General features: G+C 38.8%; 1 protein-coding gene across 1 annotated transcript; it reads right to left on the reverse strand.

Moving 5' to 3' along the window:
- Nucleotides 1-8,373: 8,373 nt before the first annotated feature.
- On the reverse strand, nucleotides 8,374-49,520 carry MAP9 (microtubule associated protein 9). Its single transcript, XM_068542093.1, has 14 exons — nucleotides 49,436-49,520; nucleotides 47,680-47,827; nucleotides 46,851-46,935; nucleotides 45,455-45,772; nucleotides 38,636-38,865; nucleotides 30,930-31,023; nucleotides 28,995-29,230; nucleotides 19,923-19,993; nucleotides 18,741-18,909; nucleotides 17,798-17,887; nucleotides 15,832-15,993; nucleotides 15,565-15,710; nucleotides 15,254-15,386; nucleotides 8,374-8,543 (listed from the first exon to the last, which is right to left on the reverse strand). Exons 2-14 carry the CDS (start codon nucleotides 47,752-47,754, stop codon nucleotides 8,421-8,423), a joined length of 1,932 nt encoding a protein of 643 aa, XP_068398194.1. The 5' UTR covers nucleotides 47,755-47,827; nucleotides 49,436-49,520; the 3' UTR covers nucleotides 8,374-8,420.
- Nucleotides 49,521-72,089: the final 22,569 nt, after the last annotated feature.

Raw genomic sequence — 72,089 nt, forward strand, 5'->3', positions numbered from 1 at the left:
CTCTTGCTTTTCCTCCCGATTGCAATATTACGGCTGCAGCTCCCACTATCATGTCCATGTATAGGGCAGGAAGAAGATAGCAAAGCTCACTGCATCTGTCCCCTTTTATCAGGAAAGTCAAAGCATATATACTTCTCAGCAGACATCTGTTCAAAACTGGCAGAAGTGTGTCATCTAGTCACAACTAGCCACAGGAAGGATGGAAAGTCAATATTTACTGGGTACCTTGTTGCCCCAGACATAAGTATCGTTCTGTTATCAAGGAAGAATTGTCCATTCTACCAATATAAGTGTTCAGTTCCTCAAGATTGTGTTGTGTTCACACCCCAGTCCTCCACCCCAGTTCAGATGCCAATCACAAGCCCAGGTTATCACCTGTGCTTCTGACCAATGGGCTGCAGATTGGAGGTTCCCATGACCCCCTTCTTGGGTTGGTTTAATTTTCTAGAGTTTTCACAGAACTCAGAGAAACATTTTACTCACTAGATTACTGGTTTATTATAAAAATATATAATTAAGGAACAGCTAGATGCAAGAGATACATAGGGAAATATATGGGTAAGGGCACAGAGCTTCCATGCCCTCTCCAGGCATGCTACTGTCTCCAAATTTCCACATGTTCACCAACCCTGAAGCTCTCTGAACCCGTCCTGTTGAGGTTTTATGGAGGTTTCATTACATAAACATGATTGATTAAATTATTAGACATAGTCAATTGATTCAACCTCCAACCCCTCTCCCTTCCCCAGAGGTCAGGGGGTGGGACTGAAAGTTCCAATTCTCCAATCACATGGTTGGGTCTCCTGGCAACCAGCCCCCATCCTTAAGTTACCTAAGGGCTTTCCAAAACTGACCTCATTAACATTACACAAGACAACTATGTTGCTGTCATCACTTATTAGAAAATTCCAAGGGTTTTAGGAGCTCTCTGCCAGAAATGGGGATGAAGACTAAAATATATATATATATATATATATATGAATATATATATATATGAATATATATATACTTATATATATACTTATATATGTATGTATTTTTCTTATTATAAATCACAATAAAACACTTGTGAATTCAGTATTTTGTGAATCTATCTGTTGTTAGCTCTGGAATAGACTATTAAGTTTGTGTTTGTGTTTTGCTTGACAAACATTGATCTTCCCATATATTTATTGATATGCAAAATTACAAAGTTGCTGGAAAAATAGTGGAAAAAAAAGTCACATGGGGCAAGCAACTTCCTAGAAGTAAAAAGACAGAGAAATCTCTTTTGTTACCATTACCCCTGGACATGATATACTGAAGTAGCCCCTACTAAATATGGTGGGAGAAGGCAGAAAAGACTCACCAAACAGCAAGGGAAGTGGTTATTGGACTTGTGTGTGATTGGGCTTAATACCAGGCATAGGTTGTCATAAGACATGACTGCATCCTGGTAAAGATCATGGCCCAGGCTTGAAGTGCCCCTTGAATGAAACTGTGTCATGGGGTTTTGTATAGTATACATTAATTAAGGAGCAAGCAGAGTCAGACATATACTCAGGTCAATCAGTATCTCTTTCTCCTAATCTCTTCACTAGGCTCTGAAATGTCTAGGACCAATTCCCTCAAATCTATCACCACCCCTCACATCCCAAAATATTTCACCTTCATGCTTATCATGCATCCATTGTCTCAGGCTATGATGAAGCCCTGAAGTCGTTGTTGACTTTTCTCTATCCTTCATATCTCCTACTCAGTCCATTAGAAAAGTCTATTTTTCTACCACCTAACTGTATCTTAAATCCAACCACTTCTCATTACCTCTACTGTTACAACCCCAGACCAAGTCTCCATCAATCCCTACCAGGACAGGAAAGAAATCTTCCAACCAGCTACCCCCCCACATAGGAGCCTGAGGGAACTTTTTAAAGTACATGTCAGATCACTTAGGTCCCAAACTAAAACCCTCCCATTGCACTTGGAATTAAATTCAGACTCCTTAAAATGGCTTCTCTTTGCTTATGCTAGAGCCTACGTACCTTTCTGGCCTCATTTCCTTACTCTCTGCTCCTTGTTCATCACCAAGCAATGTTGGCTTTTTCCCTCCTCAAAGCCTTTGCACTCAGTGTGCCTTCTGCTTGGACCATTCTTCCAACAGTCATCCTGGGGTTGTCTTCTCATCATTTCAGGTCACAACTCAAATATTGTTTCTTCAGAGATGCCTCCTCTATTCTTATTGCTAAAAAATTTGCTAAAAATCTTCTAGATCCCAGTCATGCTTTATCACATTAAATTATTTTAACTTCTTCATAGAATTTATCAGACTAAAATTATTTTGTTTATTTGTTCAGTGATTTCTGTTTGTCTCCTTCCAACTTGCATATAAGTTCCCATGTCTGTCTATTACTGCCATATCCCAAAAGCTTCACAAAAGAGCCTGGCATATGGCAGCTTGCTCACCACTTGATGAACTAACAGTTTTGATATGGAACAATCAACATCTGGTAGCATTTGTGGAGATCACAATCACAAGCTTTAAAAGTGTAACTCTGAGCTCTAGATCTACTGAGAAACAAGTAGCTACAGAGTGACCACTCCCTCCACTCATCAGGGTCGAGGCACAGCTGCAGGGTCTGGATTCAGCATCCACACTTGGGCATATCTGAATTTCAGCCCTAGTTAAAAGATAATTCTACTCAGGATTCATTCTTTAACCCAGAGGTCCCCAACCCCTGGGCTGCAGACTGGTATTTGTCAGTGGCCTGTTAGGAACTGGGCCGTACAGCAGGAGGTGACCAGTGAGTGAGCAAAGCTTCATCTGCTGCTCCCCATCACTCGCATTACCACCTGAACCATCCTCATCCCCATCCCCAGTCCGTGGAAAAATTGTCTTCCCCAAAACAAGTCCCTGGTGCCAAAAAGGTTGGGGACCACTGCTTTAGACTGAATGAGCCAGTGAGCCCTAGTCTTTCTCCCCTCTTTCCTTTTCTTTTTCTTTCTTTACTCCTTTCTTTTCTTTCTCTCTCTCTCTCTTTCCTTTCTTTCTTTCTCTTTCCTTTCTTCCCCTTCCTTCCTCTCTTTCTTTCTTTCTTTTTTTATTTTTCATTGTTGTTGCTTAAAAGAAGGACACCAAGAAAAAAGAAAAGAGTTTTCTTGATAGGGCTCAATCTATTTAACTGTAAATATTAGAATATACATAAGCTTTCCCAACATAATGCAATCACCTTTTAAGTGTACAGTTACATAATTTTGAGGATATTCACATGGTTGTGCAATCTCCAGAACTCTGTATCTTGCAAAACTGAAATTCTGTACCCATTAAACTCCCATTCCATGTCTTATAGTCCTGGCAGTATGAATCTGTTCCTAGCTTTACTTATGAAATTTATTTATCTGTAGCACTGATGTGATCTTACAAAGTGATCCATGACACTTTTCTCATCTTGTACATGCACTGCAGCAAGAAGGCTAATCCTCAGAGTGTGAAACCTCCTGAGTGACTGTCTCAAAGCCTAAGTTCCATAACCCACTAGATATTTTGACATTTTAATACTAGATACAGGCGTTTGACCAACTTCTTAAATATTCTGAATTATTTTTTCATTTCACAAATTTAATGAGGTCTACCATCACTAATAACAAGTCTATTGACTACAAGAATGTTGACTGTATTATTACTTATTATAGTCAACATTCTTAAGGAAACAAATTGCTCAAAAATAGGTTAAATAAATTATAGTTGCATCAAAGATTATTTGAAAGGTGTAATAACATGGAAATATGTTCATTACATACTGTTGAGTGGAAAAAATCTGGTTACCAAATATGTAGTTTGATCTCATTTTTAAAGAATAAAAATATGTATGTTTGAATATATGCATGTATGTGCATGTGTTGTATTTTATATAATATACACACATATCTTTACACACATATGTATACAGACATATAGCAGCATGGTAGAGCAATAGAGAGACACAGAGAAAAATAGAGAGAAGGGAAGAGAGAGGGGACTGTACCTCTACATTATTGACTCTCAGCTTAATTTCATGTATGGAGGAAAATGAACTAGAAAATAAAAACTGGAAGAAAACAAAATATTAACTATGATTGTCTTTGGGAAAAGACAATTGGGTAATTTTTGCTATTTGCATTTTCTAGTTATTAATAATTATATACTTACATTACCTTTGTAATTTGTGTAGTGTTTTAAGTAAAAAAGTTTTATATCCAAATTTTCAGTGATTTTTAATAAAAGAAATATCAACAAAATATGATTATTTCACCTTTAGCCCACAAATAAAACTCACACCATATTTTCTATCATTATGAAATAAATTTGGACACAGTCAATAAATAATATCACCCAATAAAATAAATCTTGTATGGTTCACTTTAATTAAACATTACATGAAAATATGTTACTAAAAAGCAGATATTAAACACATCTCCTAAAATAATTCTTAAAACATCCTAAATCCAATACCAAGAATTTGGTTGACCCAAGTTAACATTATACAACTACATGTAACACATGTTTCAAAATAACCAAATCACATGAAATTTTAAAGTAAAAAGAATTCAGAGAAGTCTTCAGTTAAATGTTACATAGTATTCATTATTTCTGTCAGCCAATGTACCTAGGAAGCAGGATAATTGATAGTATCTTTGCTTTGGGTAGAATGGAGGCATATGGGTTTAAATACTTTTTAATAGAGCACTATTGAAAGCAGAGTCAAAATTAAATCAGGAAAATGTGTTTTCTGTATTAGTTTATTCTTGGGAGCTATTTTGACAAACATCAATTTCTCCTATTTTGTAAAATTCTTTTTCTCTACTGTATCTTAGCCCATGACTCAGGATTTAAAAAACGTCAGTATTTCCCCACATTTTCAGTGACAGTGTAGGTGCACAAACAGCTCTGATCTGGTGGATAGTTATGGAGAAGGCCGTGAAAGAGCAAGGGCACATCTGAGAGGATAAAAATCAATGACATTAATAATGACCACAGTTACAAGAGTTAGTGCAAAACTTTTATAAGATTATCAAAATTGTGGAATGGTGGACAGTCTATAGCTGGGAAACCTGACACCTGAGTTGTCACTCTAGATTTCTTATGGTTATTTGTGTGAGCTTGAGCAAGTCAGAGGCTTTGGAAATCAGTTTCTTCAATTTAGAAATAAGTCTGGGCCAGGCTTATTAAAATTCCTTTCAGATTCATAGTTATATAACTCTAAGGTACATATACCTTTGGACACCTAACTACTATCAGGTACGGCTTTGGCAACATGAAAAATATCAGTTTCAATACTATATAAAACAATAAAAGAACTACTAACATTTTCAAAATGTGGTACAATACAAACCACTGGAATATTGTTATCCCTGAACAGTTCTTATTTTCTTACATTAAGAAAATTTTAACCTCTTACTGATCTAAAATGCCATATTGTTTCTTTTTATTTATGTCACTAATTTTCTTGGTTATTATGAAACTTCATTTCTGAATAAAATTTTATTTTTTAGTATTATTATTTAAATTTCTAGGGAAATTGTTTTCAGTAATGTTTTAAAATATTCATTAAATTCCTATTTAAGTGTCAGCATTCTTCAAGTGCTCAATACAGTTTACACAACTAGAAGTTTAATCTGAAAATCTATAGGCTTTTAGTGTCTTTAATTTGAATTAACATTCCCGCATATTATAACAAAAACTTAATGAAAGTTAATGATATTGACATCTGATAATTTCTAAGGAAATATGGGGAAAGCATACACTTTAAATAGACAAATATATTCAGGAGAATATTACCTGGCTTGATTCTCCCTTTGGATCTCAGAAAGTAAATAGCACTGTATTTTCATCCAGCTCCGAGAACTCAGCTTTATTTCTGCTATAGGCAAAGAGGTGATTTCATTCAACTAGACAATTCAATCAGCACAGCTTGCTGTAATCAGGAAATAATATATTATTTAGCATAGTAAGATGAAAATCCCATTTGAGGGAAATGACTTGTTGGGTCTTTGAAAACACCTCAATTTCCCTTTTCATTGACCTCACAAGCAGTGCTAAGGAATTAGTATTTAGATTTCTTTTTAGAAGGTCCCAAACGCAGGTCACCTCTATATTCTCTCTTGAGTGCTACAACCTAGACTGGCGAGGAAAGCAGAGATTTCTTCTTATATGCTAACCAAGTGCAATGTTAACTCATCATTATCAGCCTCATCCATGTTAACCTTCTCACAAACATGAGGTGGGGAAACAAACGGCTCAAGGTAGGAAGTAAGTGAAAACAATGAACATTTATTAAGCCTTTTCTTATGTGCCATATTCTTTATATTAATTAACTAACTTCAATTCTCACAACTCAGAGGTGATAATAGTTAATCCACTATGCATGATAAATTAGAAGAAAATGTTCAGAATGCTTAAGTCAATATTTAATGTGAAATCTATGACACACACACTTAAGATCTCACATTCATAAAAGTAGCTGTACATTTTTCTATTTTTCCTTTTACTTCCCTGGAGTTTGCAAATATCTTTTAAGCTCTGAATAGAATTCAATACAATAAATACTTAATCTTTTCTGTTTGGTACTGTGGGGGACACACGAATGAACTAAGGGAGGCCCTAAATCCCATACTGATACTGATGGTAATTAGTTCAATTTCATGACAGATTCTCCTAGTTCCAGTGGTATAAAAAGGCTTCCAGTTTTATTTACGAAATTTTTAAATTTATCTGTAGCACTGATGTGATCTTACAAAGTGATCCACGACACCTTTCTTACCTTGCACATCCACTGCAGCAAGAAAGCTAATCCTCAGAGTGTGAAACCTCCCGAGTAACTGTCTGAAAGCCTAAGTTCCATAACCTGCTGGGTGCTCTGACATTATAATACTAGACACGGGCATTTGACTAACTCCTTAAATACTATGAATTATTTTCTTTTATTTTGAAGATCTAATGAGGTTAACTGTCTCTAATAACAAACAGCTATTTCTTAAAGGAAAGATAATCTCTGGATAACAATACATGATTTTAGGATCTGAGAAGTAAAATGTGTTTTTAAGGTTGATATAATACAGAGGTTTTGACAGAATTTACAATTCTCTGAGGTCACATGAGAGCATGAACATGAGCATCTGAATTCTAGAGGTAGAGAGACTTCATCAGCTCTAATCCCAGCTCAGTCACATGCTAAATGTGTGGCAAGTTCTTTGATTTCTCTGAGTCTCAGTATTTTTATCTGCAAAATGAAGCTAATAACATGTACTCTGAATAGTTGTTGTAAAGACAAAAAATAATACTTGTAAAGATCTAGTAGAGAGGATACAACAGGTACTTCATAAATAGTAACTTTTTTGTCATCTATCATTGCATTGCATCATTGGCTACAGTAGCATTTCAACTCTGAGAGCATACATTTGGTCTGTGATAAACTAGTTGACCAGTTCAAGTATGAGTCCGATTAATGAGGATATGCAGAGATCAAATAAATAAATAGATTCTTTGGACATTTTCTACAAATTACCTTCCCATACAGCTGTCTTCTAAATATAAGGTAGATGACTCTGGATTAGCTAAGAGGACAAAACTTACCATTATCATCTTTATGGCTTTAGTCTGGAAAATAATAATAGTGATAATGACCTTGGACTCTTGTGGAATTTCCATAAGTAATGTATATAATTACCATGAAATAGACATCTTTTGATATCAATGAAATAGTAAAGTGAGATAGAATTTAGGAAGACACATTTCAGAAGTCTGCTCATTATAAAGTGCCTATGATTGTCACTTAAGCAGGAACAGATAAAGTATACTCATATTAAAACATATGGCAACATTCTTAAATAAAATGCCTCAGTGATTGGATGATTCTACTGAACTACTGCCTCAGTTGACCAAAATTCTAACTTGCACAGTGCAAATGCAACTAGTTTGAGCTAAAGATTAGTTTTAGAATAAATAATATATGCATACTCCCCAGTGACCATTCATTTTAAAACCTGACTCTACATGTGCAATCACTTGCAAAATCAATTATTTCTATGATTATGGTACTTAGATGGTTTTCTTTTTATGTTGGAGAATAATCATACTTAAATAACATGCACAGGTTAGGGAAAGTGATCATGGATCATCAGACTATAAGAATTATCAGGACATGATAAATGGTTATGTATTTCAATGGTAAAAGCAATCTGATTATTAGCTCTTCATTTGAAGCAGTTTATCTACAGTTCAAAAATGCTTTCAGTGCTTTCACTGATTAAACTCTAAAGCATCTTTTTCATTGTCAGCAGAAGTGACTAGCATTTAATTAAAATAGACTCTTCTAACTATAAATAATTTAATTAATAGTTTTAAATTTAATTTGGCTAAAATTGGTGACTTGATAAATAACTAAATAATGCAAGAATAAGAATTATCAAAACATTTTTGAGAACACAGTTCTGCTTGGAGGGCTCCATGGAGGAAGTACCTCATTTTCAAGATAGGGATGATGTTTCTTTTGTTTTCGTTCAATTCTTTCCTTCCTTTCTTTTTTTTCCTAAAGAGAAAATAGAAAACTATTTATATATAAATTTATATACAAATATGACCATTATTTTCAAATCAAGTTGCTTGCTGAAGAACAAAATAATCATTATAAGGTATTTAAATGTCATTTGCTAGCTTAATTGTTTATAAAGTAATAGCAGCTAGGGAATATTGTTAATTTATGAGTATACTATCAATAGGCGTTAATGCACCACTTTATTTTTTAAATATTAAAAGTGATAATGTTTTAAAAGAATTATGTAAAATAGGAAAAAAAGACCTGTAATCCCATAATTCAAAGAGAATAATTATTAGAAGTTAGTGATGACTTTCTGAGAACAGAGTCTCAGAAATAAATTTACTGGGTGCAAATGTTGAATACGTGATGGCAGCAGACGATACTTCACAGTGTTTAGAAATATTTGAATATTGAGGTTCATGTTTCTTTGCTTGTTATTGAGCTTGAGCACATTTTCATTTCTTTAGTGCTTTTGTGAAGTTTTTGCTCTATTATTTGGCTCTTCTAACTGTATGGGTATTGGTGCTTGTAATTTTTAGCAATTTACATATTTTCATATAATAAATATTATCCTTGTAGCATTTTATCTACATTATTTTTAGTCCTTAATTTTTTACCAAAAAATTAATATTTCAACCATAGACAACTAAACTGTTTAAAGAGTAATATAGTCAAAATCTGTGTACCCACTACCTGCCTTTTGAAATAAAACATGACCAATACTTGTGCAGCCCTTGTATTCACTCCCTCACCACACTTGCTTTCTCTCCACCATCCAGAGATAACCATTACTGAATTTAGTGCTTAAGTTGCAGTGCATCCCTTAATACCTTTATCACACACACATATTCATCCCCAAACAACAAATAATTTTGTTTTTCAGGTTTTTTGAGTTTATGCTAAAAGGTACCATGTTATATATTCTTTTGCACCTGTCTTTTATTTATGACCATAGTTCTAAGATCCATCTATATGGAGCTGTAGCTCTAGTTCATTGATGCACAGAATTCCAGTATATCAACATATCACAGTTTACTAATCTATTTTGGTGTTGAAGACATGATGTTCTAATTTTTTTTCCACACAAAGACAATGCTGCTGTAAATATCCCTGTTTGATTCCTTGGGCTTATAAGCCAAGATTTTCTCTCCAAGTATATGCCTAGGAATGAAATTGCCAGTTTGTAGGGTATGAATATGTTCGACTTTGCTGGACAATAATGATTTATTCTCCAAAGTTGTAGGAAATTACCCTCCAGCCAGCAATTATACTGATTTTTTATTTTGTATTATTAATATGATGTATTCTATTGTTTGGCATTTTATATTTAATGTTTAAATCTTTTGAAGTTTGTATTGCAGTAAAGTAATTGTTTGAAGTGATTTTATGTCCAAATGTCACAAATAATCCCAATTGTTATTGCCTTGCATCCATTAATTTGTGTTACTTTATTATATAGTACATCCTTACAGGTAACAGGTTCTGAGGCTATTATTCTACTTGTACTATACTATAGTTTGTGCTCATTCATTCAATGTTAAGCACTGAGATCTTACTCTGGGTCAAGCAGTATACAGGGAGCAATGCATGAAGTGATTATAAAATACAAATACACAGGTTACTGTTCCTGTCCCTTAGGGAACTTTCAAAATAGATGCTTAATAAACAAGTACATAAACAACAGATAATTCCAAATTGTGTGAAATTCTATGAAACATATAAACAAGCTGTTGTGATTGATAAAAAATGAAAGGAAGTACTTACTTTCAAAGAAAAGTGGATTCAGGGAAAGTCACTTTGAGACGTGATGAGTAAGAGGAGCCACTGGTGATGTGCACTGAGGGGAGGGCACCCCACACAGACAGAAGAGTGTGTGTGAGGACTCTGACAAGTGGGGAAAACTTGGGATGGGAGAGGAAGCCAGAGAGCCAGTGTGAATAAAGCCTGGTGGGAGATGGGAGCAGGGTCCCAGATGAGAATGACAAGGTATACATGTAAGATCAGACGGGGCCTAGCAGGCCACGGTAACATTTAGAACACAGGTTTGAAAAAAAAAAAAAAAAAAAGAGCTGCCAACAGGTGATTTGGAGAAGAAAGGCAGAATGCTGAGAGGTAAACCGAGGAACATGGCAGCAGAAGAGGAGACAGCTCAAGTGGAAGGGGAAATCGACTGTGCAGAATGCCTAGAGGTCTAAGAAACAGGGCAGAAAAGAATACATACCATAGGCTAGATGCTCTAGCAAAATCTTAACTCTCAAAGTTTAGTTTCAGAAAAGGGATAAGATGGGGGTTTATTGAGGATGAAAAGGATATGAAGAACTAAGGAAGTGTAAACAAACTTTCCAGAAGTTTAGCTATTAAAAAAGATGAGATCATAGCTGGAGGGAAATGAAGAATTAAGAGAGTTTATGTTTATTAAGATTACTTATCCTGAGACTTAATGGGAATAATCCAGGAGGGTAGAAGAATGCAGATTCACAGGAGAGTGAAATGGTAAGTTCATATTTCATTGCTTGATTGGTACAGTCCCGCTTCATATTATTTTGAAAATATTATCTTCCATAGTCTCACATTTTTATTATACCAGGTGAATTTTATAACCATTTGGCTTCCCTGCTATACTCCCTTCCAAAAAATGACTGAGTATCTGAGGATTAATATGAAATCTAAACAATGATCTAGGAATACTTGAAATGTTAATAGCATTTGGCCTTTCATCCTGCAGCTTGGACTGTCTCTCCGTTTCTTCAAGTTTCTGCTAAAACTATAAAGTTTAGTGGTTTCCTTGTATTCCAAAGAGCAATGGTGTCACGGAACACTTGGACAACCCTGCCTCTGCAGGCTGAATGGCTTGGGAGGAGTGGTATTTTGGTAAATTATTAGGTGTCTATGCTTCTTTCATCAGTACATAAATGGAATTGATAATGTCACAAGGAGAATATGGTAATGTAAGGTTCCATTAACATGCAATTATTCACATACAACAAAAGGATTGAAGAGAGGTGTGAAATTTTCTTTTTGTCTTAACATTTTGCTCTTCATCATGAGAATGTTTTCATCCTTGCTACTTCTAATAAACAGAGAACCTCCTTTCAGAATCCTAACTGAGAAAATAAAAGCTGTAATTGGACCACGGTCAATCATCTTATTACTTTAGAGAGAGGCAGGACCTCTACCTAGGTGAGAGAAAAGCAGTGACCATGCTGTGTCCTCAGAAACTGACTGAAAAAACCTCATTGTCCATTCCATTTAGCATAGAGAGAGAGAGGAACTGAAAGCAACCTTGAGTTTACCGGCAGGTGCTAAAAAGTCAGGGCAGGAAATAGGCAATTAATTATCAACCTTAATATCAATTTACATGAATCAATGTCATCTTGAGTAATAATTAAAAGAGGTTTCTTAAAAAGTCCTTCTGTCTGTTGTTTGTTGGAGTCTGAATCTTTTGCTTATTTTCTTATTAAAGGTAACTATGAATTAATCTGGGAACCAGCTTGACGAAGCATCTTACCTGATCTTTGGCTACAATTTTCACCTAAAACAGTGACCCATCAATTGCTCACTCCCCAAACTAGGTTGTACATCAAAATTTTGAGATGTTACTTTACATGAAGATTGAAGTAATTAGCTCTTCTGTATAAGGGTATTTTTCCATTCTCTCTGCAAACAAATTTCAATAAGAAATTGGTAAGATGGGGAATAGAGCTGTAACATGTTGTACATGGATTTTTTTTTAGGTAGCGCTGTACTGTAGGGATATATTGTATACCAAAACAAGTTATTTTGTCTTAGGTCTTTGACTAGTTTTTGTTTTCCAGAGGATTGATTAGAATGAGAAAGTGACTAACCACTGTAATAAAACATTGTGTACCTAACTATGACTTAGTCACTAGGGAAATTCTATCTCATTTTCAAGACAATGTGAAAATAAAACTGAAAACTGAAACATTTACATTCAGTTACTACTCTAAAAGATACTAGCAGAATTAGCATACGTCTCCTTAATATAAGAAGATTTTTAATTTTTCTTAGAACAAAGCATTATTTAAGAGTTTAAGGAAATCATCATAGAACACTACTATCCTCATTCAAACAACTGAACCAATTTTGATCGCCTTATTACTGTTTCTCTGCATGGATTTAGCATTATAGCAGTACTAAAGTCAACACATAAACAACAATAAATTCTGTTGGTATTTTTATTAGGATTGCATTAAATTTGTAAATTACTTCAGGGAAAACTGACATCTTTATAGCATCATTATAAGATTGTTTCTATACAAAGACAGTTTTGTTCTAATTTCTCAGTATTCATTTGTGTCCTTCAGGAGTGTTCTAAAGTTTTCTTTATATTGGTATTGCACATTTCCTGAGTTTATTCCTAAGTGTTACATCTTTTTATCCTATCTTTAAATAGCCTGCTTTGGGTCCTGTGTGTGTCTCTAGCTACTACTGATTCTAAATTTTATGTGGAAAAAAACCCCCAAGAATATGCAGAAATACTTTGAATGAAGAGTTATGAAGGGAGATTAACCCAAACATATATGAAAATATATAAAGTCCTGATGATGAAACAGTGTCGTACTGGAATATGTACAGTGAGATTGACCAATGGAACAGAAAGTTAAGAAACAAACAGACCTGAAAATATGGGAATGATCTAATGTATCATATAGTAAAGGTAGTACCTCAAATCAGTGGGTAAAAGATGTGCTGTTTTATGAAAGATGCATTTGGAAGAAATAAAGATGGAATCATATTTCCCATCATACAATAGGATAAATTCTAAGTAGAGCAAATATTAAAATGTTAAGATATTAAAATCATAAAGTCATTAGAAGAAAAATGGGAGCTTTGACCCTAAATTTTGGAGAAAGTCCTTTCAACTACACCTGAAAATCAGAAGCCATAAAAAAAGACTGATAGATTTGACACCTGAAAATAAAATTAATTTTCTCATGGAATAAAATGATATAAGACTTCCCTAGTGGCACAGTGGTTAAGAATCCACCTGCCAATGCAGAGGACATGGGTTTGAGCCCTGGTCCAGGAAGATCCCACATGCTGCAGAGCAACTAAGCCCATGTGCCACAACTACTGAGCCTGTTCTCTAGAACCCATGAGCCAGAACTACTGAGACCACATGCCACAACTACTGAAGCCCGTGCACCCTAGAGCCCATGCTCCACAAGAGAAGCCACTGCTATAAGAAGCCCACATATCACAATGAAGAGTAGCCCGTGCTTGCCACAACTAGAGAAAGCCTGTGTGTGGCGAAGACCCAATACAGCCAAAAATAAATAATAAATAAATAGATTTACTAAAATAATGATATAAGCAAAGTTGAGAGACCAACAATACAATGGGAAAAAAATTTATAACTCATATCAGAAATGATAGGCTAATTTCCCTAGTACATAAAAAAGCTTCTAGAAATCACTAAGAAAAAGACCAATGAAAAAATGTTCAGTTTATGAATTGACACTTTACAGGAAAAAAAATACAAATTATCCTCATACAAATGAAAGGATACTCAAGCTCAATCCTAACCAGAGAAATGCAAATAAAAAAATACTCTGGATGACATTTTTTTAACTTGCTGATAGACATGAAATCAAAAAAAGTTTGATAAGAAACCCTACTGGACCCTAAGCCCTGTGGAGAAATTTTGCACTTTTTGATTGTTGAATCATCTGAATGTGTTAACTATTCACATAAAGTACTTATGCATCTGAAATGTATTACTTATTTACTTATTCAAAAATAAATGAATAAAATACATATTTATATTGATATTTTAAAACAGAAAACAGTATTTTGCTTGCCATCACTGAAAAGTAACTATAAACATAAGTACATTGAAACAAAGAATATAAAGTCCTGCTAGATATCATTTCTCCCAACGTTCATACTTGATTGCTTTCATTAAAAAAATCACTTAAATAAGACCTTCTCCTTGAGGTCATCAGAAAGATCAAAAGAAAATGAAAAATGGAATAACTTTCTCATTAAATACAATTTTACTGTGTGCCAGGACCAAGTTCCACCTAAATTAACCTGATATACCTTCAGTAATACACTTATCAGCTTTTTATAATTTTAGGTAGGAGAATCATTATGAAGGAAGAATAGGCATGACTGGTAAGTGACTAAATGTGGGGATGTAGGTAAGGAACAATATTATGACTAGTTTTAAGCCTGACTGTTTTAAGGAATAGTAGAATCATTAATAGAAATGATCTATTAATAGAAATAGATTGAATAAATTATGATATATGTAGGAGAGAATGAATTCAACAATATAGCTTCCAGGTAGAAATGGTCAGTAGGCATGGGACAAATAGAACTGGAATTAGGGACAGAAAAGTCAGAAAAAAGTACATTTAAAAGACACAGTGCAGGGCTTCCCTGGTGGCACAGTGGTTGAGAATCTGTCTGGCAACGCAGGGGACATGTGTTTGAGCCCTGGTCTGGGAAGATCCCACATGCCACGGAGCAACTAGGCCCATGAGCCACAACTACTGAGCCTGCGCTCTGCAACAAGAGAGGCTGTGATAGAGAGAGGCCTACGCACCGCGATGAAGAGTGACCCCCGCTTGCCACAACTAGAGAAAGCCCTTGCACAGAAATGAAGACCCAACACAGCCAAAAATAAATTAATTAATTAAAAAAAAAGACACAGTGAATTAACAAATAACACCTACCAGCCATTTTTCATATTCATCAAGAGCTTGTTTATCTTTATCTTTTTTCTCAGCTCTTTTCAGTTCTTCTTTTCTTTTCTCATTTATTTTCTCTTTTTCCTTTTCCTTGAAAAAAGCTTCCTTTTTTTCATTCCTATGTAGTATAGCCAAAACACTGGCAAGTTAAAGGAGAATATATAATAAAGATTCCCTAATGTGCCTTTGCAATAATGAGACTGAGTGCATTAGTAACATTCAAGTAAATGAATTTTAGAAAAGCCTAAAGTGTTACTAATTTAAGATCTATCAAAACATTTATTATTTTGGATTACCAGTTTTCAACAGCAGTTAAGTTATCTTTCCTTTTCTCAGCAACAGTTTCCTCCTCTTTCTGTTTCTTTGCTCTTTCATATTCTTTCTCTTTTTTACTTTTCTCTTTAAGATATTCCATCTTTTTCTCTTTCCATTTTTCAAAAGACTGAAAAAGTTCAGAGTTACTTTCTTATTTAATGTGAATATAATAAAATAGTAAAAACACAGTTAATCATTAATTTTCAAGTATTTTAAAAATAATTAAGATATTCAAAACCATTGCATACTTGCAGTGCTTCTCTTTTTCTCACAGCATTTTCTTCTTCAGTTTTCTTCTGGTTTTTTTCCTCAAGCCTTTTTTTTGCAGCCACCTTCTTTGCTTCCTTTTCTTTCATGGCTTTCCAGGCCTCAAATGATGCTAAGGCTTCTTCTCTCTTAGCAGCTTTTTTCTATTTTGGAAAAATAATAGACAGTTATATGTATATGTATAAGTAGACAAATATAGATAGATATAGATATACACACATTCATTTATTTTTAATTCCCTTCATATTCATCAAATTAGGTTTCAAAGCAATCTATTTAAAATAGATTTAGAGAAGTTAATTGATAAAGAATATTATCTGAATTATTCACTGCATTTTAAAATGTCTTTCTTAAGCATTTATCAGATATTGATCTACTACCATGCATAGGAAGGAATTTTTTTTTGGAAGTATACTGAACAAATGCTATGAAAATAAACTGTAAAAGGATAATTGGTACTGCAAAGTGCTCATAATGCAATATTGCACTAAAAGAAAAATATCAGGAAAGTTGCAGGCCAGAAAGGTAAAGTTATAGTCAGAGTAAGGTAAATTGGCCGAGTCACACAGAATAAACTACAGATCTGTGCTTTAACCCTGAGTTTTGACCGACATCAAAGCATAAAATTCTTACTGCATAAACATATCCCAAGTGTTGAAAACATGTGCCAGATTAGAAAATATGTAGGTGAACATATAGCAAGTATGTTATTACTTTACTTACTTCAATCTAATCCCATAATATTCTATGTTTGCCTTATAATATTGCTTGGCATTAAATGATATAAAGTTTTATTACAGAGATAACATAATTTAGAAATAAAAGTATGAACTCCCTCACTGAGTTGTGAAGAGCAAATGAGGTATTTGGCACTGACTGTGGCAGATAATGCTGCAAAGGCAGTGCCAGTGTCCAGGCACATCCCCTGCAGGGCTGCTCCACACAGTGCTGTGCGCTGGGGAAATAAGTTTCTATTCATGGTAGTATTAAAAGCACAATGAAGGGTTGTTTTTTTTTTTTCTTTTGTTTTTTTTTCAGGGATTTCACTTAGAAGACGGGAAAGAACTGGAGAATGTTGTAGGCAGGAGTTAGAGGCAGAGGGTGAAGTACAGGAGAGACTGAAATGAGAGCCCAGCTCCAGTCAGTGGGAAGGATAGGGGCAAACACTCAGGTAGAGGCTGGTCTTGAAGATACATACAAAACTCAAGATAGAAAAGGGGAAAACTAAAAGTTAATGTCTGATAACCCTTTATATTACTGGCTAAGTTGTAATATCAAAGTAAATTTTTAAGAATGAATTAGGTACATGGTCACAAGAAAAAATAAGTTCATAATCAGTAGTGCCAAAGCTATTGCTCAGGGCTTCCCTGGTGGTGCAGTGGTTGAGAATCTGCCTGCCAATGCAGGGCACACGGGTTCGAGCCCTGGTCTGGGAGGATCCCACATGCCGCGGAGCAGCTGGGCCCGTGAGCCACGGCTACTGAGCCTGCGCGTCTGGAGCCTGTGCTCCGCAACAAGAGAGGCCGCAATAGTGAGAGGCCCGTGCACCGCGATGAAGAGTGGCCCCCGCTTGCCGCAACTAGAGAAAGCCCTCGCACAGAAACGAAGACCCAACACAGCCAAAAATAAATAAATAAATAATTATAATTAAAAAAAAAAAATAGCACAAACCAAATCCATGCAATAAATCTGTTTAAAAAAAAAAAAAGCTATTGCTCACATATAAATAATAAAAATCTCTCTGCATCCATGTTTTCATGTAAAACAGTTATATTTATATCAAACTAAAAATGTATAAAGTACCAGAGAAATAAAATCAGAAATCAATTCTTTTATATACAATTTATTTCACCATTTAAAAAACAGTTGATTTAGAAATATTAAACATTCAGACTATTTTACTGACTTAAAAATCCAGAATATTTTTCACTTCTATATTCAGAATACCTGTTCATTTTGAATCCTTAAGTTTTCACTTTTGATTCTTTTAATTCTGTGCATTTCATGTAAATAAACATTTTTCTTTTCTAACCACTCCTGTGGGAACAAGAAAAAGGCTATATAATATTCAAAGTTTTGCAAATGAATTAGAATTCTTATTTATTTCTGAAATATATGATTAAAACTTTAAAAAAGCAAAACATAAAAACTTATAGATTTTATATGCACTAGTATCATTCTTTTTCTGATAATATTCTAATATGTAAAGATGAGTAAGAATTAAGAAAATCATGTGTATATATGATTTATATATGTGTAATATAATGACTACATATATTAACATTTTTCTCTGAAATTCACATGGACAATTTTCCAAAGTGTACGATATTCTGTACAACAATTTTTGAAAGTGTACTATATTCTGTACAACTACATATATTAACATTTTTCTCTGAAATTCACATGGATAATTTTCCAAAGTGTACTATATTCTGTACAACAAATAAGACAAAAAAAAAAAAGACTTCTTTTTTGGAATTGTGAAAAAATTAGGACAGCTTTCTTCTATGTAAGTTTAACTCAAATACAGAAAGTCTCAGGAAAGAAAAAAAAATTAAAACCCTTTTTGTTCATAACTATATAAACTTTAAGGAGAAAAAGTATAGAACATAGGTGTACCTCAACTACATTTTGCTTTTGCTGTATTTTTATCAATTGCCATGGCATATTCTCTTTCTTTAAAAACAACTATGATCAGTTAAACAAAGCCTGGAAGGAGATAATTTAGTATAAAAAAAGAAAAAAAGCTTTGGATTGCTCAGGTATTATAAAGGAAATAAATTAAACATTAAATCATCATCTCTGACAGGGTCATTTTATTTCCTGATAAACAAACCTTATGTAAGTGATTAATTCTTCTAATTTTTAAAAACAATATTTTCCTTTTTACCTGATAAACAGCTGCCCTTATGTTATCTGCTCTGTCAGGTTCTGTGTTCTGTTTCTGTGAGGGCTTTTGATCCAAGATTCTCAAAGTCCCTAAATAGTGAGAAGTGGGAACTGTCAACGGAGTTCTCCTTAGAGAACCAGGTTTCTTTAAGAACTCAGAGGTCACTAATCTGAAAAGATCCAAATGAATCAAGATAAACTATTACAATTGCACTTGGTAGAAGACAAATTCATTAGATTTTGCAAATACTATATTTGAAAACTACATTATAATGTAATAAATTATAATTACTTTGAAAATGATGTGTTCTTAGTATACAAAGACCCCTATTCAACATAATTTAAATTTTATTACTCTAAGTTATATAGCTTCAAAGCAATTTTTCTTTTTAGGTTTTGTAATTAAAACATTTTTAACAAACATGGACTCAAGTTACATGGGAAAAGATGATATTAATAAGTAAGTTTTAATAGTTTCTCATGTCATTTTGCTACATAAACCATCTTAAAGTTAGACTAGTAACCTCTATTTCAGGGTTGGTGGGAAAATCTGACCCCCCCATCTATTCTGGTATATAAAGTTTATTGCACCCTGGCTTTTTCATTTATTTGCACAATGCCAACTGTGTCTTCCCTGCTACAACAGCAGAACTGAGTAGTTACAACAGAGACCATATGGCCTACAAAACCTGACATATGTACTAACTGGTAAATTTACAGAAAACGTTTGCTGACCCCTGTTCTATTTGACTAATGATAATTTAAAAGATTCAGAAGGTTTTGAATAGCATTTATGAGTTCTTATCATTTTAATAAACCAACTTAGTCCATAGAACCTCTAAGTTTAAAGTACAATTTTTCATGTGTTAGAAAAAGACATTTAATAGAGAAAGTGAATGCTGAACTTCAGCTTTATTACCACTGTATATCTACTGTTTCAGGAAAAATAGGAGAAAGAAACTGTATCCTGGGAGCAATGTAGAACATAGAGGATCCTTAATCAATTCCTTTTTATAAATGAATATATTCAACTAGGGGGATTTACCATGAAGTAACTACTTCATTCTTCTCATAAGAAGAAAATTAAGTAACACCAAATGAAATTTACTGTACAGAAGTTAAACTAAAACTAGTTTTCTTGGAATGTAAACCCATAACTGAGGGAAAATGATAACTCTATTACCTGCCAGATGCATTGGATGCTCTATTATTTGTTGACTTTTTATTCTTCATATTTCTATCTTCAATTATTTTCTATTAAATAGAAAAAGCCAAAGATGGATTACTCACTGTATCTATCACAGTTAGACTTAGAGGCCAATCTTCCAGTAAATCGATGTTTTTTAAGCATCTACTATGTGTCAAGTATAGCTGTCACCAGGAACAAATAAGGATATTACATTTTAGGGAGGTTGACTGGCAATAAACACGTAAACTAATGTCACTCATGAAGGAGATAAACTAGGGTCCAGTGACAGTGACAGAGTGGAGTTGATGAACCACAATAATGAATGTGATCAGGGAAGGCCTCCCTGAAGGCTCGACATTAGAGCTCAGACAAATGATGAATAACAAAGGGCCACATGACGTTCTATGGAGAGCTTGATAATTTTGAGAAACCAAAAAAGGTGAATGATGCTGAGGCACAGTGAATGGCAGGGAGAGCTGAGGAGTATAAGGTCCGGGAAGAATCGTATGAGATCTCCAGTGGTGAGGAGTCTGCATTTTATTCCATGGGGAGAATCCAACAAAGAGACCTTAGAGGGGAATGATTAATCAGACTTAAGATCACTCAGTAGAGGATAAGAATAAAGCTAAGGATTCATTCAAAAGAAATATGTTATAATCTTACTTGTTATATATAAATCACCTGTTCTAATTTAGAATTACCTCTGTTAAACATTTCTAAGACCTGTCTATAAATTCCAGAATACCCTTCTTCCTTTTAAGGAATAACTCTTCTACTTTACACAGACAGATGGGTGCTAACACTAAAGTGAGAGCAGATGTAAACACATCCCTAACTTGGCATTAGCGCTTTTTCCTAAGGAAACTGGTTAAGGACAATATACCTGGAATGTGGCTTAATGAACCTTCTCCATAAAGTTTAATAAAAACTTCTACTCTGTATTATAAAAGTCCCATTCAACCACAAGTTTTCAGCTAACTGTTATCTTCCCTAGTAATAAGTATACATAGCCACCAATTAACTGCAGGAGAAACTGCATAAAGAAAATTTAGGAGAAATAAAGACTAAAAATGCTCCCCATAAATTTTAACAGTATAGTACTCTGGTGCAATGTAGTGTAGGGACAAGTAATCCTACATATCACAAATCTGGTTCTCAAGGTAATAATAATAATATTCCTGATAATGATCCTGTCCATCCATTTAAATAGGTATGGATGTTGATAAACCTTTCTTAAAGATTTTTATTAAAATTTATAAAATATTTTAAAATGATATCCAAAGGAATATCCTTCACTAACTCAAAACCTTAGAAATTATTCCAGACAGCTGCATTTTTATAACATGAAGACCTATAGAAACCTACCCACTTCTGGGTATGTATTTCTGAAACATTTAAAAATATATTATGATCATATACTTCTGATAACTTGTAATGAAATGTTGGGTTTTATTATTTTCACTGCAAACCTTCCTTGAAGTTAAAATTCTATTGAATAAGAATCACTTGAGGGGAGGAGAGAAGATGGCGGAAGAGTAAGACGCGGAGATCACCTTCCTTCCCACAGATACAGTAGAAATACATCTACACGTGGAACTGCTCCTACAGAACACCCACTGAACGCTGGCAGAAAACGTCAGACCTCCAAAAAGGCAAGAAACTCCCCCCGTACTTGGGTAGGGCAAAAGAAAAAAGAAATAACAGAGACAAAAGAATAGGGACGGGACCTGCACCAGTGGGAGGGAGCCATGAAGGAGGAAAGATTTCCACGCACTAGGAGCCCCTTCACGGGCAGAGACTGTGGGTGGCAGAGGGGGGAAGCTTCGGAACCACGGAGGAGAGCGCAGCCACAGGGGTGCAGAGGGCAAAGCGGAGACACTCCCGCACGGAGGATCGGTGCTGAGCAGCACTCACCAGCCCAAGAGAGGCTTGTCTGCTCACCCGCCGGGGTGGGCGGGGCTGGGATCTGAGGCTCGGGCTTCAGTCGGATCGCAGGGAGAGGACTGGGGTTGGCGGCGTGAACACAGCCTGAAGGGGTTAGTGCACCACAGCTAGCCGGGAGGGAGTCCGGGAAAAAGTCTGCAGCTGCCGAAGAGGCAAGAGACTTTTTCTTCCCTCTTTGTTTCCTGGTGCGCGAGGAGAGGGGATTCAGAGCACCGCCTAAATGAACTCCAGAGACGGGTGCGAGCCGCGGCTATCAGCGTGGACCCCACAGCAACAGGGGCGCAGAGGAAAAAACGGAGAGATTCCCGCACAGAGGCTCGGCGCCGAGCAGCACTCAGCAGCCCAAGTGGCTTGTTGGCTCACCCGCCGGAGTGGGCGGGGCTGGGAGCTGAGGCTCAGCTTCAGTTGGATCGCAGGGAGAGGACTGGGGTTGGTGGCGTGAACACAGCCTGAAGGGGTTAGCGCACCACAGCTCTGAAGGGGTTAGCGCACCACAGCTGGCTGGGAGGGAGACCGGGAAAAAGTCTGCAGCTGCCGAAGAGGCAAGAGACTTTTTCTTGCCTCTTTGTTTTGCGGCGCGCAAGGAGAGGGGATTCAGAGCACCGCCTAAACAAACTCCAGAGACGGGCGTGACCGCGGCGATCAGCGCGGGCCCCAGAGACAGGCGTGAGACGCTGGGGCTGCTGCTGCCGCCTCCAAAAAGCCTGTGTGGGAGCACAGGTCACTCTCCACACCACCCCTCCCGGTGGCCTGTGCAGCCCGCCACTGCCAGAGTCCCGTGATCCGGGGACAACTTCCCTGGGAGAACGCACTGCATGCCTCAGGCTGGTGCAACGTCACGCTGGCCTCTGCCACCGCAGGCTCGCCCCGCCTCCTCTGTACCCCTCCCTCCCCGTGGCCTGGGTGAGCCAGAGCCCCCGAAGCAGCTGCTCCTTTAACCCCGTTCTGTCTGGGTGGGGAATAGACGCCCTCAGGCGACCAACACGCAGAGGCGGGTCCAAATCCAAAGCTGAACCCCAGGAGCTGTGCGAACAGAGAAGAGAAGGGGAAATCTCTCCCAGCAGCCTCAGAAGCAGCAGATTAAAACTCCACAAACAACTTGATGTGCCTGCATCTGTTGAATAACTGAATAGAAAACGAATCATCCCAAATTCAGGAGGTGGACTTTGGGAGCAGGATATATTAATTTTTCCCCTTTTCCTTTTTTTGTGAGTGTATATGTATATGCTTCTGGGTGAGATTTTGTCTGTATAGCTTTGCTTTATAATAGCTTTATTTTACTTCACTATATTATAGCCTCTTTCTTTCTTTCTTTCTATTTTTTCTCCCTTTTACTCTGAGCCATGTGGACGAAAGGCTCTTGGTGCTCCAGCCAGGCATCAGGGCCGTGCCTCTGAGGTGGGAGAGCCAACTTCAGGACACTGGTCCACAAGAGACCTCCCAGCTCCACGTAATACCAAACGGCAAAAATCTCTCAGAGATCTCCATCTCAACATCAAGACCCAGCTTCACTCAATGACCAGCAAGCTACAGTGCTGGACACCCTATGCCAAACAACTAGCAAGACAGGAACACAGCCACTTCCATTAGCAGAGAGGCTGCCTAAAATCATAATAAGGCCACAGACACCCCAAAATACACCACCAGACGTGGACGTGCCCACCAGAAAGACAAGATCCAGCCTCATCCACCAGAACTCATGCACTAGTTCCCTCCACCAGGAAGCCTACACAACCCACTGAACCAACCTTAGCCACTGGGGACAGATACCAAAAACAACGGGAACTACAAACCTGCAGCCTGTGAAAAGGAGACCCCAAACACAGTAAGATAAGCAAAATGAGATGACAGAAAAACACACAGCAGATGAAGGAGCAGGGTCAAAACACAACAGACTTAACAAATGAAGAGGAAATAGGTAGTCTACCTGAAAAAGAATTCAGAATAATGATAGTAAGGATGATCCAAAATCTGGGAAATAGAATAGACAAAATGCAAGAAACATTTAACAAGGACGTAGAAGAACTAAAGAGGAACCAAGCAATGATGAAAAACACAATAAATGAAATTAAAAATACTCTAGATGGGATCAATAGCAGAATAACTGAGGCAGAAGAAAGGATAAGTGACCTGGAAGATAAAATGGTGGAAATAACTACTGCAGAGCAGGATAAACAAAAAAGAATGAAAAGAACTGAGGACAGTCTCAGAGACCTCTGGGACAACATTAAACGCACCAACATTCGAATTATAGGGGTCCCAGAAGAAGAAGAGATAAAGAAAGGGACTGAGAAAATATTTGAAGAGATTATAGTTGAAAACTTCCCTAATATGGGAAAGGAAATAGTTAATCAAGTCCTGGAAGCACAGAGAGTCCCATACAGGATAAACCCAAGGAGAAACACGCCAAGACACATATTAATCAAACTGTCAAAAATTAAATATAAGGAAAACATATTAAAAGCAGCAAGGGAAAAACAACAAATAACACATAAGGGAATCCCCTAAGGTTAACATCTGATCTTTCAGCAGAAACTCTGCAAGCCAGCAGGGAGTGGCAGGATATACTTAAAGTGATGAAGGAGAAAAACCTACAACCAAGATTACTCTACCCAGCAAGGATCTCATTCAGATGTGATGGAGAAATTAAAACCTTTACAGACAAGCAAAAGCTGAGAGAGTTCAGCACCACCAAACCAGCTTTACAACAAATGCTAAAGGAACTTCTCTAGGCAAGAAACACAAGAGAAGGAAAACACCTACAATAACAAACCCAAAACATTTAAGAAAATGGGAATAGGAACATACATATCGATAATTACCTTGAATGTAAATGGATTAAATGCTCCCACCAAAAGACAAAGGCTGGCCGAATGGATACAAAAACAAGACCCATATATATGCTGTCTACAAGAGACCCACTTCAGACCTAGAGACACATACAGACTGAAAGTGAGGTGATGGAAAAAGATATTCCATGCAAAAGGAAATCAAAAGAAAGCTGGAGTAGCAATTCTCATATCAGACAAAATAGACTTTAAAATAAAGACTATTACAAGAGACAAAGAAGGACACTATATAATGATCAAGGGATCGATCCAAGAGGAAGGTATAACAATTGTAAACATTTATGCACCCAACATAGAAGCACCTCAATACATAAGGCAAATACTAACAGCCATAAAAGGGGAAATCGACAGCAACACAATCATAGTAGGGGACTTTAACACCCCACTTTCACCAATGGACAGATCATCCAAAATGAAAATAAATAAGGAAACACAAGCTTTAAATGATACATTAAACAATATGGACTTAATTGATATTTATAGGACATTCCACCCAAAAACAACAGAATACACATTTTTCTCAAGTGTTCATGGAACATTCTCCAGGATAGATCATATCTTGGGTCACAAATCAAGCCTTGGTAAATTTAAGAAAATTGAAACCGTATCAAGTATCTTTTCCGACCACAACGCTATGAGACTAGATATCAATTACAGGAAAAGATCTGTAAAAAATACAAACACATGGAGACTACACAATACACTACTTAATAATGAAGTGATCACTGAAGAAATCAAAGGGGAAATCAAAAAATACCTAGAAACAAATGACAATGGAGATACGACGACCCAAAACCTATGGGATGCAGCAAAAGCAGTGCTAAGAGGGAAGTTTATAGCAATACAAGCCTACCTCAAGAAACAGGAAACATCTCGAATAAAGAACGTAACCTTGCACCTAAAGTAATTAGAGAAAGAAGAACAAAAAAAACCCCAAAGCCAGCAGAAGGAAAGAAATTCTAAAGATCAGGTCAGAAATAAATGAAAAAGAAATGAAGGAAACAATAGCAAAAATCAATGAAACTAAAAGCTCGTTCTTTGAGAAGATAAACAAAATTGATAAACCATTAGCCAGACTCATCAAGAGAAAAAGGGAGAAGACTCAAATCAATAGAATTAGAAATGAAAAAGGAGAAGTAACCACTGACACTGCAGAAATACAAAAGATCATGAGAGATTACTACAAGCAACTCTATGCCAATAAAATGGACAACCTGGAAGAAATGGACAGATTCTTAGAAAGGCACAAACTGCCGAGACTGAACCAGGAAGAAATAGAAAATATGAACAGACCAATCACAAGCACTGAAATTGAAACTGTGATTAAAAACCTTCCAACAAACAAAAGCCCAGGACCAGATGGCTTCACAGGTGAATTTTATCAAACATTTAGAGAAGAGCTAACACCTATCCTTCTCAAACTCTTCCAAAATATTGCAGAGGGAGGAACACTCCCAAACTCATTGTACGAGGCCACCATCACCCTGATACCAAAACCAGACAAAGATGTCACAAAGAAAGAAAACTACAGGCCAATATCACTGATGAACATAGATGCAAAAATCCTCAACAAAATACTAGCAAACAGAATCCAACAGCACATTAAAAGGATCATACACCATGATCAAGTGGGGTTTATCCCAGGAATGCAAGGATTCTTCAATATACGCAAATCAATCAATGTGATACACCATATTAACAAATTGAAGGAGAAAAACCATATGATCATCTCAATAGATGCAGAGAAAGCTTTCGACAAAATTCAACACCCATTTATGATAAAAGCCCTGCAGAAAGTAGGCATAGAGGGAACTTTCCTCAACATAATAAAGGCCATATATGACAAACCCACAGCCAACATTGTCCTCAATGGTGAAAAACTGAAACCATTTCCACTAAGATCAGGAACAAGACAAGGTTGCCCACTCTCACCACTATTATTCAACATAGTTTTGCAAGTGTTAGCCACAGCAATCAGAGAAGACAAAGAAATAAAAGGAATCCAAATCGGAAAAGAAGAAGTAAAGCTGTCACTATTTGCAGATGACATGATACTATACATAGAGAATCCTAAAGATGCTACCAGAAAACTCCTAGAGCTAATCAATGAATTTGGTAAAGTAGCAGGATACAAAATAAATGCACAGAAATCTCTTGCATTTCTATACACTAATGACGAAAAATCTGAAAGTGAAATTAAGAAAACACTCCCGTTTACCATTGCAACAAAAAGAATAAAATATCTAGGAATAAACCTACCTAAGGAGACAAAAGACCTGTATGCAGAAAATTATAAGACACTGATGAAAGAAATTAAAGATGATACAAATAGATGGAGAGATTCACCATGTTCCTGGATTGGAAGAATCAACATTGTGAAAATGACTCTACTACCCAAAGCAATCTACAGATTCAATGCAATCCCTATCAAACTACCACTGGCATTTTTCACAGAACTAGAACAAAAAATTTCACAATTTGTATGGAAACACAAAAGACCCCGAATAGCCAAAGCAATCTTGAGAACGAAAAATGGAGCTGGGGGAATCAGGCTCCCTGACTTCAGACTATATTACAAAGCTATAGTAACCAAGACAGTTTGGTACTGGCACAAAAACAGAAATATAGATCAATGGAACCGGATAGAAAGCCCAGAGATAAACCCACACACATATGGTCACTTTATCTTTGATACAGGAGGCAAACATATACAGTGGAGAAAAGACAGCCTCTTCAATAAGTGGTGCTGGGAAAATTGGACAGATACCTGTAAAAGTATGAAATTAGAACACTCCCTGACACCACGCACAAAAATAACCTCAAAATGGATTAAAGACCTAAGTGTAAGGCCAGACACTATCAAACTCTTAGAGGAAAACATAGGCAGAACACTCTATGACATACATCACAGCAAGATTCTTTTTGACCCAGCTCCCAGAGAAATGGAAATAAGAACACAAATAAACAAATGGGACCTAATGAAACTTAAAAGCTTTTGCACAGCAAAGGAAACCATAAACAAGACCAAAAGACAACCCTCAGAATGGGAGAAAATATTTGCAAATGAAGCAACTGACAAAGGATTAATCTCCAAGATTTACAAGCAGCTCATGCAGCTCAATAACAAAAAAACCAACAACCCAATCCAAAAATGGGCAGAAGACCTAAAGAGACATTTCTCCAAAGAAGATATACAGATGACCTACAGACACATGAAAGAATGCTCAACATCATTAATCATTAGAGAAATGCAAATCAAAACTACAATGAGGTATCACCTCACACCGGTCAGAATGGCTATCATCAAAAAGTCTACAAACAATAAATGCTGGAGAGGGTGTGGAGGAAAGGGAACACTCTTGCACTGTTGGTGGGAATGTAAATTGATACAGCCACTATGGAGAACAGTATGGAGGTTCCTGAAAAAACTACAAATAGAACTACCATACGACCCAGCAATCCCACTACTGGGCATATACCCTGAGAAAACCATAGTTCAAAAAGAGTCATGTACCAAAATGTTCATTGCAGCTCTATTTACAATAGCCAGGACATGGAAGCAACCTGAATGTCCATCGACAGATGAATGGATAAAGAAGAAGTGTCACATATATACAATGGAATATTACTCAGCCATAAAAAGAAATGAAATGGAGGTATTTGTAATGAGGTGGATGGAGTTAGAGTCTGTCATACAGAGTGAAGTAAGTCAGAAAGAGAAAAACAAATACAGTATGCTAACACATATATACGGAATCTAAGGAAAAAAAAAATGGCCATGAAGAACCTAGTGGCAAGACGGGAATAAAGACACAGACCTACTAGAGAATGGACTTGAGGATATGGGGAGGGGGTGGGGTGAGATGTGACAGGGTAAGAGAGTGTCATGGACATATATACACTACCAAATGTAAAACAGATAGCTAGTGGGAAGCAGCCGCATAGCACAGGGAGATCAGCTTGGTGCTTTGTGACCACCTAGAGGGGTGGGATGGGGAGGGTGGGAGGGAGGGAGATGCAAGAGGGAAGAGATATGGGAACATATGTATATGTATAACTGATTCACTTTGTTATAAAGCAGAAGCTAACACACCATTGTAAGGCAATTATACTTCAATAAAGATGTTAAAAAAAAAAAAAAGAATCACTTGATAGTATAATACCATTATTTCCACAGATAATTCAGATGTACCTAACATGGAAGATAAAATATTTAAAAGTTCTATTTTGAATTTTAAACTATAGTATAGAAAGTACGATTTTATATAAATACCTTTGCAGACTCAGTGCATAAGATATTCTGAAGTTGAAATAGTGGTGGATCATCAACTGTTAAGTCATCATTCATAATCAGTTCAGCTTTCTCCTTTTCTTCTTCAAGGTCACCAGTAGTCACTTGACTTTCCTTGGGTTTCTCAAGTGCAGTAACAAAGTCTATCAAAAATGAGTTCTCTTCACTTTCAATTGATTTCAAGGAATTATGGTTTTCAGTGCATTCTTCATTCTGATCTATTTTGTGACAGAGTAACAGAACTAAATCTCCCTTCTGAATTAATAAGGTGGATAACAGATTCATTTGCTTTCTGCTAAATGAAAACTGTCTATAATCTCTTTCTTGCAAAATAATAAATGGAGAAAACTATCATATTCAACTTGAATAAACTTTTTTCCCAAGTGAGCTACAAAAGAAAAAATGGCTACTAAATCTATTAAAGCATTTGACACACCTTAGAAAATGGAATAACAACCCTAAACCATAGACACGCCACAAGCCCTTGTGTATAAACCAAGTAAGTGAAATGGCAATATCTATTCTATTCAAAAGCCTGTGTTTCTTAGCTGGATCAAGAGGCACAGATTTCTAAGATACTACAGTTACTAGCAATGAACTTGTAATATTGTACAGATGTAGAGAGAACCAAGAATCAATGCAGTTCTAGAAGAGACCACCACACAGAGAATAAAGCCATCCTTTAGAGTTTTACTCCCACTAAGATGCAGTTTTGCCTCTGATACCAAAAGGGCAGGAAAGGAAGGCCTAGTACTTACCCTCTCAGTGCTCAAGGGACAGGCTTAAGCTCTGGCATGGAGGATTCAGTTTAGCATTTACAGAATTACTTCTATTATTCTGATTCTACCACACTTTAGAATGTTCAACAGAAAATCAGTGCTTTCTGCGTTGATCATCAACTTTCAGTTCTACTAGGATCCACCTACTGGTCAACCTGTATCTTTATTGTCAAAGTCTTAATTACGAGGCTTTCATTACAGCCATTTCTGGGGAACTCGTTTTGAGGTAAGCTAGATATAATATCACTTTATAATTCCAGTTATACATTCATATTTGGAGACTACTCATGATTCAAAGTATCATTAATGGATTCTTTAAAGCTGTTAATCAAAGTACTCAGTGAAAAGAACAAAGACTTTGGAGCCAAAGATTCAAATTATGGCTCCATCACTGACCTTGGGTATGTTTCCCAATATCTTTGCACTTCAGTTTTTCTCATCCGTAATATGACAAAAATTATACTACATAGTAAGCACTTAATAAATGTAAGTTATACATCCCAGTCTTAAAATCAGCTATGCCTTTAGCTCTCATTAAGTTATATGTCATAAGACTAAGGAAAGAAACAATATTAACTGCTCATACCTCACACTTACTAGGTGCTAACAATGGTTCTGTTCTACATGCTTTACATGTATTAAAACTAATTTAATTCTCACAGCCACCCTACTCTTATTAAGGCCATTTTAAAGAGCAACATACAGGGCCAGAAAGGTTAGTTACTTTCTCATGTAGTTGTACCTAGATTCAAATCCAGCTTAGTCTCACTCTAAAAGTTCACCTAACCATTATGCTGACTACTGCAGCAACACCTACATAATAATAGCTCACATTTAGTGAATAGTCTACTTGTGTCAGGAATTGAGTTAGTGGCTAAAATGCATAGTATCACTTAATTTTCACAATAGCTTTATGAGATTGGTCTTACTATAACTTGGGGGATTGAGGCATTGAGAGATCAAGTTCTGCATCTACAATCACATGGTTAATAAATTGTATTTTGGGGATTAAAACTCAGGCAAACACAAACATATATTGTTCCTATAACTGTGTAAAGTATTATTTCTTTTACAAATAGCATTCTAAGCAATACAGATTTCACAAATAAAATAAGGTAGAATAATTTGATATAATCACCTGTAATGGAGGCTTTTTCCCCAGATCCTGGTGAAGAGGAATTTCTGAGACTTTCTTTAAGGGATGATGATGATAGACTTGTTAACCATGCATCCTATTTAAAGAAAATGTATTTACTAGTAAGTTTAGTTCTCAAGATTTGTGGGGGGCAATAGGATTATTAAAACTACTTCATAACTCTGAAATCTGCATTATTAGTTTTCTGCTAAACACCAAAAGTAAGTCAAAGGAGGTTATAATATGTTTTACTTTCAAGCCTTTATATTTGATCATTAAAAGCAGTCACTAAGAGCTATTCCAGTTCTTTAACTGAAACCTCTATATTTTCAAAACTCCTGCTGTTCTAAAATCAAATCTCAGAAATATTTAAGGTAAATATTTGACATCTCTTTCCCTAATTATATACTTTCTTAGAAAGTATAAAGGAAATAGTAGGTAAAAACCCTTAGTTTCAAACAAATATTACTTGTTTACAAAATGAAAGCAATTTATAAAACCAAGTAGACAGTTACTTCCAAATATTTTAGATAAAATACTACATAGATTTCATACACTTTAGTTTTCCTCAAAATTCCTATATCTGAATTAAAATAATTATTATATCTGAAATGAAGTAATTATATTTGTGTGCATAAATTAAACATCTCTTTATAGAATAATACTCTAATCTAAAGGTGATGATATTATAATGTAAGAAGTTTGATTTTTTTGCATAGATAATAAATTTTAATTTTCTTTCCCATAATATTTACGAAGAAAATTATATGTCAAAAGCAATAGAGAGAAACCATCTGGGCAGATGGCAGAAGGGCTCAAACACTACCCTGAGAAGGGAATATTTACCCAAGAAGACTTGCAAGTTAGTAGCCTTCTTCCTGAGGAAATTCCCCCAACTGTGCAGCTTAGTAGAAGGCTGCAGCATTACTAGACTGGCTTGAGGGGTCAGAAGATAGGGTTTAGGACTAGAAGATCAGCCAATAAATTTGGAGAAGAGCTGCAGAAGGCATGAACCCCAATATCTGCATATAAAATCCACCTCAAACACTTGGCTCATCTATGCATGGCATGGGAAAGACCTCAGAGGGTCCTGTAAAATCACAGTAGCTAGAAAGTGAAAAAACTAAGCAGAGATTTCAGTCAATGTCCATGGCAAGGGAGACAGAGCTGGGAATTTGAGTCTAGCCATAATACCTGTGTGCTAGAACACATGTTCAGAGGAACATAACAGAATCCAGAATCTCTACAACATATCATTCATAATGTTCAGTAGTCAATCAAAAAGTTAATAAGTAAAGTAAAAAAAATGGTGACACATACTCATGAAAACAAAAACAACAAAAGCAGTCTATAGTAACCAAGCCAGAGATGACCCAGATGTTGCAATTAGCAAACAAGAACTCTAAAGTAGGGATTATAAATATGTTCAAGCACTTAGGAAGAAATATATACATAGTGGCTGAACAGATGGGGTATATTATTATTAGATACAGAAAATACAAAAAATACCAATGGAAATTCTAGAGTTGAACGCTACTGAAATTTAAAAAAAAAAAAATCACTGATAGACTTAACAGCAGATCAGGAATGGTAGAAAAAGGCAGTGAACTTGAAGACAGAACAATACAACTTATTCAATCTAAAAATACAAAGGGAAAAAAAGATTGAAGAAACATGAAAGAAATTTAGAGATCAGTGAGACATATCAAAAATTTCAATGTGCATGTAATTACAAACAAGAGGAAAGAAAATAAAACAGAAAAAAAATTTTAACTTCCCATCTGCATGGAAAATATCAGTTTACAAATCCTGAAATCTCAACAAAACCCAAGCAGGATAAATATAAAGAAAACCACACCTAGGTACCTCATAGTTAAATTGTTGTAATTCAAAGAAAAAAAGACTAAATCTTGAAAATAATTCTGAAAGCTGCCAGAAAAAAACAAAACATTGTATAATGAGGATAGCAAAATAAATTTTTGCTGATTTACTAACAGAAATAATAGAGACCAGGAACAATGGAAACCTATAAAGAGCTGGGGATAGGAGAAGGAAACTGTCAGCCAAGAAGTATATATTCAACTAAGCCATACTTCAAAAATGAAGATAAAGTGAATATGTTTTAGATAAGCAAAGACTGAGAGAATCCATCACTGGCAAACCAAGAAATGCAAAAATAAGTTCTTAAGATTGAAGGGAAATAACACTAGAAGGTAATCTGGATCTATAGGAAGAAATGAAGATCCCTGGAAATGGTATATATATCTAAGAAAACTATAAATGTTTATTCTTTTCTTCTTTTAGTTCTTTAAAAGTCTAAGACAAAAAGTTTAAAAGGTTCTTTAAAGAAAAGTTATAATTCTGTGTTGTGGAAATTATATCATATGTAGGTGTAATATACATGACAACAACAGCGTGATGGATGAGGGAGTATATGGAACTATACCGTTAGAAGGTTTCTATTTTAAATGTGAAACAATACAGTGTCAACTGTATTGTGACCATTTATAGACACATCTTGTAATCCATAAGACAACTACTAAAAATAAAACACAGGGCTTCCCTGGTGGTGCAGTGGTTGAGAATCTGCCTGCTAATGCAGGGGACATGGGTTCAAGCCCTGGTCTGGGAAGATCCCACATGCCGTGGAGCAACTAGGCCCGTGAGCCACAACTACTGATCCTGCACGTCTGGAGCCTGTGCTCCGCAACAACAGAGGCCACAATAGTGAGAAGCCCACGCACTGCGATGAAGAGTGGCCCCCACTTGCCACAACTAGAGAAAGCCCTCGCACAGAAACGAAGACCCAACACAGCCAAAAATAAATAAATAAATAATAATTAAAGGTACTAATAATTTAAAAAAAAAAAACCACAGAAGTGAAGAACCTAGAAAGTTAAACACATAGTTCTTCCTAAAATATATATATATATATATATATATATATATAAAACGCAAATAGGTATAGTCAAAAGGCGACAGAGAAAACTAATGGAAAACTAAAACCTATGTGATTAACTCTGAAAAAAAAAAAGCAAGAAAGAAATTATAGAGGAACAACAACTTCAATTTTAAAAAAATAGATAAAATAAATAGAAAACAAACAGCAACAAATTGGCCCTAAGTGTACTTACATTAAGTGTATATGGACTGGACTTCCCTGGTGGTGCAGTGGTTAAGAATCCACTTGCCAATGCAGGGGACACAGGTTCAAGCCCTTGTCTGGGAAGATCCCACATGCCGTGGAGCAACTAAGCCCGTGAGCCACAACTACTGAGCCTGCACTCTAGAGCCCACGAGCCACAACTGCTGAGCCCAAGAGCCACAACTACTGAAGCCTGTGTGCCTAGAGCCCGTGCTCCACAACAAGATAAGCCACCACAATGAGAAGCCTGCACACCACAACAAAGGGTAGCACCCCACTTGCCATAACTAGAGAAAACCCGTGCACAGCAATGAAGACCCAATGCAACCAAAAATAAAATAAATAAAATAAATAAATTTATTTTAAAAAAGCATATGTACTAAACACTCATAAATGGAATAATGGATTCATAAGTAGATCGCAATTAAAAAGCAGATTGTCCAACTTGATAAAAAAGTAATACCAAACTGCTATTATGAGTCATTTAAAGAAAAAGAAAAAAATTGTTTGAAAGGAAAATGATGGAAAAAGTTATACCATGCAAATACTGAAATGTTGAAATATCAGGCAAAACAAACTGCAAGATATGAAGCATTACCAGAGATACAAAAATTTCTTAATGCTAAATAGGGTTAAGAACTAATAATGATGAATGTGTATGTGTCTAATTAGAGTCATGGAATGCTGACAGAACAAAAAGGAAGTACAGAGAAATTCACAAACATAACTGGAGATTTTAACACACTCTATTTAGTACATGGTAAATCAACTAGACAAAAATTCAGTAAGAATGGAGAAGATCTGAATGACACTACCAACCATCTTGACCAAACTGAAATTACAGAACATTATATCTAACACCTGCAGAACACACATTCTTTGTTAATACAAATGAAACTTTCACAAGACACACTTAGTCTGGGCCATAAAAAAAAAATCTCAACAATTTTTAAAAATGTGAATTCATATAAGATATATTCTTTGATCATAATAAAATTAAATTATAAATCTATGCAAGAATATATCTAGAGAAGATCTAAATATGTGGAAATAAAATCATTCACCATAAAATAACCATTTGGTCAAAAAAGAGATCACAAGGAAAATTAGAAAATATATTTAAAGGAATGATAATGAAAATAAATGGCACCAAAAAAATTGGGTGCTGTTAATCAGTGCATTAGAGGAAAATTTATAGTTTTCAAAGTTTTGATAGAAAGGATGAAAAGCTTAAAATGAATGGACACATCTTCTAACTTAAAGGTAAGCAAATTAAACCCAAAGAAAATAAAAGAAAGAAATAATAAAGAGTGAAAATCAACAAAATTGGAAACAACAGAGAAAGCTAACAAAGCCAACACTGGTTCTTAGGAAAGTTTTAACAAAACTGAGCAATACCTATCAAAATTTAACAAGAAAGACAGAAAACACAAACTACATATTAGAAATGAAAGATGGAATGTCATGATAATTTTACTGTCATCAAAAGGATAAGGGACTATCACAAACAACTTTATAAACTCAACATCTCAGATAAAATGGACAAATTTCTAAATAGACATAAATTACCAAACTGATGAGAAAATCTGGATACCAAATATTCACCACCCCCCCCAAAAAAAAAAATTAAACTTAGTGTCAAAGACCTCTCCACAAAGAAAGTTCTAGGACCAGATAATTTCGCTGGTGAATTCTCTCATTTAAGGGGAAAATGATACTAAACTTCTGGTTTCATAACAAACAAACTTTTAGAAAATAAAGGAGGAAGAGACACTCCCCAATTCATATGATACTCACACCTGATAACAACATTATAAGGAAAGAATTATAGACAACCTCCATAAATATTGATGTAGAAGTCTTAACAAAATATTAAAAAATCAAATCCCACACAAAAATGGTCTACCATGATCGACTAGATTTTATTCCAGGAATAATGAGTTAATTTAACATATAAACATAGATATATATCATCATACACACACACACACACGCACACACACACATGCACACACAAAGGAAAGGTGGGAAGTGAGGTTGTAGTGAGAAAGAAAATGTCACCCTTTTGATACCCAGCTGTGACATTTGCAGGAAGGTAAGGCAATAGGGAGAGAGGTGCAGTGTCACGTGAAAGCTTATACAAGGTTAAAGAGGCTTCAGCATAGTTGAATGTGGATGAAAATAGACTCTTCCAGAGCCAAAGATTATAGACATAGGAGAGAGAAGGGTTGGACAAAAAAATAAATAAATCCCTGAAAATGTGGGCTTAAAGAAGATTCAGAGCATGGTCAGGAAAATTTTATAATGAGGAATAAGGAAAATTTAGACTATTAAAAAGAGAAGTGGGCTTCCCTGGTGGCGCAGTGGTTGAGAATCTGCCTGCCAATGCAGGGCACACGGGTTCGAGCCCTGGTCTGGGAAGATCCCACATGCCGCGGAGCAACTAGGCCCGTGAGCCACAATTCTGAGCCTGCGCGTCTGGAGCTTGTGCTCCGCAACAGGAGAGGCCGCGATAGTGAGAGGACCGCGCACCGCGATGAAGAGTGGCCCCCACTTGCCACAACTGGAGAAAGCCCTCACACAGAAACGAAGACCCAACACAGCCATAAATAAATAAATAAATAAATAAAATTAAACTTTAAAAAAAACAAAAAAAAAACAAAGACCCAATGCAGCCAAAAACTAATTAATTAATTAATTAATTTTAAAAAAAAAAGAAGGAAAAAAAAAAAAGAGAAGTATCTAATATACCCAACAAAGATAATAGCTCTACAATATGGGCTATGTTATAGTCATTAAGGTGAACGTAGTCTCAAGATCACCCAGCAACATGGAAACACGTCATGACCTAATGTTAAGAGATTAAACAAAAAAGCATGATACAAAACATTGTGAATGTTAAGATGACAAATATTATAAAAACAAGTATAGGAAAACAGCCCAAAAGGGGAGTGAGAATAATGAATATAGTTGTTATTAGGTGGTGGGATTTTGCGTAGATATTTTTCAATTAAATTTTCTGTCATAATATAATGTTACTTTAAAAACTTTAGGAATATTTTTTTCTTTAATCAAGGGATATAGAATACATCACAAAGAGCAATTAAAGTTAGGTATCACTACCAGTTTGAATAGTGTTCCCTCAAAATTCATGTCTATCCCAAATCTCCGAACGTGATCTTATTTGAAAATAAGGTGTTTGCAGATGGAATTAGTTAAGATGAGAACCTACTGGAGTAGGGCAGACCCTAAATCAAATGACTGATGTCTTTTTTTAGAGAAAAGTGAGGGGAGACACAGAGACCCAGGGAAGACCATGGGTTGATGGAGGCAGGGACTGGAGTGGTGCAGCTACAAGCCAAGGACAACCAAAGATTTCTGACAACCACCAGAAGCTGGAAGAAGCAAAGAAGGATTCTTCCCTAGAGCCTTCAGAGGGAACATGGCCCTGTCCACACCCTGATATTGGACTTCTGACCTCCAGAACTGAGAGAACTTTTGTTGTTTTAAGTCATCTACTTTATGGCAATTTGTTACAGCAGCTATGGTGAACTAAATATCCACTTGGCCAGATGATTTTATTAAACATAAAATAATTGTTTGGTTTTGATAACACCCTCTCTTCACCTGATTTTCAGAACAAATTAGGACATAGCACATTGAAGTCAGGCAGATTTATATCAAAATGCCAGCTTTTCTGGTAAAGCTAACCTACAGGATAAGAGTGGAATCAGAGTCTACTGTGCTCATACTTCTAGCCTGAATTGGAGAGATTCATCTGTTTAGTTATGATACAAAGGACTTCCTCTGTCTGCCTTTGTACCACGTCCTGGGGAGCAGATCTTTTCTCACATCAGTAACACAGACGAGTCAGGAGAAGAAGAAAGAAGCTTAGCCAGTACTGTTTAGTTCCTTTTCTCTGATCTGCTCAAGCAGATTGTGGAGGAGGAATGCTCTTCCCATACTTACCCCTTCTGAAATGTGAGGTGGAACTTCTCTAACCATAGTGAAATGTAAAGACAGGCGGCCAAGTGTTCTTCCCTAATAAAAATACACAGTAAACTCCTGATGAAGTCCTGAAGGATCACATCTACATCCCTTCTAGTGTATCCCAAAAAATATAGGACTGTGCCGTGAACATTCAGTATACATTTGTTGAGTGATTAAAACCAAATGAATAAAATGACACTGGCCATAAATTTTACAATTCAAAGATACGTAAATAAAAACTCTTGCAATTAAAGTGTTGCCTAGATTCAAAAAGGCAACAGTTGTTTTTCACATTTTACTTTCTCTGAAATTGGATGCATCGTATGTTACAGTCTAGCAGTTTTCTTCTTTCTTAGTGGTACATAAAATAATGCTGTATTTTTGGTATATCTTACAATTGAGTTTTAGATCCAATAAAATATAATATATTTTTAAAAACAAAATTATTTCCTTATCAATTGCTGAAGAAATCATGTAAAACACACACACATGCACGCACGCACACAAATATTCTTTCTCTCATAATCAGATGCAAAAACCTGAATTAGAAACACAGTTTAGCAGTAGTGCTAACCTCAGGGTCAAGGTTTTCAGAGAATGCATTTTTCTCAGCTTCTGGTTGTCTGCCATTCAGACTTGAGAGGAACGAAGGTGCAGAATGTGCCTCTAATTCTTCATGGAGGGCAGTGTCTTTATCTTCTCCTAGACTGTCTTTCTCCTCCCTGTGGCTGTGCTTTTTCAACATGCTCCTTGGCCGAGGTGAAGGCTTAAAGTGGTTGTCTGCTTCAAGGCTGCTGTTATTTTCTGCAGAAAAATACAATGTTTTAATACATTAAATACAATTTAATACACTAAAAAATACATTTTTTAAATGACCATGGCTTCTCCTACATTGCAGGTGCCACCACACTTCCCTCCTGTGCTGAAGCACCTTGGCTTTCTATCCTGGAGAGTCTAGAAGAAGCCCACACCCTTCTCTACACAGAACTCCAGAAAGTACAAGTAGGCGATAGTTCATAATCAAATAAATTTTTTTAAATGGCTACCATCCTGGAAGTAACTAGTATACTTCACTTTTGGAGTAGTTAACTCATCAACTCTCATAGTATTAAAAAAAAATTTTTTTTAACAAACAAAATCAAACTGCCTCAGTTTCAGCCTTTATAAAATGAGGCAGTTCATCCATCAAACCTTTATTGAGTATCTGCTGCCAGGCCCCATACACATCATTCACATTAATGGACCTCAGAATCAAGACACTGGCAATGGCCCTGTCCAAGGATTTTAGAGGTTGGGAACGGAGACGATTCTAAACAAATAAAATTATAAGACAAAGGTAAGTGCTGTTACAAGTATAAAGATGATGTCAGTACAGGGAGTAGAAGAGCCAAATGTCCCTGGAAGGAGGAACAGACAACTGGATAACTTGTGAGCTGCTGTTCTCTGAGTCCATAAAACCTCTCCAGCAGTTATTAAAATTTCTTAGTTACTATTTCCATTACTTCTAAGTTTAAAACAACAATCTAATGCTGGTATACTTCCAGCCCTCAAAACATGATAAGAAACATTTTACATGAACTTTTCCCTAAATTTTACCTGTTATACATATCCATCTCTCCATTGTTCTACCAATGTATTCTTCTGACGAAATTTCAAAACTGAATTAATTAATACCTTTATCCTTTTTATCTATAAGTGGAGTTATAAATCCTGCTAGAAGATTCTACAACCATACCTAATTGGAACCACTTTAAATGTTTCATTGTCAATTTTAGGTATGTCCTAAACTCTGGTCAAATGTCCAATCCAAAATCCGAGAGTCATCCTAGATTCCTCCCTCAAAATCCAAAGGATCACAATACCCTATCCATTCTACTTGCTAAATTTCTCTCTCATTTATCCCACTTTCTACATCCCCACTCTCAGTTCCTCATCCACTCTTGCCTAGATTACTGCCTCAGTGACATTTATAAAACACAAATCAGATCACATCACTCCTCTCCACAAAATTATTCAATGGCTCCCCATCAGCCAGTCTTACAGAATAAAAAGCTCATTGCCTCTGAACAATATAAAAGGTTTCATGGTTTTGTCCCTGGCTACCTGTGCTGCCTCATCACTGACACACCCACTTAGTAATCTGTCCTGAAATGCTGGACTCACTGTGCTTCTGCAGCTGTGCCACATCCCTCCTGCCACCAGAGCTTGCCACCCAAGCTCTCCTTCTGCCTAGGATGTCCACTTCCTGTTTCTCCTCCTGACAAATGCTTGCCTGTCTTTGGAACCTCAGTTTAAGCAGAATATTGTATAATGCCTGGTTTTGAGTCATTTTTTTTTATTGTGGTACGAACACTTAATAGGAGATCCACCCTCTTAACAAACTTTCAAGTGCACAATACAGTATTATTAACTAAAGGCACAATGCCACAAGGCAGAGCTCTAGAACTTATTCATCTTGCATAACTGAAACTTTACATCTGTTGACTAGCAACTCCCATTTCCCTCTCCCTTCAGCCCCTCATAACCACCATTCTACCCATTCTCTGTATGGGTTGCCTATTTCAGCTATTTCATATTTGAATCTTGCTCTGACACTCATTAGCATTGTAAACTTCCACGAATCATATAACCGCCACACACCCCAGTTTTCCTATAGGTAGAATTAGCTAAGATTTCCTAAAGCGCTCATGGGACTTGAGTAAGATAATACATACAAAGCGCACAACACAGTGCCTGACACATGGGAAGTGTTCAATGAATATCAACGATTGTATAGACATTTCCTGTTCTGATTTGTCCACCACTCCTGTTTTTTTTCTTTTTGGGTATCCTCTTCTCCTTTCTATCCATGTGATTCTGGTGGGTTAATAAATATCTCCTCCATACCTCAGTGAGAATGATGGGCACGTGATGCAGCCCCCTTCTTCCTGTGCAGCTTATCATAGAAACTTCATTTCCTCTGACCACAGTAGGCAGTCAGGAGGTCAGTATTTTTCTACTTGGAGTTGGTGGATATGCATTTAAGGCCATGGAGCTGGAAGGATGTGATTTAGAGACTGCTAGTGGCATTCTCTGCTGCCAAGTGAAGGGCTGTCTGAGACAAAGAAACCAAATGACAGAAAAATGGACCAAGGGATGGAGTAAATGGGGCAGTGACAGTGCAGGAGGAGAGAATGAGAGGGTCAGGGAGGCAGGGTAAAAGTAAAGAGAGAGAATCCTGATGATATAGAAATACCGATTCTCTACACTTAATCACACCTAAAGCAAGGACTTCTGACATCCATGCTCAACACAGGGATAAACTCTTTCCACTGATGTTTGAATTGGGTCATTTGCATCTGAGAGTCCTGACTACAGGTACTATTATTTGTCAGTTATAGCTATTAACACCAGCTCCTCTAGGAAGCCTTTCCTGATGCCCTCAGGTAAATTTAGATGCCCACTTTCCTGTGTTCTTACTATACCTTTTATACACCTTCCCACCAAATTGTAAAGTATTTGCTATGGTCTGAATGTTTGTGTCCCCACCTAATTCTTATGTAGAAATCTTAACCTCAAAAGTGACATATTAGGAGGTGAGGCCTTTGGGAGGTGATTAAGTCATGAGGGTAGAATCTTCATGAATGGGATTAGTGCCCTTAAAACAATGCTCTACAAAGTTCCTTTGCCCTTTCCACCACATAAAGATACAATGAGAAGCCTGCAACCTGGAAGAGGGCCCTATCCAACCATGTGAGTCCTGTGATTTCAGACTTCCAGCCTCCAGGACTGTAAGAAACAGGTTTCTGTTGGTTATAATCTACCCAGTCTGTGGTATTCGGTTACAGCAGCCCGAACAGACTAAGACAGTATTGGAGGATTGGTACTAAGTCTTTGTAATGCCACAGTGATAGCTACTATCACAGTGCTTGTAATAGTGAAACATATCGTACCCACAATAAATATGTGGGATAAATAAAATGATCTGCTTATGAACAAATGCTGAATAATAAAATGAATAGTAAAAGCATTTATAGAGTACTTAATTTATACCAAGATTGCTCTAAGCACTTCAAATACATGAACTCAACTTAATTGCTTCAAACCCCTAGTGGTGGTTCAACTATTGTCTCCATTTTGCAGGTAAATAAAATGAGGAACAAAGAGGTCATGTGCCCATAGTCATAAACTCTAATTTGTGGGATTAAAGCAGGAGCACCCAGACTCCAATGCTAATAGAGTCAAGGTTCTCCTGCTTTAAAGTTAAAATAAAAACAGCATAACCTGTAAAAATTACTTTCTACAATCACTACCAATGTGACCATTACCTGATAAAAGTGAAAGAGTTTGATTATTGTACTAGTTACAGCAGACAAGCAAGAACTAAGGAAACTTTCAGGTTCTAATATTTTTATAAAGCATTAAGTGATACTCAGCAATATCTCACTACATTAAAAATATTAAGTTTTTACTGCTGAACTGAATGAATAAGCATTTTCAGAACTCTAATGAAAAACTGATGAACTCATAAAAGTGCTAACAAAAGATCAAGATGAAAAAAAAATTAATTACATGGGACTGAGTGAACTGATGAGGATGAGTATAATTTTTGTGACTTTCTGTCTGAATTAAAAAAAAAAAAAAATCCCACAAGGACTCAGAGGCAAAGAATATACAAATCAATTTTCACTGCAAAGTAAAGGAGCTGTTGCAGTGGAGGATTACTGGACTGAATGTCAATATTATGACATAGTATGAATGTGTTTCATGTTTGGTAATTGCAATCATTGTTGCTTTTGTTGTGGTCATCCATGTACAATGCTTGGTGTCAGTCTATTTATCTCTTGTAAAAATAAAATACAGTGTGTGTGTGTGAAAAAAAAAAAAAAACTTCGTGGAGTGAATGTACAAGTCACTGTAGGCTCTTAATTAAAGGAACACAATAAATCTTGTATTGGAAGGTGAAAAAAAAATATTAAGTTCTAAACTCTATAAGAAAAAAAGTCTAAAAATTTAGAGAAGGATAAAGCTAAGCTCATTAACCACTTTCCTTCTTTAATGAATGAATTATTCATTTATTCATTTATACATTCAAATACTTAATGAATTCTACATGCCAGGCACTAACCAGCAGCCTCAACTTTTTTCTTCAACTTGAATAATCTAGGAATAATGATTTTAATATATTTTATACCAAAATTCCACTTCCAGAAACATCATCAGTTCTCAGAAAGAAAAAAAATACATCTATACATTATCAAATGTTTTATTTTACAATCAAATGTAAATGATTACCTGTTTTGGTAATTTTTTTTATCCTACATATACTGAATTGCAAATGGTTAATGATTGTTTAAAAATACAGTGTTGCACATTTAGAAGCCTGAGCTATCTTGTGGTCAAAATACAGTATCTCTCTATTCATTTTAATTTGTCACACGTTTTAAAAAAGATATTAAATGGGTAGATTATTGCTGATTATCTACCATAAAGTTCTAATAATATACTTCTATCTATATCAGACTAATTTTTAGCTTCTATAATATGCTCACATTTTCTTATTAACCTAATGAAAAGCTCTTCAGAATCAGGACAAATAGGATAAATATAATCCATAAAAATAGGTTTTTAAACTCAAGTAAGACTAGGAAACACTGCATACTCTTTCTTGAAGATTCACTGTGCATATGTCTTTATTAACAGTTCCAAGAAGTTCATAAAGAAATTGGTTTAAAATTCCTATAACTCTGTGTTTTCCCCTCAATACCAATGAACAAACTGTGGAACATACTTTGCAAAATGGTGATGTAATAGATTATTCACTGTTTGATTACATTTCCCTTCTCTCCATTTTTGATTTTACTCAGTACACTGGGAAGGTACATTTTAGCAAGTTAATTCTGTTTCATTAGGCCTTGTGCTTACACTTTTGTAGAAGTTTATAGTTTGAGACATACTTCAGTAGATTCTTAAAACAATTTTGTAGGAAAGGAGAGCAGGTTTCCACCCCCTCCTCATGAAGACAGTGAGACTTACCCTATGGCTGAGGTCACACATAATTAACTTGCAGTAGCTTTTCCCCTAGTATCCCTGCTTGCTCATATCTTCTCCTCATTTGAAAGTGGATGGAATTTGGGGGGTGGAAAAAGGAGTGTCTGAAATATAGCTTTGCCTAAGGTTACCAGTGCTATCTAATATGTAAAGTATGAAATACTTACCAGTATGATATTTAATGATGATGTGAAAGAAAGAGGTTTTTGTGAAGGTTAGCATCAACTACTATTTTTTCTATAGAACAGAAAAAGACTGGAAGACTCCAAATCCTTAAACTTCTATGCCCTTGTTTCTGCATGGCAGCCCAGAGGATGTCACAGCAGTTGGTGCCTGCTTTACTCCATCTCTGCTGCACTATGCACAGAGCCCAGTAGAACTGTGGAGAAACTACTGTAATCACACCAGGAACATCCCCACAGAAAATTGAGTTTTAGTGGATTTTCCTGGGGAACAGAGAAACCAAATGGAGATTCTCTTTTCTTAAGGAAAGTCTGGAGGCTTAAACAATAACAGCAACAACACCTCCCCCCACCACCCCCTTCAAATATACAAATGCCAAACAAATATTCTGGCAAATGGCTACATGGAAATGATTGTTTTAAGGACTAGCCCCAATGCTGCTATAACCCTGATGTCTGGAGTGTGAGATGGATTAGAAAGGATTCCATTGTAGTTCCACTGCTAAAAACAAAATTGGAGCTCACAGGCCTAAGCAAGGCTGGACCGAGGAGCTTTGGAGCCACAGCTGTGGATGACTGAAGGTACTTTGGCCAGCTATCAGGCACTAGCAGGGATACAAGACTGAACATACAACTGGACATCAGAATTATGGTTTTTCTCTATGGTTTTATTATTTTTATTTATATCTGTAAAATTGAAAAGTTAAGTCTGATTTTTTTTTCTTAAGTATCTACTAGCCACCATACGCAGTGGTCAAGAATCCACCTGCCAATGTGGGGGACACGGGTTCAATCCCTGGTCTGGGAAGATCCGACATGCCACGGAGCAACTAAGCCCACGCACCACAATTACTGAGCCTGTGCTCTAGAGTCCGTGAGCCACAGCTACTGAACCCATGCAGCACAACTACTGAAGCCTGCACGCCTAGAGCCCATGCTCCACAACAAGAGAAGCCACCACAATGAGAAGCCCGTGCACTGCAATGAAGAGTAGCCCCCGCTCTCCACAACTAGAGAAAGCCTGTGAGTGGCAAAGAAGACCCAACGCAGCCAAATATAAATAATAAATAAATAAATAAAAATTTAAAAAAATCTACTAGCTACCATGTAAAAGTATTTTGTGATTGATTATCTTAAAATAAATTTTCAAGAAATGCAATTACAGTAACCTAACAAATTACCTGAAGATACGCTTTTGATTGGAAGAATTCTGGGTTTCATTTCCATTTTAATTTTCTCTCTTTCAACTTCTTGTTGTTTATTTTGAGATTCAGATAAGGGATTTACAACCATGCCTTCACCACCATCAGGTGCCATTTCATCATTTTTGATAGAGACTACTGGCTCATCTTTCCTCACATCATTGATTGATTTCTTGGTTTTCAAAAAAGACCGTTTTGGAGAATTCTTTACTTCATAATCTGATATATGAAAATCATTAATCTTTTTCTTAACTGAATTTTCATCTACTGAGGTGTCAGAAAAATCACCTAAGGAAACTGAAAAATAGAAGAGAAAAAATATTTTCAATAGTATATTTTAAAGTTTTGAACATTACATCAATCAAAAAGATTACCTTAAAGACTGGAAATGAATTTACAACTGTGAATAGATTTGCAGCCCTAAAAAACAGTTAACTTTGGCAGTTTTTATTGGCATTTGTAAAATAAAAATTTCAGTTTCATTAATTTATTCAAAACATACTTATCGAGTATGAATAGTTTGTCAAGGCAAGCACTGTGCTTCCTCTGAGAAAAGTCCTTCAAAAGTTCTTCAAAATAATAATCAGCCATGGACATTTAAATTAGATTTTGGACTGTAAAGCTTTTCTTTTTTTTTCAAAAACTTCATAAAATCAACAATATTTGTAAATGGAAGAATTTGCTAATAATGTTTTTTCATAAAAATTTTGGAACTGCAATTCCATCCATACCACAGTATTAGATTTTACTATGAGAAGAATAATAAAGAATGCTAACCGAACTATAAAGAAATGATTTAACTATTGTTCTGATTACTTTTACAGAGAACATTGAGAGTTATTCACTGAAAGTATAAAACACTGAATTTCAAGTTTAGAATTTTGTATGTTTATCCTGAAATGTAAAATATTAATATTTTACATAATCAAAAGAAACCAAATTAACCATACAGTACTGATATACTGGGTTTTTAAAACTGATTCCCTGTCACAGCCAAAAAAACCTTGATTTATAAAAAGCATTATAAAAGTGATCCTAACGTGCACAAAGTTTAGTTCTATGGGCCCTAGTTATTACCTTATAGGGTTGACCTTAAAGATGAACTTGTTATCTCCAATGTGGTTTACCACTAACAAGCAAATCTGCTGTCAGTTAAATTTTATTTTCATACACACATTCAGAAAAAAAACAAGGAAAATCATACAACTTCTTTAAAATTAAGAGTGGCTTTTTACTCATTAAAAAGTTGGAGATCTAAAACCTGTGAATTCATAGGTATTATTTTAACATAGTGATTTTTTTGCAGGGTTGGACTAAACCTAACTAAAGAAGCAAAAAGAAGAGAAGTGGTTTACTTTCCCATGTTCTCACATACCAATCTCATCACTGTCAAAGTCATCTGAGTATTCAGAACTTCTTTGTCTGGCTGAGCGAGCTGTAATTGCTTTTATTAGTTCATCCTGAAATGAGATAATTAAAATCAATTTCCTCCCAAATGTGGAGGTCTCATATATTGAATTAATTCTTTAAACAAATAATGTTTGATTAATAACTGCCTTAAAACTTAGGTTTCATTCATTTAACAGATATTCACTGAAAGCCTACCTTATGCCATGCACCCAACCCCTAAGACTCAATGCAGAATATCACAGACAATTCCTTTCCTCATGGAGCTTAGGGTTAAATTAAAGAAGACAGACAACACCAAGCAAATTAATTGAAGGACTCAATTTAGACAGGGTTCATTATAAACTGGCATTATGGAAGAAACTGGTATTCTTTATGATCTTTTGTTTCAGCATATTGCTTTTAACAGATGTAATCAATACTGCAAACTTAGAGGCTGAGTTCAAAATTGTAGTGACTGGACAGGGAAAACCTAAATGTTATAATGTTACACCAGGGGGAAAAAAATTTTTTTTATATGAAAATGGCAATTAGAAGCTGCTATTCAACTTTTAAAAGCTAATTTAACTTTTAATATAGTAAGAACCTAGTATTGAGTTTAGTTTGGTAGTCTTAAAGCCACACAGAAGAGTTGGTAATACTGGAGCCCAAATACAATCATCTGCAAAATTTCAAAAGAAACATAGATTTACTCCAGCTTTACATAGGACTGCTGTATTGAATAGAAGCACTTTCAAGTCCAATATTCCTAATACAGTGTTTAACATGTAAAATCATTCAAAATAAAAATACTTTACCTGGAAAGTAGTTCTTTTGGTGACTTTTGGACTCTTTGTATATGCCAAAGTTGTGCTAAAAACTTCATCAGACATAGTGTTTATTTTAATTCTCTAACTTTATAAAATGGCTAACAAATGATAGGGATAATTCAACCTCTGATGGTGGCTGAAATATATAAAAAACAAATCAGACTTTTTTGCATGCTTGAGAATTTCCATTACTACACTTAGTACTCCCTCCCTGCCCCCAAAGCCAAACAAAAACCAGAAAAGCATCATATGAACGTTGAGCTATATCTTCACTTTTAAGTAGCAGAGTAATAAACAGAGTTCTTGTAAAGAAAAAGCAAATTCTACTAACAAACTTGTTTTCAGAAAAATAAAATTCAAACTGAAGTTATCCAAAAATATTTCTACAATTATTTTATTATCCTAAATAAGTTTTACAATTATTGCACTCATTTAAATAATGAGTGCAATAGGTTGTTGCCAATTAAAATAGAAACTTTTTCACCTCCCTTCCATTCAAAAAGTATAATATAGCCTACAAAACAGCCATAATTATTTAAAAGGCTACAAAGAAGACTATTGTCAGCATAAAGTACAGCAACGTTCCCCAACCTTTTTGGCACCAGGGACCAGTTTCGTGGAAGACAATTTTTCCACAGATGGCGGGTGGGGGGAATTGTTCGGGCGGTAATGTAAACGATGGGGACCGATGGGGGGCTGCAGATGAAGCTTCACTCACTCGCCCGTCGTTCACCTATAGCTGTGTGGTCCGGTTCCTGGTTCCTAACAGGGGTCTGCGGCCTGGGGTTGGGGACCCCTGAAGTACAGAAGCCCCCTACATACCAATGAGTTCCATTCCGAGATTGTGTTTGTAAGTCCAATTTGTTCGTAAGTCCAACAAATTTAGCCTAGGTACCCAACAGTAGTACAGTACAACAACTAGCATACAGGGGCCGGCATCAAGTGAACAGGCAAGAAGAGTTACTGACTGGAGGAGGGAGAGGAGGTGGAAGATGGTAGAGTTGAAGGATTGTCAGCAATAGGAGACGGAGGGCAAGCTGCAATTTCACTCATGCCTGACATTGATGGCACATGTTCTGCTTCCTGGCTGCATTCAATTCTATCTACCCTCTTGCTTCCGGGCATCCTGGGCTTGAAATAAAGATACTGAACTACTGTGCCCTATACAGTACTGTACAGTAAAGTACACAAAAGCACAACCACTTGTGGAGGACGCACGCACGTGACAATGTACACCATACACGTGAACTAACGTACGTGATTGGACATGAGAACGCAGGTTCGCATCTTTTAAAGTTCGCAACTTGAAGGTTCATAGGTAGGGGACTTAGTGTATATAACTAAGAACATCACCATTTTTTTAAAAAAAGTTTACATACAGTGCTGGGAAAGAAAAAGATCGTAAATAGTGATATTTTTCCAGCCACTCTTCCCTCTCACAAGTGTTGAAATCTATTAGATAAAACAAAAAGAAGCTTCTGTGATGGACTACATTAAAATCTCTGTTAAATGGTCCTGTGGACGTTTCCAGTGCTCCAGGCGGAGGCTGCTCACCCTCCCCGCCGCCCTCATCAGCGCGGGGTGGGGGACCGCTCCGGCCCGGCCAGGTGGCGCCCTGTGCCTGCTCGATCTGCCCCGTGTGGCCGACCAAGCAAGCACCCGTCACTAGCCAGGTCGGTGCATAGCCGAGCGCCGCCTCCGCCCCGATTCTCCACAACCCTCAAGTCCTGCGGTCTGTACTCACTCTGCATTCCTGCGGATGTCTCCCCGCGACCGGAGGAACCAGCTGCTGGCCCCTCTCCTGGGCCTGGGCCTGGCTGCTCTCAGAGACCAACTCTGCAGGGAGCGAGAAGGCGGTACTAAGAACGGAGGTGGGAAGCCGTTGCTAGGAAACAGCGTCTCCGGGAGGAAGTGACATACCGCGCCGCAGGTCTCTCGGGTACCTAACACCGCCCTACAGCCCGCCGTGTCACTGGTGCAACCGCCCAGACGAAGGAAATGACATCAGCCCTCTGGGTCTGGGGAGAAGGGTGCTTTATCGGCCGCCTGTGCTTCAATCATTACCTAGGAGACAGAACCTGTCCAGCTCCCACCTGCGCGCTGAGAGCTGGCGCTTGTCAGTGGCGTTAGGATCTTCAGCCGCACAAAGCACATCCATCGTTCGTTTTGCCACAGTTGTCACAGACATGAAGTTCTGTGAATCGTAGTAGTGTACTAACGGACTAGTGCACTAACAGATGGGACAGAATAGCAAGATAGAGACGTTTGCAGGTTCAGGGGTCAAACTACGCGTTTGAATCCTGGTGCACCTCCCTCTGTCCGTGTGACGCCGTGCAAGTTAACGTCTGTACACCCCAGTTTCCTCTTCTGTAAAATAAACAAATAAAGATAATAATATTAATAGCCACCTTAATAGCGTTGCTGTCAGTATTGAATGAAATCATGCAGATGGAATACTTGGAAGAGTGCCTGGGATTACATTCCGTCAATGTTAGATACTCTCTTTGTGCAACTCAGCCACAAAGGGCCTGGATAGAAGTCATCCCTTGTCCACACAGCTGAAAACCCATTCCGAGTGTTTCTTTAATGTAAAGTTCCCCGCTTTGTATATGTACTCGGTGGATAATCTGGCTAAAATCAAACCAGTCCACAAAATGATCTAATAGGCAGAGGACTGTGTGCTGATAAGGTAACCAAAATCAACACCACTTAATTAGCATAGGTAATCCTTAAACAAATAAACAAAGACTTTTCTTTATAGACTGTAAAATAACAAGGATTTCTACTTTTTTTAATTTAAAAGAAGCTCAATCCTAAATTGTCTGAATGCATTTATTATTCATTGACAAGTAATTAAACTTGTTGCCGGTATTTTTCCCCTGACTCTGAAATATATTTTCACTTGTTCATCAAATATTTATAAACAAATCACATTGAGATATAAGTTTAATAAATCAATGTGTTGAAAAACCAAATGTGCATAACAAGAAATACGAAATTTAGTGTAAAAAAACAACCTATGCTTTTAACAATATGTGCAATGCAATTTTTTAGATACTATGTTCAGTTGATGCTCAACTTGTCCTTGTTTGAAAAACTCAGTTTGATCAACATTTGCTTAACTTTGATGTTTTCAAACATTTTTGGATGTCTGCATCAAAGATTTTTCATTCACCACTTACTGTTAACTTTCTGACCCATATAAGTTATTAATCAACAAATATGATTCCATCATAGTACCTGTGTCCACAAGGAAAGGACAAGGTCCACATTTTCCTTATATGTGAAGTACTAATTTGTTTGTGTTGAAGTATTTATATTCATTCAAAATGCTCTGTTCATTTTTTTCATCCATTTGGCTAATATAGTTTTCACTTGGATATGGCTTAAGAAAATAAAATTCACAAAGATACTAATAAAAAGAGCCTTTAAGGAAAAAGTCTATCTTTTTTTACAGAACCCACTAGATTTATATTTTTAACTTAATTCAAAATAATTAATACAGGATATAAAAGCTATGCCATACATAGCTATAGTAAATAAGACAGTTAACCTGAACTAGTTAATTTCTCACAAGCCCTAAGGCACAATGTCTTTCCACTATTATGTTAAGCACCAGAATATTATGCACTTTATTAATATTTTCAGGTAGCTTCAGTATAATAATATGTTAATAATAACATTATATAAACCTGAATTAATAGCATGATGTTTTCTGATGTATAGTTTGCAATAAATAACTGTTGAATGAATGAATGAAATCAAGAATAAACAAATAGCATTTAAAGCTGAAAAATAATTTTTGAAACATTCCTATAAAAGCTCATGGATACTCACTTAAGAAAATGAAAACACTCCAACACACAAAATTTCAGTAGCTTATGTAACATTTTCTCTATATTTCATTTTTCTAATATATATTTGATCACAGAAGTATTTGCCTAGCAAACTTTTTTGAGTTTACTACTCTTTTCATTTCCAAACTTTGCCTTCATTCATTCATTCAATAAGTAAGTATACCCATAACATTTTGGGTCAGATTTGGTGAGTTCCAAGGTAAAGCAGACTAAGTCCCTGCCTGGGGATCCTGTAGACTAGAGAGAGCTAGAAGGCTGAGTAAACACATAATGACTGTACACTGTGAGAATTTCTCTATAGGAATACAAAGTAAGAAGCTCTCAAGAGAGAAAAATTCTTCCTGGAGGTTCTAAAGAGTTTTCACAGAGAAAGTGAATTCAAGTTGATTAATGAATTTAGGAGATAAGGAAGGATTTTAAGCAGAGGAAATGGTCTATGAATATGGAGGCTAACACTGTTCTATCTGAGGGGCAAGGAGGGGAGTGAGAAGCTCCATTTCCAGATCAAGAAGCAAACGAAAAGTGACTCTTCAAAATTTCCCTGCCTTCACAAGAACAGGCAAATTGTTAATGTCTTTTGACTGGCAGTTAGAGAAAAACGATCTTGTGCTCACAGGCAGCGCTGGTTGAAAACATACAGCACGTGTTTAACATCTTGAGAAGTATGTTACAAAAGCAAATCCCTCTGGGTGTCAATTGATAAAGATTATACTTGCATTAAGCATTGAATGCCTATGTTGGCAGAGGATAGGAGAAAGAGCCCAGATTCAAGTGCACTTACCAATCAGTACCAGGGCCAATTTGTGGGAGAAGAACAGCAAGAAGCTTATAGAAGGTAAATATCAGAATCTTGAAGAAAGACAAACATGACGAACTACACTGGCCATCTTTACTCAAATATAGCAGTATGTATTCTTTTGGGCTGTTAAGCAGACATACATGAATACAGCAAGAGAAGCATGATTCGTCATAATTCGAACTCAGAAGTTGTAATTCAAACAAGTACCTATAGTATGATTTTTTCTCCATGTTAGTTTACAACTGCAAAGGTGACTTGGAGAGAAAGCACTTCCACTGCCTAAAAAGGCTTGTGTTCTGTGCAGTAATCCTATGTGTCTTCTGAAAGCGAGAGGAAAGGAATTTCAGGCATGATGTACTTTCTCTGTAAAAAAACAAAACAAAACAATCATCCCCAAAGGAAGTAGGACTTCGTGAATTGTTCCTGAGCTCAGCAATATTCTTGCATCTCCAGCTAAATGAAGAGACGGACTTAGCTTAATTTCCTAGGGTGACTAGAAGTGAATGGCTTTAAGACTGTTGCAAGGCTTGCATCCTACTGGGTAAAACATACGGATTTTTGCAAGCTACTAGGAGGAACGGGAGAACATACCAAAGACTGGGAGACTGACCTTTGGCCAGTGACCGAGAGATGAAAGCATTGGGGAAGAACTGGTCTTTTAGAGACTTATATGGGCTACAGTTGAAACGCTTCTCCATAAGGTGTTTGACCAAGAATGGTTAAGACACAAGTTTTCACCCCTCCTAGCAGAAGCAGATTCCTTTCCTATGTACAAGGCCTTTCTTCACACCCATGTGTACCAAGGCCAGGCACGGACATTTCAGTGAAGAGTAATATTAGGAAGGATGGAATACCCACTGCAATTAGAGGTCTGGTGATCTTCAGCTGAGCACTGCCAAGGGCGGTATGAAATGACAAGTGAAACCGTTTGCAAAAACAATTCATAGGAAGAGGCTTTGGGTTACCGGGTTAGACCTGTCTCTCCTCCACGGAGAGTAGGGCTTACTTACTGTCTATAGCAGAGAAAGTATAGGTGCAGAGACCTTTCCTTAGGTGGATGATCAAATGGAAGTCAAGTTCATGGGGAGCCCTGTTAAAGGGACAGCCAAGCAAGATAAGAGGAGTCACTTGAAAAATGCACTCGTCTTAGGGTACCCGGTACAAGCAACCACTGTGCGAAATTTGTATCCTGCGAGCTGCTCTCTTTAGGCCATGGGTAGTCGGATGCATGCTAGATATCAGAAATTTCACACATTGTATTGATTTGCCACGTGAAACTCTTTGGTCACACCGGAAACAGGCTACGATTCGTCTGACAGCCTGCACTACAACGGTTTCCTCAGCTTAGTTTATAGCTGCCTTCAGGTAAGAGGTGCAAGCCTGAGTTGGCTAGAAAGCGTTTCCACTATTAAAAGGCCTGTATTCCGACCAGTAAATATTTTTGTCCTCTCAAACAGAGATGAAAGGAATTTCACTCATGGTTTACTGTCTCTGTCAAAGAGTCACCACCAGAGGAAGCAGGGTGTGAGAATGGTTGCAGAGCTCTGAAATACACTTCTTCTTCAGCCAAATGACGAGAAGGGCTCAGCTTAGTTTCCTAGTGTGACTAGAGGCGAATGCATTTAAGTTTGTATGAAAGGGTGGTGTCCTACTGGTAAAACATACGTGAGTATACCTAGCCACAAAGAGGATGGTTGAGAAGACATTGACCTCCGTGGAGACGCACTTTCACACTTGGATAACAAGAGAAGAGCTGTAGGCATAAGACTTACGTATCTGCTGCTTCTGTGGCCTAAACTGAACACCCTCCTCCCTGTGGTATTTAACTGAGAATGAGAGGGAAAAGCGTACAACCAGCCAAAGAGAAGTAGCTTCCTTTCTGAAGCAGAAAGCCTTTCTGCAATGCTATGTGAAGGGCCTTGTGTTCCAGGTGGGTGAGAAAAAGGTAATGTTACAGAAGGAAAAATTCTCAGTGTGCATGGAGGCCGGGAAGTGCCCAGTGGAGTTTTACCGATGGTAGCTTTCATTGCGAACATTGACAGTTTAGTGGAAGCCTTGAAAGGCCGAATCCTTAGTGTTACCTGGTTAGACCTGTCTCTCTTACACGGAGAGAAAACTTGCTTACTGGGTATTGCAGGGAAAGACTAGGTGCAGATACCTCTCCTTAGGTGGATGATCAAATGAAAGTCAAGTGCATGGGGAGCCCTGTTAAAGGGACAACCTGGCAAATTAAGAAGAGGCACTTTAAAAATGCACTCATCTCAGCGTACATGATAGAATCGTCTAGAGTGAAGGCTGTGTGAAATGTGTGTCCTATGAGCTGTTCTCCAAAGCCCATGGGTGAGTCTGATGCATGCTAGATCTCAGAAACTTCACACATTATACTGATTCACCTTTTGAAACTCTTCACTCACTTTGGAATAAGGCTACAATTCCTCTGGCAGGCCTACACAGCAACGGTTTCCTCAAGTTAGTTTATATCTGCCTTCAGGTAAGAGGGGCAAGTGTGAGTTGGCTAGAAAGCGTTTCCACTGCCTTAAAAGGTCTGTATTCTGGCCAGAAAACATTTTTGTCTTTTCAAGTTGAGAAGAAGGGAAATAGGGTCATCGTGTACTGTCTCTGTCAAAGAGTCATACACAGAGGGAGCAGTGTGTGAGAATGGTTGTAGAGTTCTGCGATACTCTTCATTTCAGCTGAATGACAAAAAGTGCTCAGCTTAGTTTCCTAGGGTAACTACAGGCAATACATTTTACTTTCTTTGAAAGGCTGGGGTCTTATTGGTAAAATATATGTGAGTTTTCAAGCCAAAAGAAGGATGGTTGAGAAGACACCGACCTCTGTGGAGATGGACTGTCGTGCTTGGATCATGCGAGGAGAGCTGTAGGCATAGGGCTTTGGTCGCTGCTGCTTCTAGGGCCTAACCTGAACACCCTCCTCCCAGTGGTATTTAACTGAGAATGGTAGGGAAAAACCTTCAACCTGCCACAAAGAAGTACCTTCCTTTCTGAAGCAGAAACCCTTTCGTCAATGCCATTTGAAGGGCCTTCTCTTTCAGATGGCTGAGAAAAAGATAATATTACAAAAGGAGAAATACACACTGTTCACGGAATCCTGGTGATGCTCAGAGGAGTTTTGCCGAGGGTAGCTTTCATTGTGAACGTTGACCGTTTGGCGGAAGCATTTGCAAGGCCAAGTTTAGTGTTGCCTGGTTAGACCTGTTTCTCGTACATGGAAAGTAGGACTTGCTTCCTGGGTACTGCAGGGAAAGTCTAGGTGCAGAGCCATCGCCTTAGGTGGAGGATCAAATGGAAGCCAAGTGCATGGGGAGCACTGTTAAAGGGACAACGAGGCAAGATAAGAAGAAACACTCGTCTCAGTGTAAAAGGTAGAATCATCTAGAGTGAAGACTGTCTGAAATGAGTATCCTACAAGCTGCACTCCGGAGGCCAAGGGTGAGTCTGATGCAAGCGAGATTTCAGGAATTTCACACATTTCTATACGGCTTTTGAAACTCTTTGGTCACTTTGGAATAAGGCTACAATTCCTCTGGCAACCCTACACTACAAGGGTTTCCTCACGTTAGTTTATACCTGCCTTTAGGTAAGAGAGGCAAGGGTGAGTTGGCCAGAATGCGTTTCCACAGCCTTAAACGATCCGTATTCCGACTGGAATATAGTTTTGTCTTTCAAATTGAGAGGAAAGGAAATTCGGGCAAGGTGTACTGTCTCTGTCAAACAGTCATTCACAGAGGAAGCAGGGTGTGAGAATGGTTGCAGACGTCTGCAATACTCTTCGTCGTCAGCTAAATGAGGAGAAGCGCTCAGCTTAGTTTCATAGGGTGACTAGAGGCGAATGCCTTTAAGTTTCTATGAATGGCTGGTGTCCTACTGCTAAAACATATGTGAGTTTTCCAATCCACAAGGAGAATGGTTTCGAAGACATCGACTTCTGTGGAGATGGACTTTCCCACTTGGACATGCGAGGAGAGCTTTAGTCATAGGGCTTTGGTTGCTGCTGCCTCTATGGCCTAAACTGAACACCCACCTCCCAGTGGTATTTAACTGAGAATGATAGGAAAAAGCGTTCAAACTGCCAAATGAGAATAGGTTTCCTATCTGAAGCAGAAAGACTTTCTTCAATACCATTGGAAGGGCCTTCTGTTCCTGATGGGTGAGAAAAAGATATTATTACAGAAGGAGAAATTCACACTGTACTTGGAGCCCTGGGGTTGCTCAGAGTAGTGTTCCTGAAGGCAACTTTGATTGCAAACGTGGACCACTTCGTGGAAGAGTATGGAAGGAAGAGACTTTAGTGTTACCTGCTTATACCTGTCTGTCCTACACGGAGAGTACAACTTGCTTACACTCTACTGCAGGGAAAGTCTAGGAGCAGTGCTCTATCCTTTGGTGGATGATCAAATGGAATCAAGTGCATGGGGAGCCCTGTTAAAAAGACAGCCAAAGCAAGATAAGAAGAGCCACTTGAAAAATTCACTCATCTCAGCGTACCCAGTAGAAGCATCTACTGTGTGAAATCTGTATCCTGCCAGCTGCTCTCCTTAGGCCATGTGTGAGTCTGTGCATGCTAGATTTTATAAATTTCAAATATTGTATTGATTCGGCATGTTAAACTCTTCGGTCACACCGGAATCAGGCTCCTAGTCATCTGGCAGCCTGCACTACAACAGTTTCCTCACATTAGTTTATAGCTGCCTTCAGAAAAGAGGTGCAAGCCTGAGTTGGCTAGAAAGCGTTTCCACTATCTAAAAAGTCCCGTATTGCGAGCAGTAAACACTTTTGTCAAATTGAGACAAAAGGAATTTCACTCACGGTGTACTCTCTCTCTCATAGAGTCCCCACCAGAGGAAGTAGGGTGTGTAAAATGTTCCAAGCTCTGAAATACTCTTCATCTTCAGCCCAAAGATGAGCAAGTCTCAGCTTAGTTTACTATGGTTTGCATGAAAGGCTGGTGTCCTACTGGTAAAAGATTTGTGAGTTTTCCTAGCCACAAGGAGGATTGCTGAGAAGACACCGACCCCTGTGGAGGTGGACTTTTGCGCTTGGATCATGTGAAGAAAGCTGTAGGCAAACGGCTTCTGTGACTGCTGCTTCTATGGATAAGCTGAACAGCATCCTCTCTGTGGAATTTCACTGAGAATGATAGGAAAAAGCGTTCAACCTGCCAAAGAGAAGCAGCTTCCTATCTAAAGCAGAAAGCTTTTCGCAATGCCATGTGAAGGGCCTTGAGTTCCTGGCAGGTGTGAAAAAGATAATATTACAGAAGGAGATATTCGCAGTGTTTGTGGAGCCCTGGCGTTGCTCAGAGGAGTTTTGCCAGGGCAATTTTCATTGCAAACGTTGACCATTTGATGGAAGCATTTGAAAAGCCGAGTCTTTAGTGTTACCTGGTTATACCTGTCTCTCTTACACGGAGAGAAGGCCTTGCTAACTGGGTACTGCAGGGAAAGTCCACGGGCAGAGAGCCTTCTCATTAGGTGGATGGTCAAATGGAAGTCAAGTGCATGGGGAGCCCTTTTAAAGGGACAACCTGTCTAATTAAGAACAGGCACTTGAAAAATACACTCATCTCAGCGTACATGGTAGAATCGTCTACAGTGAAGGCTGTGTGAAATGTGTATCTAACAAGCTGCACTCCGTAGGCGATGGGTGAGTCTGATGCACGCTAGATATCAGAATCTTCACACATTGTATTGATTCTGCTTTTGAAACTGTTCGGTCACTTTGGAATAAGGCTACTATTCCTCCGGCAGACCTACACATGACGGTTTCCACACGTTAGTTTATAGCTGCCTTCAGGTAAGAAGGGAGAGGGTGAGTTGGCTAGAAAGCGTTTCCACTGCCTTAAAAGATCCGTGTTCTGACCATAAAATATTTTTGTCTTTTCAAATTGAGAAGAAGGGAAATTCGGGCACGTTGTACAGTCCCTGTCAAACAGTAATCCACAGAGGAAGCAGGGTGTGAGAATGGTTGCAGAGGTCTGCAATACTCTTCGTCGTCCGCGGAAATACGAGAAGCACTAAGCTTAGTTTCCTAGGGTGACTAGAGGTGAATACCTTTAAGATTGTATGAAAGACTGGTGTCTTACTGGTAAAACATATGTGAGTTTCGTAGCCACAGTGAGGATGGTTGAGAAGACATCGACCTCCATGGACACACTTTCGCGCCTTGATAACGAAAGGAGAGCTTTAGGCATAGGACTTTGCCGCTGCTTTTCTATGGCGTAAACCGAACCACCTTCTCCCTGTGGTAGTTAACAGAGAATGATAGGAAAAAGTGTTCAACCTGCCGAAGAGAAGTAGCTTAGACCTGTCTCTCTTACACTGAGAATAGGGCTTGCTAACTGGATACTGCAGGGAAAGTCTATGTGCAGAGCCCTGTCCTTAGGTGGATAATCAAATGGACATCAAGTGCATGGGGAGCTCTGTTAAAGGGGCAACCAGACAAATAAGTAGAGGCCCTTTAAAAAAGCACTCATCTCAGTGTACACGGTAGAATCCTTTAGAGTGAAGGCTGTGTGAAATGAGTATCCTACAAAATGCACTCCAGAGGTCAAGGTTGAGTCTGATGCATCCGAGATCTCAGAAATTTCACACATTGGATCTATTCGGCTTTTGAAACTCTTCGGTCACTTTGGAATAAGGTGACAATTCCTCTGGGAAACCTTACATTACATTACAAACCTACACTACAACGGTTTCCTCACATTTGTCTATAGCTGCCTTCAGGTAGGAGAGGCAAGGGTGAGTTGGCTAGAAAGCGTTTACACTGTCTTATAAGATCCGTATTCCGACTGGAAAATATTTTTGTCTTTTCAAATTGAGAGGCAAGGAAATTCGGGCACGCTGTACTGTCTGTGTCAAACAGTCATCCACAGAAGAAGCAGGGTGTGAGAATGGTGGCAGAGATCTGCAATACTCTTCATCATTAGCTGAATGACGAGATGCGTTCAGCTTAGAGACCTAGGGTGACTAGAGGTGAATGCATTGAAGTTTTTATGAAAGGCTGGTGTCCTACTGCTAAAACATGCGTGAGTTTACCTAGCCACAAGGAGGATGGTTGAGAAGACATCGACCTCCATGGAGACAGACTTTGGCGCTTGGATCATGCAAAGAGAGCTTTGGGCATATGGCTTTTGTCGCCGCTCATTCTATGGCCTCTGCTGAACACCCTCTTCCCTGTGGAATTTAACTTAGAATGATAGGAAAAAGCGTTCAACCTGCCAAAGAGAAGTAGCTTCCTTCCTGAAGCAGAAAGCCTTTTTGCAATGCCTTGTGAAGGGTCTTGTATTCCTGGTGGGTGAGAAAAATGTAATGTTACAGAAGCAGAAATTCACACTCTTTGTGGAGCGCTGGCGTTGCTCAGAGGAGTTTTGCCGAGGGCATCTTCATTGTGAAGGTTGACTTTTTGGTGGAAGCATTTGAAAGGCCGAGTGTTTAGTGTTACCTGGTTAAACCTGTTTCTCTTACACGGAAAGTAGGGCTTGCTTACTGGGTACAGTAGGGAAAGTCTAGGTGCAGAGCCGTCTCCTTAGTTGGATGATCAAATGGACGTCAAGTGCATAGGTAGCCCTGTTAAAGGGACAACCAGGCAAATAAAGAAGAGGCACTTGAAAAATGCACTCATCTCGGCGTTCATGGTAGAACCGTCTACAGTGAAGGCTGTGTGAAATGTGGATCCTACGAGGTAGTCTCCAAAGGCCATGGGTGAGTCTGATGCATGCTCGATCTCAGGAACTTCACACATTGTATTGATTCAGCTTTTGAAATTCTGCTGTCAAATTTTTTCTTCTTTTTAACATTTCTTTTTAACATCTATTTTACATATGGTAGTGTATATATGTCTATATATACACTACTGCTCTCTCACTTTGTCCCAGCTTACCCTTCCCCCTCCGTGTCCTCAAGTCCATTCTATAGTAGGTCTGCGTCTTTATTCCCGTCTTGTACCTAGGTTCTTCATGACCTTTTTTTTTTTAACATCTTTATTGGAGTATAATTGCTTTACCATGGTGTGTTATTTTCTGCTTTATAACAAGGTGAATCAGTTATACATATACATATATCCCCATATCTCTTCAATCTTGCATCTCCCTCCCTCCCACCCTCCCTATCCCACCCCTCTAGGTGGTCACAAAGCACAGAGCTGATCTCCCTGTGCTATGCGGCTCTTTCCCACCAGCTATCTATTTTACATTTGGCAGTGTATATATGTCCATGCCACTCTCTCACTTTGTCTCAGCTTACCCTTCCCCCTCCGTGTCCTCAAGTCCATTCGATAGTAGGTCTGCGTCTTTATTCCCATCTTGTACCTAGGTTCTTCATGACCTTTTTTTTTTTAACATCTTTATTGGAGTATAATTGCTTTACAATGGTGTGTTATTTTCTGCTTTATAACAAGGTGAATCAGTTATACATATACATATATCCCCGTATCTCTTCAATCTTGCATCTCCCTCCCTCCCACCCTCCCTATCCCACCCCTCTAGGTGGTCACAAAGCACAGAGCTGATCTCCCTGTGCTATGCGGCTGTTTCCCACTAGCTATCTATTTTACATTTGGTAGTGTATATATGTCCATGCCACTCTCTCACTTTGTCCCAGCTTACCCTTTCCCCTCCCCCTATCCTCAAGTCCATTCTCTGGTAGGTCTGCGTCTTTATTCCCATCTTGCCCCTTGTTTCTTCATGACCATTTTTTTTTCTTAGATTCCATATATATGTGTCAGCATACAGTATTTGTTTTTCTCTTTCTGACTTACTTCACTCTGTATGACAGACTCTAGGTCCATCCGCCTCACTACAAATAACTCAATTTTGTTTCTTTTTATGGCTGAGTAATATTTCATTGTGTATATGTGCCACATCTTCTTTATCCATTCATCTGTTGATGGACAGTTAGGTTGCTTCCATGTCCTGGCTATTGTAAATAGAGTTGCAAGGAATATTGTGGTACATGACTCTTTTTGAATTATGGTTTTCTCAGGGTATATGCCCAGTAGTGGGATTGCTGGGTCGTATGGTAGTTCTATTTTTAGTTTTTTAAGGAACCACCATACTGTTCTCCATAGTGGCTGTATCAATTTAAATTCCCACCAACAGTGCAAGTGGGTTCCCTTTTCTCCACACCTTCTCCAGCATTTATTGTTTGTAGATTTTTTGATGATGGCCATTCTGACTCTGTGGTCACTTTGGAATAAAGTTACAATTCTTCTGGCAGGCCTACACTACAACGTTTTCCGCATGTTAGTTTATATCTACCTTTAGGTAAGAAGGGCAAGCCTGAGTTGGCAAAAAAGTGTTTCCCCTCATTAAAAAGATCTGTATTCCGACCAGAAACATTTTTGTCTTGTCAAATGGAGGTAAAAGGAAATTCGCTCACAGTGTATTGTCTCTGACCAAGAGTCAACACCAGAGGTTGCAGGGTGTGAGAATGGTTGCAGAGCTAGCTCTGCAATACTCTTCCTCTTCAGCCAAATGCTTAGAAGTGCTCAGCTGAAGTTTCCTAGGGTGACTAGAGGTGAATGCCTTTAATTTTGTATGAACGGCTGGTGTCCTACTGCTAAAATATATGTGGGTTTTCCTAACCCCAAGGAGGATGGTTTTGAAGATATCAACTTCTGTGGAAGTGGACTTTCGCACTTGGATCAGGCGAGGAGAGCTTTAGGCATAGGGCTTTTGTCGCTGCTGCTTCTAGGGCCTAAACTGAACATCCTCCTCCCTGTGGTATCTAACTGAGAATGGTAGGAAAAAGCGTTCAAACTGCCAAAAGAGAAGTAGCTTCCTTTCTGAAGCAGAAAGCCTTTGTTCAATGCCATTGGAAGGGCCTTCTGCTCCTGATGGCTGGGAAAAACATATTATTACAGAAGGAGAAATTAGCACTGTTCGTGGAGCCCTGTAGTGCTCAGAGTAGTTTGGCCGAGCGCAGCTTTGATTGCAAACGTTGATCGCTTAGTGGATGAGTATGGAAGGTAGAGACTTTAGTGTTACCTGCTTATACCTCTCTCTCCTACACGGAGAGTACATCTTGCTTACACTCTACTGCAGGGAAAGTCTAGGAGCAGCGGTCTATCCTTTGGTGGATAATTCAATGAAAGTCAATTGCATGGGGAGTCCTGTTAAAAGGACAGCCAAAGCAAGATTACAAGAGCCACTTGAGAAATGCACTCCTCTCAGCGTACAAGGTAGAAACATCTACCGTGTGAAATCGGTATCCTGTGAGCTGCTCCCCTTAGGCCATGGGTGAGTCGGATGCATGCTAGATTTTAGAAATTTCACCCATTGTATTGATTTGGCATGTGAAACTCTTCGGTCACACTGGAATCAGGCTAATATTCCTCTGAGAGGCCAGCACTACAACGGTTTCCTCACGTTAATTTATAGCTGCCTTCAGGTAAGATGTGCAAACCTGAGTTTGCAAGAAAGCATTTCCACTACTTCAAAACGCCCGTATTCCGACCAGTAAATATTTTTGTCTTGTCAAATTGAGACAAACAGAGTTTCACTCACGGTGTACTCTCTCTGTCATAGTGTCCCCACCAGAGGAAGCAAGGTGTGTGAAAGGTTGCAGAGCTCTGAAATACTCTTTGTCTTCAGCTGAATGATGAGCAGGGCTCAGCCTAGTTTCCTAGGGTGAATAGAGGCAAATGCCCTTAAGTTTGCATGAAAGGCTGGTGTAGTACTGGTAAAACATGTATGAGTTTTCCTAGCCACAAGGAAGATTGCTGAGAAAACACCAACCTCTGAGGAGATGTACTTTCGTGCTTGGATCACATGAGGAGAGCTTTAGGTATAGGGCTTTTGTCACTGCTGCTTCTATGGCCTAAGCTGAACACCCTCCTCCATGTGTAATTTAACTGAGAATGATAGGTAAAAGCGTTCAACCTGCCAAAGTGAAGTAGCTTCCTTCCTGAAGCAGAAAGCTTTTTGCAATGCCATGTGAAGGACCTTGTGTTCCTGACGGGTGAGAAAAAGATAATGTTAGAGTAGGAGAAATTCACACTGCTTCCAGAAGCCTGGCGTTTCTCAGAGGAGTTTTGCCGAGGACAGTTTTCATTGCAAAGGTTGACCGTTTGGTGGAAGCATTTGAAAGCCTGAGTGTTTAGTGTTACATGGTTAGACCTGGCTCTCTTACATGGAAAGAAGGGCTTGCTAACTGGGTACTGCAGGGAAAGTCTAGGTTCAGAGCACTTTCCTTAGGTGGGTGATCAAATGGAAGTCAAGTGCATGGGGAGCTCTTTTAAAGGGACAAGCAGGCAAGTAAGAAGAGACAGCTGAAAAAAGCACTCATCTCAGCGTACACCATAGAATCCTCTAGAGTGAAGGCTGTGTGAAATGAGTATCCTATGAGCAGCACTCCAGAGGCCATGGTTGAGTTTAATGCATGCTAGATCTCAGAAATTTCACACATTGTATCGATTCGGCTTTTGAAACTGTTCGGTCACTTTGGAATAAGCCTACAATTCCTCTGGCAAGCCTATACTACAACGGTTTCTGCACGTTACTTTATAGCTGCCTTTAGGTAAGAGAGGCAAGGGTGAGTTGGCTAGAAAGCGTTTCCACTGCCTTAAACGATCCGTATTCCGACCAGAAAACATCTTTGTCTTTTCACATTGAGAAGAAGGGAAATTCGGGCATGCTGTGCTGTCTCTGTCAAACTGTCATCCACAGAGGGAATAGGGTTTGAGAATGGTTGCAGAGGTCTGCAATACTCTTCATCATCAGCCGAAATACGAGAAGCCCTCACCTCTACTTTCCTAGGGCGAGTAGAGGCAAATGCCTTAAGTTTGTATGAAAGGCTGGTGTTCTACTGCTAAAACATATGTGAGGTGTAGTAGCCACAAGGAGGATGGTTGAGAAGATATCGACCACCGTGGAGACACACTTTCACGCTTGGATAACGAGAGAAGAGCTTTAGGCAAAGTACTTTGTTGCTGTTGCTTCTATGGCCTAAACTGAACACCCTCCTCCCAGTTGTGTTTAACTGAGATTGACAGGAAAAAGCGTTCAACCTACCGAAGAGAAGTAGCTTCCTTTCTGAAGTGGAAAGACTTCCTGCAATGCAATGGGAAGGGCATTGTGTTCCTGGGGTGTGAGAAAAAGGTAATGTTACAGAAGGAAAAATTTGCAATATGTGTGGAGGACGGGCAGAGCTCAGTGGTATTTTACCGAGGGCAGCTTTCATTGCAAACGTTGACAGTTTCGTGGAAGCATTTGAAATGCTGAGTCTTTACTGTTACCTGCTGAGACCTGTCTCTCCTACAGGGATATTAGGGCTTGTTACTGAGTACTGCAGGGAAAGTCTAGGTGCAGAGCCCTATCCTTAGGTGGATGATCAAGTGGAAGTCAAGTGCATGGGTAGCCCGGTTAAAGGGGCAACCAGGCAAATTAAGAGCAGACACTTGAAAAATGAATTCATCTCAGCATACACGGTAGAATCGTCTACAGTGAAGGCTGTATGAAATGTGTATCCTATGAGCTGGTCTCCGTAAGCCATGTGTGAGCCTGATGCATGCTAGATCTCAGAAATTTCACATATTGTATTCATTCGGCTTTTGAAACTCTTCGGTCACTTTAGAATACAGCTACAATTCCTCTGGCAGTCCTGCACTACAACGGTTTCCACACGTTAATTTATAGCTGCCTTCAGGTAAGAGCGGAAAGAATGAGTTGGCTAGAAAGCATTTCCACTGCCTTAAAACATCCGTAATCTGACCACAAAATATTTCTGATTTTTCAAATTGAGAAGAAGGGAAATTCGGGCACGTTGTACTGTCTCTGCCAAACAGTCATCCACAGTGGAAGCAGGGTGTGAGACTGATTTCAGAATTTTGCAATACTGTTCGTCTTCAACCAAATGACCAGGAGCGCTCAGCTTAGTTTCCTAGGGTAACTGAAGGCGAATGCCTTTAATTTTGTTTGAAAGGCTGGTGTCGTACTCGTAAAATATATGTGAGTTTTCCTAGCCAAAAGGAGAATGGTTGGGAAAACACTGACCTCTGTGGAGATTGACTGTCGTGCTTGGGTCACGCGAGGAGAACAGAAGGCATAGGGCTTTTGTCGCTGCTGCTTCTCAGGACTAACTTGAACGCTCTCCTCCCTGTGGTATTTAACTGAGAATGGTAGGAAAAAGCCTTCAACCTGCCAAAAAGAAATACCTTCCTTTCTGAAGCAGAAAGCCATTCTTCAAGGCCATTTGAGGGGCCTTCTCTTTTGTTGGCTGAGAAAAAGATAATATTACAGAAGGAGAAATTCACGCTGTTCATGGATCCCTGACGTTGCTCAGAGGATTTTTGCCGAGGGCAGCTTTCATTGCGAATGTTGACTGGTGGAAGCATGTGAAAGGCCAAGCCTTTAGTGTTACCTGGTTAGACCTGTCTCTCTTACACGGAGAGTAGTGCTTGCTAACTGGGTACTGCAGGGAAAGTCTATGTGCAGAACTGTCTCCTTAGGTGGATGATCAAATGGAAGTCAAGAGCATGGGGAGCTCTGTTAAAGGAACAAACAGGCAAATAAGAACAGGCCCTTGAGAAAACCACTCGTCTCAACATACACGGTAGAATGAAAGCTAGAATGAAAGCTGTGTGAAAGAGGTATCATACGGGCTGTACTCCGGAGGCCAAGGGTGAGTCTGATGCATGCGAGATCTCAGAAATTTCACACATTGTATCGATTCGGCTTTTGAAACTCTTAGGTCACTTTGGAATAGGGCTACAATTCCTCTGGTTACCCTACACTACAATGGTTTCCTCACGTTAGTTTAGAGCTGCATTCAGGTAAGAGAGGCAAAGGTGAGTTGCCTAGAAAGCGTTTCAACTGCCTTATACGATCCGTATTCCAACCGGAAAATAGTTTTGTCTTTCAAATTGAGAGGAAAGGAAATTCGGGCACGGTTTACTGTCTCTCTCAAACAGTCATCCACAGAGGAATTAGGGTGTGAGAATGGTTGCAGAGGTCTGCAATACTCCTCATCATCAGCCAAATGACGAGAAACATTCAGCTTACAGTCCTAAGGTGACTAGAGGTGAATGCATTTAAGTTTGTATGAAAGGCTGGTGTCCTACTGCTAAAACATACGTGAGTTTACCTAGCCACAAGGAGGATGGTTGAGAAGATATCGACCTCCATGGAGACAGACATTCGCGTTTGGATAACAAGAGGAGAGCTTTAGGCATAGGACTTTGTCCCTGCTGCTTCTATGACCTGAACTAAATACCCTCCACCGTGTGATATTTCACTGAGAATGATACGGAAAAGCGTTCAACCTGCCAAACAGAAGTAGCTTCCTTTCTGAAGCAGAAAGTCTTTCTTCAATTCCATTGGAAGGGCCTTCTGTTGCTGACGGCTAAGAAAAAGATATTACAGAAGGATGAATTCGCACTGTTCATAGAGCCCTGGGGTTGCTCAGAGTAGTTTTCTCGAGGGCAGCTTTCATTGCGAACGTGGACCGCTTAGTGGAAGAGTTTGGAAGGAAGAGACTTTAGTTTTAACTGCATATACCTGTCTCTCTTACACGGATTGTACGGGTTGCTTACACTCTACTGCAGGGAAAGTCTAGGAGAAGCGCTCTATCATTTGGTGGATTATCAAATGGAAGTAAACTTCATGGGGAACCCTGTTAAAAGGACAGCCAAAGCAAGATAAGAAGAGCCACTTGAAAAATGCACTCATCTCTGCATACTCGGTAGAAGCATCAATTGTGTGAAATCTGTATCCTGGGAGCTGCAATATTTAGGCCATGGGTGAGTCGGGTGCAAGCTAGATTGTATAAATTTCACACATTGTATTGGTTCGGCAAGTGAAACTCTTGGGTCACACCGGAATAAGGCTACTATTCGTCTGACAGCCTGCACTACAACAGTTTCCTCACATTAGTTTATAGCTGCCTTCAGAAAAGAGGTGCAAGCCTGAGTTGGCTAGAAAGCGTTTCCAGTACCTAAAAAGGCCCGTATTCCGAGCAGTAAATATATTTGTCTTGTCAAATTGAGGCGAAAGGAATTTTGTTCACGGTGTACTGTCTCTGTCCAACAGTCAACACCAGAGGGTGCAGGGTGTGAGAATGGTTGCAAAGGTCTGCAATACTCTTCCTCTTCTGCCGAATGATTCCAAGGGCTCAACTTAGTTTCCTAGGGTGACTACAGGCGAATGCCCTTAAGTCTGCATGAGAGGCTGGTGTCCTACTGGTAAAATTTATGTCAGGTTTGCTCGCCATAAAGGAGATGGCTGAGAAGACACCGAAATCTGGGGAGGTGGACTTTCGCGCGTGGATCACACGAGGAGAGTTTTAGGCATAGGGCTTTTTGGATGCTTCTTCTATGGCCAAACCTTAACACGCTCTTCACTGCGCAATTTAACTGAGAATGATAGGAAAAAGCATTCAACCTGCCAAAGAGAAGTAGTTTCCTTCCGGAAGCAGAAAGCCAATTTCGAATGCCATGTGAAGGGCCTTATGCACCTGCCAGCTGAGAAAAAGATATTATTACAGAAGGAGAAATTCGCATTGTTTGTGGAACTCTGGGGTTGCTCAGAGGAGTTTTGCAGAGGGCAGCTTTGATTGCGAACGTGGACTGCTTAGTGGAAGAGTATGGAAGGAAGAGACTTTAGTGTTACCTGCTGATATCCGTCTTTCCTACACGACACTACGGCTTGCATACACTCTATTGCAGAGAAAGTCTAGGAGAGGCACTCTATCCTTTGGAGGATGATCATGTGGAAGTCAAGTACCTGGGGAGCTCTATTAAATCTACAGTCAGAGCAAGATAAGAAGAGCGAGTTGAAAAATGCACTCGTCTCCTCTTACCCGATAGAAGCAATCACTCTGTGAAATTTGTACCCTGCGAGCTGCTCTCCTTAGGTCATGGGTGATTCGGAGGCATGCTCGATTTTAGAAATTTCACACACTTTATTTGTTCGGCATGTGAGACTCCTCAGTCACAACGGAACAGGCTACTAATGGCCCGGCAAGCCGGCACTACAACGGTCTCTTCTCGTTACTTTATAGGTGTCTTCAGGTAGGAGGTGCAAGCCTGGGTGCGCTAGAAAGTGTTTCCCCTATGTAAAAACGCCCGTTTCTGGAGCAGTAAACATTTTTGACCATTCAAACAGACACAAACGGGATTTCGCTCACGGTGGACTGTCTCTGTCATGGAGTCCCCACCAGAGGAAGCAGGGTTGGTGAAAATTTGCAGAGCTCTGAAATACACATTGTCCTCAGCCGCAAGAAGAGAAGCGCTCAGTTTAGTTTCCTGGGGTGAGTAGAAGCGCATTCCTTTAGTTTGCATGAAAGGCTGGTATCCTGCTGGTAAAATACATGTGAGATTTCCTGGCCAGAAGGAGGATGGTTGAGAAGCAACGACCTCAGGGCAGAGGGACTTTGTGCTTGGGTCAAGAAAGGAGAGCTTTAGCTATAGGGCTTTGGTCGCTGCTGGGTTTTACCGCTCAAGCTGAGCACCATCCTCCCTGGGGTAGTTAACTGGGAGTGATAGGAGAAAGCATTCAAGCTGCCAAGGAGAAGTCCCTTTCTTCCTGAGGCAGAAACCCTTTGTGCCATGCCATGGGAAGGGCCTTGCTTCCTGGCGGGGGAGAAAAAGGTAATGTTACAGAAGGAGAAATTCCCACACTGTGTGGAGCCCTGGCGTTGCTCAGAGGAGTTTTGCAGAGGGCAGCTCTCACTGCGAACGTTGACCCCTGGTGGGATCATTTGAAAGGCCGAGTCTTTAGTGTTACCTGGGGAGACCTGTCTGTCTCTGTTACGCAGAGAGTAGGGCTTGCTTTCTGGCTACTGCAGGGAATTCTACGTGCAGAGCCCTCTCCTTAGGTGGCTGATTAAATGGAAGTCAAGTGCACGGGGTGCCCTTAAGGGGACAACCAGGCATATTAACAAGAGGCACTTGAAACCTGCACTCATCTCAGTGTGCACGGTAGAATCGCCTACGGTGAAGCATGTGTAAAATGGGTGTCCTACGCACTGCTCTCCGAAGGCCATGGGTGAGTCTGCTGCCTGCTAGACCTCAGCATCCTCACACGTTGGGTTCAATCGGCTTTTGAGACTCTTCGCTCACTTTGGAATAAGGCTACATTTCCACTGGCAACGCTACTTTACAACGGTCTCCTCACGTTACTTTATATCTGCCTTCAGCGAGGAGAGGCGAGGGTGAGTGGGATGGAAAGCGTTTCCACCGTCTTAAACGATCTGTAAGCCGACCAGGAAACATTTTTGTCGTTTCAAATTGAGAGGAGAGGAAATTCGGCCATACTGTACTGTCTCTGCCAAACAGTCCTCCCCAAAGGAAGCAGGGTGGGAGAATGGTGGCAAAGGTGTGCCATACTCTACGTCGACAGCCAAATGACGGGCAGGGCTCAACTTAGTTTCCTCGGTGCCTAGAGGCGAATGCTTTCAAGTTTGTATGAAAGGCTGGTGTCCTAGGGCCAAAACATATGCGAGTTTTCCCTAGCCGCAAGGGCGAGGAGGACGCCTGAGAAGACATCGACCCCCCCACCCCGAGACAGTATTTCGCGTTTGGAGAACGAGAGGAGAGCTTTAGGCATAGGACTTTGTCCCTCCTGCTTCTAGGGGCTAAAGTGAAGCACCTCCTCCCTGTGGTAGTACACTGAGAATGATGGGAATAGCGCTCAACCTGGCCAAGGGAAGTAGCTTCCTCTCTGAAGCAGAAAGCCGTCCTGCAATGCCATGGGAAGGGCCTTGGGTTCCTGGGCTGTGCGAAAATGGTAATGTCGCAGAAGGAAAAATTTGCACTTTGCGTTGAGGCCTTGCGGTGCTCAGTGGAGTTTGACCGAGGGCAGCTTTCGGGGCAAACGTTGACCGTTGAGTGGAAGCATTTGGAAGGCCAAGTGTTGAGTGTTACCTGGTTAGACCGGTTTCCCTTCCATGAGGAGCAGCACCTGCTTCCTGGGTACGTACCGCAGGGAAGGTCTAGTGGCAGAGCCCCTTCCTTAGGTGGATGGCCTAATGGCAGTCAAGTGCATGGGGAGCCCTGTCAAAGGGACAGCCATGCACATTAAGAAGAGGCACTTGAAACATGCCCTTGTGTCAGCGTACACTGTAGCTTCATCTCCAGTCAAGGCTGTGTGAACTGTGTATCTTAGCAGCTTCTCTCTGTAGACCACGGGTGAGTCTCAGGCATGCCAGAACTCAGAAATATCACCCATTGTATGGATTCAGCTCTTGAAACTTCGGTCGCGTTGCAGTAAGGCTACAGTGCCTCTGCAAGGCCTGCACTACAACGGTTTCCGCACGTTAGTTTAGAGCTGCCTTCAGGTAAGAGAGGCAACGGTGAGTGGCCCAGAAATCTTCTCCACTGCCTAAAGTGATCCGTATTCCAAGCAGAAATAGGTTCGACTTGTCAAATGGAGGCAAAAGGAATTTCGCTCACGTCGTACTCTCTGTCCAAGAGTAAACACCAGAGGGCGCAGTGTGTTAGAATGGATGCAGAGCTCTGCAAACCTCTTCCTCTTCAGCAGAATGATAAGCGCTCAGCTTCGTTTCCTAGTGTGACTAGAGTCGAGTGCCTTCAAGTTTGTTTGACAGGCTGCTGTACTACTGCTGAAACATACGTGAGTTTTCCTAGGCACACGGAAGATGGTTCAGAGGAAGTCGACCCCTGTGGCGATGGACTTTCGCCCTTGGTTCACTCGAGGAGCGTTTTAGGCATACGGCTTTGCTCCCGGCTGCTTCTAGGGCCGAAACCGAACACCCTCCCCCTTGTGGCATTTAATTGAGAAAGGGAGGAAATAGCCGTCCACCTGCCCAAAGAGACGTAGCTTCCTTTCTGCAGCAGAAAGCCTTTCTTCAGTGCCATGGGAAGGGCCTTCTTTACCTGCCAGCTGAGAAAAAGATATGATTACAGAAGGAGAAATTCGCACTGTTCGTGGATCCCTGGGGGCTCAGAGTAGTTTTGCCAGGGGCAGCTTTGATTGCGAACGTGGGCCGCTTAGTGGAGGAGTATGGAAGCAAGAGACTTGAGTGTTACCTGCTTATACCCGTCTGTCCTACACGACAGTAGCGCTTGCATACACTCTACTGCAGGGCAAGAGCCCTGCAGGAGCAGCACTCTATCTTTTGGGGGAGGATCATGTGGAAGTCAGGTACCTGTGGAGCTGTGTTCAATTGACAGTCAAAGCAAGATAAGAAGAGCCACTTGAAAAGTGCACTCATCTCAGCCTACCTGGTAGAAGCAAGTACTGTGTGAAACTTGTATCCTGCCAGCTGCTCGCCTTAGGTCGTGGGGGAGTCAGAGGCACTCTCGATTTTGGAAGTGTCACACACTGCATTGATTCGGCACGTGAAACTCGTCAGTCACAACGGAATCAGGCTACTATTCGCCCGGCAAGCTGGCACTACAACGGGTTCCTCACGGTACTCTCTAGCTGCCTTCAGGTAGGAGGTGCAAGCCTGCGCTGGCCAGAAAGTGTTTCCCCTACCGAAGAAGGCCCGTTTCCCGAGCAGTAAACGTGTTTGTCCTGTCCAATTGAGATGAACCGGGATTTCGCTCACGGTGTACTGTTTCAAATTGAGAGGAGAGGAAATTCGGCCATACTATACTGTCTCTGCTCACGCTGACTTTCACTTTAGGAATAGAGCAGAGCATGGTGAGCTTCCAACTAGGAACTGGAAGCACAAGGTTTCTTACGGGAAAACTCAATATCTTCTCAGAACCATGCCGGCAGTGACTAAAAGAGCGGCAACAACAAAGCTTTTCAGGTATATT

Source organism: Eschrichtius robustus, chromosome 4, assembly GCF_028021215.1.
Source record: "Eschrichtius robustus isolate mEscRob2 chromosome 4, mEscRob2.pri, whole genome shotgun sequence".
NCBI classification, from domain to species: domain Eukaryota; kingdom Metazoa; phylum Chordata; class Mammalia; order Artiodactyla; family Eschrichtiidae; genus Eschrichtius; species Eschrichtius robustus.

Coding starts and splice junctions, on each gene's coding strand:
- MAP9 (XM_068542093.1), bottom strand. CDS start 47,754: ATGTCTGATGAAGTTTTTAGCACAACTTTGGCATATACAAAGAGTCCA. Junction 29,231..30,929: donor GGAAAAAGCCTCCATTACAG/GTGATTATATCA, acceptor GTCACAAAATAG/ATCAGAATGAAGAATGCACT. Junction 15,387..15,564: donor TTAACTGCTGTTGAAAACTG/GTAATCCAAAAT, acceptor TATACTACATAG/GAATGAAAAAAAGGAAGCTT.